We start from the raw sequence: 72,089 nt of genomic DNA on the forward strand, positions 1-72,089 counted from the left end.
TATATTACTATATTTATATAATATATAGTATTGTATAGGTAATCGATCATATTAGAAGCTGTTGACAACTAAGTTTCGACAACTCTTATTTCAAGGAATTATCTAGCTCATATTGACTCAATTTTGACGGATAATTGGTGGGGGTGGTCGCGTATTGTTCAAACTTGGTGGTGGTGGTGGAGGAAGATTGTTTCGACCTGGGGATGGTGGTGGGGGAGGATTGTTTCAACTTACTAAAGGTGGTGGTGGATGGATGTTCTAAGGTAGTGGAACTTGGGGATTGTTCCAACCACGTGATGTGGTGGTGGAGGGCTGTTTTGACCAGGCAAAGGTGGTGGCGGTCGATTGTTTGGCTGGGGTGGCGGTGTATTTTTCCGACCTGGTGATGTTGGTGGCGGTGTATTTTTCCGACCTGGTGATGGTGGTGGCGGTGGATTATTCTGAGGTGGTGGTGCTCGTTGAGGATTGTTTCGACCTGGTGAAGGTGCTGGAGCAGGGTTGCTCTGACTTGGTGATGGTGATGGTGGTCGATTGTTCAAGGGTGGTGGTGCTCGTGAAGGATTATTTCGTCCTGGTGATGGGGCTAATGATGGATTGTTCTGAGGTGGTGGTGCTCGTGGAGGACTGTTCTGTCTTGGTGGTGGGGCTAGTGGTGGAGGATTCTTGTGAGGTGGGGGTGGTGGCGGATTCTTCGGAGGTGGAGGTGGTGGTCGTCTCACTACAAAAGGAGGAAGAAATGGCGGCTTGTAAAATGGTGGTAGCCATGGCTTGGGAAATGGTGGTATAAACATTGATGGCTTGTAAATTTCGTGTCTTATGGGAGTGACTTGTAGCTTGTCATCCTCATTGTATTGGGCATTGGATGAAGTTGTGATAAGAATAACCACTACAAGAAATAGCACAAACAACTTTAAGTAAGTCATCTTTGCTCTTCTTGTGTTACAAAATGAGAAGGGGCATCATTTTATAGGGGCAAGAATGATGGGTTTTGTGTTAATAATTTTGGTCAATAGGCAATTGGTAATTCATAGGCTCCAATTGGGGTAGTATCTGCCCAACTGGTCTAATAACATTGCTTTTATGGTAGGGGAGGCTCAAAATTTTCAGCATGCTTTATAAATTGTATTCCTTATTCCTAAATTGTTCAACAAATATATATATATATATATATATATATATATATATATATATTTGTTTAAAAATTTAGTAAAAAAGGTGTAGTCTAGCAATCTTGTTCAAGTGTTTGGAAATTGTTGGAAGTTTTGAGACTCTTGTCCCACATTGGTGAAAACAAGATTCCAAAGTACCTTTATATATGTTTTGTCTTCTACGGTATTAGTTATGTGTTGGACCACTTGGAATGGGAATTGAGGCTTGAGTCACCATTTCCGTGGATTGGGCTTGATGATTATACCATAATATTAATATATATTAATATAAATTAATATAAATTAATCAAGACAAGGGCCATTAATCTGATCAATTAGTTTTAATTTCAAATTAAGTTTTTAATTAAATTAATTAAAAACGTTTTGATTAAAGATACAACCTTTTGTAGAGAGTTGTAAAGCTTCAGATACATCCAAAAGGTATTTGAAGAGGTATGAAAGAACCTATATAACTGGAGTCCTCAGTTCATCATCTTTCATCTTTTTTTCTTTCTTTTCTTCCGTACAAACTTTCCAGAGAGAGTAAACACACAAAGCAATTCGCTAGAATTCTATAATCCAGTGCGGGTTGTAGGATTAGGTAGTTGTATCCTGGTCGAGCAGACGTTATAGAACCACAAGCACAAGAGTGGGACGGAATTACTGTTCGAAGGACATAGCTTTAACGCTAGCCCCTACCTTCTGTAATCAAGTTAGTACTGTTGATATTCTTATATTAATTTCTGTATTTATTGTATATTTTTCATTCTGTATAGCAAGTACTTTTTGTGAAATAAAATTGTGAATTTCAAGTTCTGTTTATTTATGTTATATTGTTTATTTCTAAATTGTTCTCCAACAGGAAAAACACTAGAAAAGATAGAAAAATGAATGAGTTTTTAATTGTCTTTATTATTTAATACCAAGGTTATCTAACTTATATTGACATTCGATACTCCATCATTCCATTCTTAAGCGGATCCGACTTACAAAAACGGCATTCCATCATGATCCATACCGCGTGCGAGTGAAGCATAAGCTCTGTTTGTTTGGAAAGTCTATGAATGTTAATTAAAAAAAAAAAAACTTCTGTTATAATTCGAGCAGCATTTTGTTTGAATCGGATTTCCAACATTTGCCTTTTGTATTTAAATCCAATCAATTTTCTTTTCTTCTTAAATGTTTGGCCTTAAACTGTCATTTTCCTCTTAATCGGTCGTCCCTTTCTGTTCAACCCTTCTCTTTATGTAAATGGCAAGAGTTTGGCCACTGGGTAATTGGGGTATAGCCATTGACGATTGGACATTTAAACTCTAAGCTTAGCATACATGGATGGGGTTAAGCATCCTATTCCCCATCCCCTTGCTAAATATGTTGGTAGGATACAGGGCCGGTCTAGAGATTTTTGAGGTCCGGGGCGATGCTAAAAAATATGCCTTAACTTCACATAAGAAAATTATTTATTTTCACATAAAAGACATCGATAAAATTATACTTAGAAAAACATTTCGAACTCAATAATTTTGAAACACAGAAAGACTAATTTATTTTGTATCAAGAGAAGGAAACCAAAAAAATTCCTGGCTTCCAAGTAGATAAATGAGTTTTGTCTACCATCTGAACTTTTAAAGTGTTTTTGTATAAATCGTGAGATGTTTTTTCTTATTTACTAACCTTGTCAATATGGGACTAAAAAAATAATAATGTTTTCGAGTCTTTAATTGATATGTATAAGTAATGAATGGGCACTAACTTAAACCTTATGATGATACGTCATATGATTTGTAAATTTGGTCTAAAAATTTGGTCTACGCATTACTTTTTGTTGAATATTAGACTTGAATTTGAACGAAAATTTAAAAATAGCAACCTATATAGCTACTAGCTAGTAACTAAAAATAAATTAACAACCAAACAAAAATTTGTTAAAATTGAAAAGAATAAACACGCACATATCATTTCAAACTTAGGAGCTCTCATTAATTTTAAACAACAAAATCATTGCTTTTAATTTAACTTCTTGAGTATTTAACCAAATTTTATAAATTTATACTTTTATAAAAACAAAAATTGTAAAACTTGGAAAGTAAATAAGCACACGTGGTGTCTTGAACCCAAGACCTTCTTATTAATTTCAAATTACAAAACCACCACTTCTAGCTAACTTCCTTTGTCATTAAACCAACTTTTTAAAATTTATACTTTTATAAAAACATATATAAATATACCACCCGAATAATTTTGGTGCCCCCAATTTTTTTGGGCCCTGGACGGTCGCCCTGCCTGCCTTGGGCCTGGGTCGGCCCTGGCAGGATATGTAAAGACTAAGAAGCGTTTGGCGCTGAGGATTGGATTGAAATGCATAAAACATTTCAAGGTATGTTGAAAGAAAAATTGAAAACATTGTGGCCAACTTGGAAGTAGGAATCAATAAGAAATTTAGAGCTGATTTGGGATTATGGTGCTTAAAAAAAAAGCAACATATTAAAAAATTTGGAACATCAAATGTGTTTGGTAAAACAATTTTTTTTTTAAAATTTGATGTCAATAATAGTAGAAAAGCAGAAGTAGAGCCTACCATGCTTATAAAAAAACTGTTTTTTTTTTTTTAAACATAGTGATCAGTGCCAATTTAATGAAATTTTCAAATGGCAAGTATACCCCCCAAATTTTACAAAATTACAATCTTTACCCTTACAATATTCTCTTTGGTAATTATTATATCACACTAAATATCGTATCTTTTTTTAGTCATTTAGCATATTCACAACAATTTTATATAAAAGTTTACCAAACACTTAGACTTTTTTTTTTTTTTTTTTTTTTTGCTATAAGCAATTTTACAAAAAAAAAGGTTACCAAACACTCAATAATTTTATATTATAGCTGTTTATTCTCATATCACAGTAGAATAATTTTTTTTTAAAGCACAACAATACCAAATTAGCCATTATTCACTACAATCATTCCTAAAATGGTAGGATGAAAGGAGAAATTTAATTCATGTTTAGCCCCTTTAATCCGATCCTCTATATGAAATGAGACCTAAATTTGTGGTGTCACTTAGTATTACGATTTAGAGTTATTTTTCTTCACTTATAAGTGAGAGATTTTTTTTTTTTTTAACAAACGATATTATCTACACTAAGGAGGTGGGGGAATGCACTAAGCCTCACAATGGGCTAGCAATAATGTAGTTCAAATTCGCCTTTGGCAAGAGTTGCATGCATATATGGAGACGACCTATTCAACCTTCAATGCCACTAATATTGTCCTACAACAACAATATAGGGCACCAAATTTCACCAAATTTTCAAATTTGATCTCTGTTTTACTTCTTTCTGAAAAGCAAAACCAACTTTTGATGAAAAATCATCAAGCTCAACCCATTGGCTTGAACGCTACGCTTGAAGCGCATGCGACTAATTTTAGCAGCCACAAACGACAGAAGAACCATCGTAGCCATGGAAATGGGCGGCAACTCCAGCCACGGGTGCAAGGTCAACAAAGCAAAGGCCTTGCCAAGGGAGGCCCCTAACTTCAAGAACAAGGGAAAAGCTACCATTTAATCGAATTCCACTACATTGGACATGTGCTACCGTTGTGGATCAATGGACCATTGGTCACGCGTATGTTGAGCTACCCCTGAGACTATTGCCAAGTATCATTCCTGTCATGAGTCTAATTTTGCACATGTGGAACATCCCGATGATACTACCACAACTATAGAGGTTTCAAATTTTCAGGTGGCTAGCATTATGTTTCTCTCAGGCATCGAATTTACTACATCTCTCTCCATTTTATTGTTCTTTTGTTTCTCTCAGACATCGAATCTGTCATCTCTTTCCAGCCCAATACTTATCATTTATATGTATTCACAAACTTTTGATTCAATCGTATGACGTGTTCTGGCAATTTCTGTATTTGTAATGCAGGTCTCACAGCCATACACTTTATTTTTCAGTGATGAGAATCTGGAAACCATGGCTATCAAGAAAGAATTCTCATTGGAGGAGGTTGAGAATGATGAGGTGGATAACTATGCATGTTCATACAATTTTGGGGGTGCCGACCCGGCAGAGGGAGAGGAGAACGATTATGGAGACGGGGGTATGGACATGGATGACGGAGGCAATGGCGATGACTAAGTATTGATATGATAATGTTGGTTTGGTCACATGGAGCCGTGTGAGATGAAAGTCTCATGCACCGTTTTGAATGAGAAAGGAGTGAGGAATCCTCTTTTCGACTATGACCCCCACTCCAGTTGTTGCTTTTCTTTCTATTACTTCAAAAGTAGCTGCTTTAGCTTTAACCACCCAATTTTTTTATATTCGTTTGGGTGGGAGACTTCTTGTGTAAGTTAAACTACCGTCAGCTATTTAGATGCGTCAAGTCCCACCCCCACCCCCACATATACCGATTACTATTACAATGGAAAACATAGTTTTGTCTTAACTTTTGTGCCGATTATACTGACTACTATTCTTGTCTCGTCTTCACTTGTATGTGATACGTATAAAGTTCGACTTGTATGGATGTGTGGCTGCTCAAGCCTTCATTCCTTTAGATATAAAATAAATAGTATCAAAAATATTTGTACTGGTTGTCACTAACATTGCTGTTTAGTAGTAATTATTTTATCACTTACAAGCTGAAAGCCTTGAGAGGACTCTTAACACTTGTTGCTGTTTAGTAGAAAACTTTTGTAGGAGTTGTATTTTGTCTTATACGTAGAATTAACGTTTCTGATAAAAAAACGATAAGTTTTCTACTAAAGTTTGGTGACAACCGCTACTGTTTTTTATAAGAATAGAAAATTAAGGGTGTTTGTACCATACTTGACCAATCCCGAAACTACTGAGTACTAGTCAACGTTATACCGTTAAGGACCCATAAGAGTTTCCCTCCAACCATGAGGCCAATCACAGCACGACATGTGTTGACATCAGAAGCCAATCATAGCGCGACACATGTCAACATCAGAAGCCAATCACAACACGACACGTGTCAATGTCAAAACAAAGCTAGAAACTCTCTTCTATAAAAGGAGATCATTCTCCCACAATATTTTCTAATGTCATTTGTACTAAATCATTCATTAGTACTCACTAAAGGAGAGCTTCAACCTATGTACTTGTGTAAACCCTTCACGATTAATGAGAACTCCTCTACTCCGTGGACGTAGCCAATCTGGGTGAACCACGTACATCTTGTGTTTGCTTCCCTGTCTCTATCCATTTGTATACTTATCCACACAAGTGACCGGAGCAATCTAGCGAATGTCACAAACTTGACACTTTCTGTTGTACCAAAGTCCCCACTGATTTTGTGCATCAACAAAGGGTGTGTTTGTTTGCCTTCACTAAATCTCCTTGGATTGGAATGGACTAGCTATTAGTCCAATATCGTATTTGTTACACAAGGAATAGATTTAATGAGATTAGAGCCGACTCGTCCCGACTAAGTCCTTTGTTAAAAGGTCTTAGCAAGACCCCCCAATAAGCACTAGATTACTAAGACCATTCGTGTCCTCGTCCAGTCGTTCTCCTCGCTTCTTTGTTCTGGTCTGGTCAGCCGACCTCACCAGACCACCCCACCGACAGCGATGGCGACGATCGTCGACGAGATGTACTTGTTTTTGGCTCCGCACTTCTTTGACTTCATAAAGGATGAGAGCGAAGCCGAGTCTACCATAGAAAGCTCTTCATTGCCGGCGGCATGGCCATTCACGTTAATTGGATGAGGGGATGAGGATGGGTCATCAGAGAAGAGAGGTTGGATGAGGAGACGATGGTGGGCTCGCGGCTAGAGGATTGATTCAGAGATGGAGGATCTCAATTACGCAGAGGTCTGATAGACTGATTCGCTTCTTTCCATTTTTTCCCCATTTTTTATTTTTTATATTTTTATCTTTTTGATTTAGGGGAAATTTATCGACAGTGTGGATTTATTGTTTGGTTTGATTTGAATTGGGCAAGTAAATCTTTGGTTTTTTTTTATATAGAAAACGAACTTTTGGAGTGGATTATGAGTTAATTTGCAATTTCTCCTCCTGCGTATTTTTCAATTTAGGATTTGATTGTAGGTTGTTAGAATTTGTATGAAATTTTTTTATTATGATTGTATACGGTCCATTTTTCATTGGTTTTGTTATCCCATTTCTTAGTTCGACACATCATTAAACGTTTCACTAAGTTAGTCTAGCTTAGTCTATTTTAAGTCAGTCCAGCTTAGTCCCAGAAGTTAATCCAGTTCGAGATAATCCGGTACAACAAATGCACCCTAAGTATGACGCATCGTGCTACAATGATTAGGGAAATCGAATGACTATTTTGCTTTGTTATTAAGGTTTTGGAGGCAATCTCCTTGGTCGATGTTACAAGGCGCTTTATCGAGGCATTAGCTCTGCAGTTTGGAAGACCAGTGGAAGCTGATTCGGTAGGCATCCTGGGCATGTAATGCTCTCTGCAAAGTTCTTGAAACGTTAAGACTAATTGTTCATGTATCTAATTCATAAAGCTTATTAAGTCTTGCATGTTTATGTTTAATCTAAACATCATTGGTGGATTACATGTTAGGTGTACGTAATTACTTGAACATCACGAGGAGAATAAGCATTAATAAAACTTAACCTTTAAAGTTGCATATTTTAACTCATAAGTAATTTGTAGAACTGCATAGGATTGTTAATGGTGGGTGCTAAACCTTAGTGCTTTTTCACATTTGATTTCTGTCTATAACTTTATTTTATTTTAGGAAAAATTAGTATCCGGTCCCTAGTTTTTACTATTCATTGACTAACACCTTATTAGTTCTCAAATTTTGATTCAAGTCCCTAGCATTAATGTGATAATGAATTTACATGTTTATTATATAATTTTTTTAATATAAAAATTAGTAATTAATTTAGGGTTTAATACTCACACCTCTATTAAACTTCTAATTAATTTTCAATTCAAACATTTCCAAAATAATAAAAAATTAAATTAAATTAAGTTTGTACCTATTAGTTTTTTTTTATATATAAAAAGATTCTCAATTTTTTAATCTTAAATGTACCCATTCATATAATTTTTCAATTTTTTTAATCTTAAATGTACCCATTCTCAAATATATCAATTTGTTATATGTAAAATGTACCCTTTTTTAATATAAAATCCATTCAAATTTTTTAATCCATGTTTAAACTTATATGGGTACATTCTTTTTCGTTGATTTGAGAATGTATCCATGTTTTGGTACAATAACTTTTTTTGTTAATTTTGGTTAATGTACCCATACATATATGTACACACACACACAATATATAGAGAGAATAATTTATATTTTATTATTTTTAATCCCATAATTATGGGTTTTATTTAAAATCTCATTAATATAAACAATTACAAATTTCAATTTTTAATTTTTAATTAAAAAAATATAGTAACTTACATTATTACATTAATATCAGGGACCTCAATCAAAAACTAAAAACTAACAAGGTTTCAATCAAAGGATATTGATAGCTAGGGACCGCATCCAAAGTGTCCCGGAAAAATTAGTATCCGGTCCCTAGTTCTTATTGTTCATTGACTAAGACCTTATTAGTTCTCAAATTTTGATTCAAGTCCCTAGCATTAATGTAATAATGAATTTACATGTTTATTATATAATTTTTTAATATAAATATTAGTAATTAATTTAGGGTTTAATACTCACACTTCTATTAAACTTCTAATTAATTTTCAATTCAAACATTTTCAAAATAATAAAAAAATTAAATTAAATTAAGTTTGTACCTATTAGTTTTTTTTTATATATATAAAAAGATTCTCAATTTTTTAATCTTCAATGTACCCATTCATATAATTTTTCAATTTTTTTAATCATCAATGTACCCATTCTCAAATATATCAATTTGTTATAAGTAAAATGTACCCTTTTTTAATATAAAATCCATTCAAATTTTTTAATCCATGTTTAAACTTATATGGGTACATTCTTTTTCGTTGATTTGAGAATGTATCCATGTTTTGGTACAATAACTTTTTTTGTTAATTTTGGTTAATGTACCCATACATATATGTACACACACACACACAATATATAGAGAGAATAATTTATATTTTATTATTTTTAATCCCATAATTATGGGTTTTATTTAAAATCTCATTAATATAAACAATTACAAATTTCAATTTTTAATTTTTAATTAAAAAAATATAGTAACTTACATTATTACATTAATATCAGGGACCTCAATCAAAAACTAAAAACTAACAAGGTTTCAATCAAAGGATATTGATAGCTAGGGACCGCATCCAAAGTGTCCCGGAAAAATTAGTATCCGGTCCCTAGTTCTTATTGTTCATTGACTAAGACCTTATTAGTTCTCAAATTTTGATTCAAGTCCCTAGCATTAATGTAATAATGAATTTACATGTTTATTATATAATTTTTTAATATAAATATTAGTAATTAATTTAGGGTTTAATACTCACACTTCTATTAAACTTCTAATTAATTTTCAATTCAAACATTTTCAAAATAATAAAAAAATTAAATTAAATTAAGTTTGTACCTATTAGTTTTTTTTATATATATAAAAAGATTCTCAATTTTTTAATCTTCAATGTACCCATTCATATAATTTTTCAATTTTTTTAATCATCAATGTACCCATTCTCAAATATATCAATTTGTTATAAGTAAAATGTACCCTTTTTTAATATAAAATCCATTCAAATTTTTTAATCCATGTTTAAACTTATATGGGTACATTCTTTTTTCGTTGATTTGAGAATGTATCCATGTTTTGGTACAATAACTTTTTTTGTTAATTTTGGTTAATGTACCCATACATATATGTACACACACACAATATAATAGAGAGTATAATTTATATTTTATTATTTTTAATCCCATAAATTATGGGTTTTATTTAAAATCTCATTAATATAAACAATTAGAAATTTCAATTTTTAATTTTTAATTTTTAATTTAAAAAATATAGTAACTTACATTATTACATTAATGTCAGGGACTTCAATCAAAAACTAAAAACTAACAAGGTTTCAATCAAAGAATATTGATAACTAGGGACCGCATCCAAATTGTCCCATATATATATATATATATATGTATATGTATATTTACTGTCGCACTTAACATATTGCTCTTGATTATCACTTTGTGCGAGAACATGTTGCTCACACGCATTAGGTTCAGTTTGCTTCTTCCGAGGTGCAGTAGTCAGAAGTCTATCACAATCGCACTTCTTGCTGTTGACTTTCAAAATCCTCACTTCGCATGTGCCTCGTTTGCGGGGGGAGTGCTATAGATATGGTTGTTTGAATTGTACTCCATTCATGATTTGAATTGTACTATCGTGATAAATTCTTATTAATGTTGGACTATCAGAAACTTCACATGATGCACTTTTTTGGAAGAGATTTTGTGACAATTGTGGTAGTTTTTATGTATTCTTCATCTTTTAATTGGTCGAGTTCGGTGAATCAAGCATGGTTCACATGGAATCAAAGCGGAGCATGTCTACTAAGATACAAGCAAAAGAAATGTATGTCATCTATTCTCATGATAAAGTGGGCAAATTATATAACTAACCAAAATGTTACTTCATTATAGTTGGTAATTTATATTGCATAATAAAGGTTGCAAGAGGAAACCAAATTTCATTAAAGCAGTTACAAAAGCAGTTATATATTACTATATTTATATAATATATAGTATTATATAGGTAATCGATCATATTAGAAGCTGTTGACAACTAAGTTTTGACAACTCTTATTTCAAGGAATCATCTAGCTCATATTGACTCAATTTTGATGGATAATTGGTGGGGGTGGTCGCAAATTGTTCAAACTTGGTGGTGGTGGTGGTGGAGGAAGATTGTCGAAGATTGTTTCGACCTGGGGATGGTGGTGGGGGAGGATTGTTTCGACTTACTAAAGGTGGTGGAGGAGGATTATTTAGATTTGGTGGAGGTGGTGGTGGATGGATGTTCTGAGGTAGTGGAACTTGTGGGGGATTGTTCCAACCACGTGATGGTGGTGGTGGATGACTGTTTTGACTAGGTAAAGGTGGTGGCGGTCGATTGTTTGGCTGGGGTGGCGGTGGATTGTTCTGACTTGATGATGTTGGTGGCGGTGGATTGTTCCGACTTGGTGATGGTGATGGTGGTGCTCGTTGAGGATTGTTTCGACCTGGTGAAGGTGCTGGAGTAGGGTTGCTATGACTTGGTGATGGTGATGGTGGTAGATTGTTCAAAGGTGGTGGTGCTCGTGGAGGATTATTTCGTCCTGGTGATGGGGCTAATGATGGATTGTTCTGAGGTGGTGGTGCTCGTGGAGGATTGTTTTGTCCTGATGGTGGGGCTAGTGGTGGATTATTTTGAGGTGACGATATTAACGGTGGATTATTCATAGGCGGTGGTGCAGGCGAATGATTGTTTTTACCCGGTGATGGTGCTAGTGGTGAATTATGTTGAGGTGGTGCTTGCGAATGATTGATTTGACCCGGTGAAGGTGCTGGAAAAGGGTTGGGCTTACCAGGTGTAGGTGTTGGTGGTGGATTGTTCTGAGTTGGTGGTGTTCGTGGTGCACTGTTTTGACTCGGTAAAGGTGCTGGAGGGGGGTTGCTTTGACCTAGTGTTGGTGTTGGAGTTGGTGGTGGATTCTTTCCAGGGGGTGTTGGTGTTGGTGTTGGTGTTGGTGTTGGTGTTGGCGTTCGTGTTGATGTTGGTGTTGGTGTTGGTGTTGGTGTTGGCGTTGGTGTTGGCGTTCGTGTTGATGTTGGTGTTGGTGTTGGTGTTGGCGTTCGTGTTGGTGTTGGCGTTCGTGTTGGTGTTGGTGTTGGTGTTGGTGTTGGTGTTAGTGTTGGTGTTGGTGTTGGCGTTCGTGTTGATGTTGGTGTTGGTGTTGGTGTTGGCGTTCGTGTTGATGTTGGTGTTGGTGTTGGTGTTGGTGTTGGCGTTGGCGTTGGCGTTGGCGTTGGCGTTCGTGTTGGCGTTGGCGTTGGCGGTGGCCGTGGCGTTGGTGGTGGCGTTGGTGGTGTTGGCGTTGGCGTTGGCGTTGGTGTTGGTGTTCGTGTTGGCGTTGGCGTTGGCGTTGGCGTTGGTGTTGGTGTTGGCGTTGGCGTTGGTGTTGGTGTTGGTGGCGTTGGTGTTGGTGTTGGCGTTGGCGTTGGCGTTGGCGTTGGCGTTGGTGTTGGCGTTGATGTTGGTGTTGGCGTTGGTGTTGGTGTTGGTGTTGGCGTTGATGTTGGTGTTGGTGTTGGCGTTGGAGTTGGAGCTGGTGTTAGAGTTGGTGTTGATGTTGGTGGCAGACCTTTTCTAGGTGGTGTTGGAGTTGGTGTTGGTGGTTGATTTTTTTGAGGTGGCGGCGGGGGAGGATTTTTCTGAGGTGGCGGTGGTGGCGGATTCTTCTGAGGTGGGGGTGGTGGCGGTGGATTCTTTTGAGGTGGCGGCGGTGGAGGATTTTTCTGAGGTGGCGGTGGTGGCGGATTCTTCTGAGGTGGGGGCGGTTGCGGTGGTTTGTTTTGAGGTGGCGGTGGTGGAGGATTTTTCTGAGGTGGCGGTAGTGGCAGATTCTTCTGCGGTGGGGGTGGTGGCGGATTCTTCGGAGGTGGAGGTGGTGGTCGTCTCAGTACAAAAGGAGGAAGAAATGGCGGCTTGTAAAATGGTGGTAGCCATGGCTTGGGAAATGGTGGTATAAACATTGATGGCTTGTAAATTTCGTGTCTTATGGGAGTGACTTGTAGCTTGTCATCCTCATTGTATTGGGCATTGGATGAAGTTGTGATAAGAATAACCACTACAAGAAATAGCACAAACAACTTTAAGTAAGTCATCTTTGCTCTTCTTGTGTTACAAAATGAGAAGGGGCATCATTTTATAGGGGCAAGAATGATGGGTTTTGTGTTAATAATTTTGGTCAATAGGCAATTGGTAATTCATAGGCTCCAATTGGGGTAGTATCTGCCCAACTGGTCTAATAACATTGCTTTTATGGTAGGGGAAGCTGAAAATTTTTGGCATGCTTTATAAATTGTATTCCTTATTCCTAAATTGTTCAACAAAAAAAATATATATTTGTTTAAAAATTTAGTAAAAAAGGGGTGCGTCTTGCAATCTTGCATTCGTTTTAGTGGTAGCCTCAGGAATTTTATTCCAGGAATTTTTTATCCGTTACCAGTTACCATTTCGAGTTTCAAATCCCCAAAACTGAAGCGGTGTAGTCTAGCATTCTTGTTCAAGTGTTTGGAAAAACACTAGAAAAGATAGAAAAATGAATGAGTTTTTAATTGTCTTTATTATTTAGGGAGATGACATACCCACCCATCAACATTATTTCTCCACCCACTTTTTAATGATACTTTTAATGACAACTCTAAGCTTTTGCAAAATGACTTATAAGGCCATCTTTAACTATTTTATTCTTTTGTTTTTGTATTAAATTCTGAAAATAGAAGGAACAAAAACATGAGCCCAGCAAGTTGAAACCACCGCACACAACACAAACCAAGTTGAATCCACCGTTTTCCTCATCTCTTATGCCAATTCCTTCCCATCCATTCGAAATCTTCATCAAACACCATAGGCCCATTACAATTACCTTAAGAAACCTTGATAATTGGATTCTCTCATACCCATTTGACGTGGTTTTGATACCCCTCTTCTACGATTAGTCCTCTACTTGAGTTGTAATTGCAGAGAGCGACTACGAGGTCGACCGAGGATGTTGCTCATCCTCATAGTCTTGATCAAATTAGAGACATAATTGGCTGACGATGAGAAGGGGGTTGCTTGCCGTCGAGTGGATGGATATGTGGTGGTGATTAATTTTCTTTGTAAGGGATAGTTTAGGAATATCAATGGGTGGGAAAATAGTGTTTTTCATTTTTACCTTTTGAATGGGGTGGAAAAATAAGGTGGGGTGGGGAAATAGGATTGTGAGGTGGGTCTAATAGCTCTCATTATTTAATACCAAGGTTATCTAACTTATTGGCATTCGATACTCCATCATTCCAACATTTGGCTTTTGTATTTAAATCCAATCAATTTTCTTTTCTTCTTAAATGTTTGGCCTTAAACTGTCATTTTCCTCTTAATCGGTCGTCCCTTTCTGTTCAACCTTTGTCTTTATGTAAATGGCAAGAGTTTGGCCACTGGGTAATTGGGGTTTAGCCATTGACGCTTGGACATTTAAACTCTAAGCTTAGCATATATGGATGGGGTTAAGCATCCTATTCTCCATCCCCTTGCTAAATATGTTGGCAGGATATGTAAAGACCAAGAAGCGTTTGGTGCTAAGGATTGGATTGAAATGCATAAAACATTTCAAGGTATGTTGAAAGAAAAATTGAAAACATTGTGGCCAACTAGGAAGTAGGAATCAATAAGACAACTTAGGGCTGATTTGGGATTGTGGTGTTTTTTTTTTTTTTTTTTAAAGCAACATATAAAAAAAATCTGGAACATCAAATATGTTTGGTAAAAAAAAAAAATTTAAAAACTGATGTCAATAATAGTAGAAAAGCAGAAGTAGAACCTACTATGCTTATAACAAAATTGTTTTTTTTTTTAAACATAGTGATCAGTGCCAATTTAATGAAATTTTCAAATGACAAGTATACCCACCAAATTTTACAAAATTACAATATTTACCCTTACATTATTCTCTTTAGCAATTATTATATCACATTAAATATCATATATTTTTTAGTCATTTAGCATATTCACAACAATTTTATATAAAAGTTTACCAAACTTTTTTTTTTTTTGCTATAAGCAATTTTACAAAAAAAAAAAAAGTTTACCAAACACTCAACAATATTTTATTTTACAGCTGTTTATTCTCACATCACAGTAGAAGCAGTTTATTTTTTTATTTTTTTATCTTTTTAAGCACAACAATACCAAACTAGCCATTATTCACTACAATCATTCCTAAAATGGTAGGATGAAAGGAGAAATTTCATTCATGTTTAGTCCCCTTTAATTTGATCCTTTATATGAAACGAGACCTAAATTCAAGAATGTCATAAATAAAATAGGTTCCTAAAAGCTATACAAATATAACCACTTGGATATATATTAATGGGCGGCAACTCCAGCCACGGGTCCAAGGTCAACAAAGCAAAGGCCTGGCCAAGGGAGGCCTCTAACTTCAAGAACAAGGGAAAAGCTACCATTTAATCGAATTCCACTACATTGGACATGTGCTACCATTGTGGATCAATGGACCATTGGTCACGTGTATGTTGAGCTACCCATGAGGCTATTGCCAAGTATCATTCCTGTCACAAGTCAAACTTTGCACATGTGGAACATCCTGACGATACTACCACAACTATAGAGGTTTCAAATTTTCAGGCGGCATCCACTCCTATGGAAGAATGAAGTTTATTTTTCTAGACATGTTCAGGTGGTTTTTACCCTTAGTTATCGAACCCACTATGGAATAACTTGTTTGGTTTGGTTTGTTTTGAATTATGGATAATTATGTCATGGATATTATTCTCAATTGATTAATTGAATGAACAAAATTATATATATATGCATGTGATCGATTCAATTAATTTATTTCTAGGTATGACTAGTGGGGAAGTTAGTTGTCTGGCTGATAGTGCTACAACACACCATCTTTTGTGAGCAACACTATCTTACTAACTTCGTACCTAAAAATGCACCTTTGACAACTCTCTCAAGTTCATCTAACCTGATGGAACAATACATAAAGGCTCATATAATGTTGTCTAATGGTATTGAATTAACCATAAAAATACCTTATATTCTCCTCGTTTCGGAAAAACGTTGCTAAGTTTTAGAGATATCCGAGATAATAAATATCATATTGAAACCACTGAAGAAAATGATTCTAATCATTTCTTACGAATATGGCTAGAAATGTATTCACAAGAAGTTGGAATGTTTTTCGAGTGGGTTGTACATCACAACCATTAGAGCCATAGAGACCTATCACGTGGACGACCCTAAGCTCGGGTTCTAGACCCTTTGCTGTCTTGGCATGACCGGATGGGACATTCTAAACGAGATATGATGCGCCATATCTTCAAATCTTCACACGGGTATCATATAACCTCTTATATTGGATACCCGACTTGCAAAGCATGCCACTTGGGGAAGTTGAGCACTCAACCTTCATCTATAAAGATTAATTAGAACCCTCCAAAGTTTCTTTAAAGGATTCAAGGGGATATTTCAGGACCTATCCAACCAACATCCGGACCATTTAGATACTTCATGGTGTTGGTTGATGCATTGACACGTTGCTCATATGTCCACTTAATGTCCACACGCAACGCTGCTTTTGCAAAACTCTTAGCTCAAATCATTAAGCTTAGGGCTCACCACCTTGATTATATGATTTAGTAAATTTGACTAGATTATGCTAGAAAGTTTACGTCACGGTCCTCTGATGATTATTGCATGTCAATTGGGATTGAAGTTGAGCATATTGTACCCCATGTTCATACTGAAAACGGTACAATAGAAGCTTTCATAAAGCGCAATCGATAGCTCGGACTTTGGTTATGGGAACCAAATTGCCGTTATCTGCCTAGGGCTATGCAATTCTACATGCATCTATGTTGGTATGCTTGAAGCCCACCACTACCCAGTCTCTTTCACCATTATAGTTGGTCACTGGATACAAGCCTGATGTTTCGCATTTGTGTGTGTTTGGGTGCCCAGTCAATATGTCAATAACGACACCACTACGTACCAAAATGGGTCCTCAGAAAAGAATGTGAATTTATGTCGATTATAATTTGCCATCAATTATTCTCAACTTAAAGCCCTTGACATGAGATCTCTTTACCGCACGTTTTGCGGATTCACTTTGATGAGACAGTCTTGCCGCTGTTAGGGGGAGATAAGAATACTAACGTTTCTATAAAACGTCACAAATTGTTGTGATATGCTCCCACTATGTCTCATTTAGATCCCCGCACTGCCCAGTCTGAAACCGGAGTGCGTCATATTCTAGGTCTTTAGAGAATTGCTTAAAGCATGCCAAATGCTTTTACTGATCTAAATAAGGTGACAAGATCACATATACCAACTACAAACACACATGCAATGATCGATGTACTTTAGGTACGTTGTAACATCGCCTCAGAAGAATGACCCATCCTTAAATGAAGGTTAGCCGCACCTCCCACGTGGGTCAGTACACTGGTAGCTAGCCAATTATCTACTCCTACCTTGAAGCGTGGCAGGCCTCCTAGTTCAAAGGATTTACAACCACAGAAGAGGAAAACGACACAAACTAGTGATCCTAGTATGAATTCAACCATCGCTTACTTATATGTTCCAACTATGAGGTTATTCTAGATTACGATGATGTCTTAGATGAGACAAACCGGCCTCCCAAGAATCGTGAGATTCGGTCCATTACGCAATATTGGATGAGATTTGAAATCAGAATGAGATGATCGTCAACGATGCCTTTGCGTACACAGTAGCTATTGACATCATGCTTAACAATGACATTGAACTACGTTCCGTTAATGAGTGTCGACGTATAACTGACTGGTCAAACTGGAAACAAGCAACCCAAGTCAAACTTAATTTGCTTACAAAACGTTGTTTAGGCATGCAGCTCCTATTCCACCACAAGTTAAGCTTATGGACTATAAGTGGATTTTCGTAAGAAAATGTAATGAGAAGAATGAATAGTGTGATACAAAGCACGCCTCGTAGCGTAAGGCTTTTCTCAATGCCTTAGAATTAAATACGAGGAGACATACTTTCCCGTAATGGACGTCATAACATTTCGTTACCTTATCAGTTTGGTAGTTTCTGAAAAACTAAATATACAGCTTATGGATGTGGTAATCGCGTATCTCTATGGGATCTAAATATAGAAATCTACATGAAAGTTTCTGAAGAGCTTACATTGACTAGATCAAATAGTTCTAAACCATGGAACACCCTATCGATTCAATTGAGGAGTTCACTGTACGGATTGAAACAATCTGGGCATATGTGGTATAACCGTCTAAGTGAACCTTTGACAAGTCAGGGTTATGTGAACAATGAACTATGCTCATGCGTGTTTTTTAAGAAGTTACATTCCGGATTTGTGATCGTTGTAGTTTATGTCGATGACATGAATCTCATTGGGATTCTTGAAGAGCTTGAGGAAACTGCCGCTCACTTGAAATCGAAATTTGAGAAGAAAGATCTTGAGAAAACTTGATATTGCCTTGGCCTGAAGATCAAGCACTGTTAGGATGGAATCCTAGTACATCAATCGAACTACACCCAGAAGGTGCTGCGACGTTTTAATGAGGATAAAGTGAAGCCTTTGAGTACTCATGTGGTCATTTGGACTCTAGATATTAAACGAGAACCCTTCAATCCTAAAGAGGATAAGGAAAAGATTTTTGAGCCTGAAATTCCACACCTAAGAGCAATTGGTGCTTTATTGTACTTAGCTTAATGCACTAGACCCAACATCTCATTTGTTGTAAAATCTTTTGGCAAGATATAGCAATGCGCCTAACGCAGGCACTAGAATGGTGTCAAATACATTTTCCTCTACCTTAAGGGTACAACAGATTTGGGTTTGCTCTACACCTATGAATCCTCGAGGGGAGCCGCTGCCCCTTTCGGTCTTTGGGTTGATTCTCGCCTTGTTGGTTATGTTGATGAATGTTATCTATCTAACCCACATAGGGCACATTCTCAAATGGGTTATGTCTTTACCATTGGAGATACCGTAATTTCTTAGAGGTCTACCAAGCAATCGTTAGTTGCGACTTTTTTTAACCATGTTGAGATTCTCATCTTGCATGAAGCCTCGCGTGAATGCTTTTGGTTGAGAGCAATTATGGAACATATTCGAACCACTAGCAGTCTTTCTACCAATGTTGATGTTTCTATAACGATCTTTGAAGACAATGATGCATGTATCGATCAACTGAAGAAGGGATACATCAAGGGAGACAACACCAAGCACATTGCATTGAAGTTCTTCTATTCTCACCAACAATAACAACATCATAACATCAAAGACAAGCAAATCCGTTCCCAAGATAACCTAGCCGATCTCTTCACAAAGTCATTGCCCAAGTCTACTTTTAGAAGCTTGTCCAAGGAATTGGTATGCGTAAACTTTCTGATTTGAATAGCTCGTAGTTCTCTTATTTGGAAGTTATGTCAAACTCAGGGGGCCAGAAGCATACTCACTTAATATTAATGTACTCTTTTTCCCTATGATTATGAGCATTTTTTCCACTTAGTTTTTGCTACCTAACGAGGTTTTGATGAGGCGCCCATCCTAGGATGATCATACTTCTTTGATGTTTACTACTTTTGTCTCGGATGACGTTTGTTTTTTACATTATGCATACTTGTCACTTTTCTCCTTAGTCTTTGGGTTTTGCACTTACCTTAGGTTTTACCATAGCAAAGTTTTGTGAGTTTACTACCAATGCATACTTTCTTTAATTTGAGATTCGCATTTGCTCGTTTTGTCGACGACTTCATCAACTGATCTACTTCATCCGCTGAAGACCTGATACGATATTTTGTTTGAGTATTTACAAATTCAAGGGGAAGTGTTGTAGTCATATTTATTATATGAATGTGATTGTGTAAATCCTATTATATATGGGATATCTTTAGTAAATTCTATCATATCTTTTAGACTAGATATTATCCTATTGGGGTAAGGAATGTACCTTATCTACTACTATAAATAAAGGCAAAATGGGGTGGAATACCACACACCTCACAATTACACATCTCTCTTTTCTCTCTCTATGCCGTCGGCCACCCCTCTCTATCCCTTATAATTTTTCAGTAAAATAGGCCTACAACAAAACTAAATTTGTGGTGCCACTTAGTATTACGATTTAGTGATACTTTTCTTCACTTGTAAGTGAGAGATTTTTTTATTTTTAACAAACGATATTATTTACACTAAGGATGTGGGGCAGTGCGCTACGCCTCACTATGGGCTAGCAATAATGTAGTTCAAATTTGCCTTTAGCGAGAATCAAACCTAAGACTTCTCACTTACTGGTGAAGACCACTAGATCGTTGTACTGAGTGGCTGTAAGTGAAAGATCATAGATTCGAATCTTTTAGATAGCAAATTCAAAAAAATTTATTCTAGGCTTTTGAACATTAGCCCTTCAAATAATTGAAATTTAAAAAAAAAATATGGTGTTAGATTGCATATTGTCTTTGAAGTGTACTTTTATTAAAATTCATATTCTATTTTTTTTTAATTTAATGTCTTCGCATTAAAATTTTGATTTTATTAATATGCACATTTTAGTTCTTCCAATTATAAATAAACCTAAATGAAAAACATTTAAAAAAAATTAGTGACACAAAAGAAAAATATGTAAATACATAAGTGTAAAAAAATGACTGTACCAAAATATACTAAATTAACTTCTTAGTACCAAAATATATTAAAATGAAGTTTTCTATTTACTTATTCTATCACCCCTTTGGGTGGCCTCGCTAAGGTAGGGTTGGACTTTTATGTCTATTTGTGTTGATTAGTGAATGATCAAGTAGTCCTGCGATGTTACAACACGTCCTTTAAAATAATGTATTTTTTTCCGAGACATATGGAAGGACAATTTTACACCTGAGCATGTGTCTTGAGTAATCTTCGAGCCTCGACTCGAAATCCAATTCTTATACTTTCTAATGTTTTCCTAACTATATTCACGTGTGTGAACGTGAAATCGAAAATGAAACGTGAAGTGAAGCCTCGATGGCTAATTTGTATACTTAAAACCTTGAGAGGGGAAAATTGGTAATTTCACTAAATTTTAAGTGGGATTAACCCACTCCGTGTCTCACTTTCCCCTCATTTATGCAATTCTCCCTCTCTCCTCACTCTCGAACTTAGATAGAATAAAATACAATAATACATATTTAATCTCCAATATATACACTATGGCTATTGTAGTTTATAGTAAGTTTTTTTAATAGTTTAAATTTAAAATTATCGAAATAATGTTTTTCTTAACAGGTCGTAACGTGTTACCCACAAGTTACCCGTGTGTAAACCAGTTAAGGACCTGTTATAAACGGGCGACCCAATAATGACTCGATTGTTTATCGTGTTGACCCGAAATCTGTTATTTTCATGTCATTTCGTATTGTGTTAGCATGTCGTATAAGAAATTGTCAGGTTTGAATTGTTGTATTATTTAACTAAGATGACATGACACAAACTCAAAAAATTGTCCAAACTAAAGTTAAAATCACTGTTTTGAAACTAAAAATAAGCATTGTTTGTAAAACTGATTGTAATATTATTACTTACTATGTTCTAAATGGTGAATGTTTATATTTTTTTTTAACTCAGATAGCATGACAAAAGCTCAAAAAAATTGTCCAAACTAAAGTTAAAATCACTATTCTGAAATTAAAATAAGCACTTTTTATAAAATTGAAATAAAAGTTTTTCTTCATTTTTTAAGATTGTAATATTATTACTTAATTTGTTCTAGATGATGGATTATTGTATTACTTAACTCAGATGACATGATTCAAACTCTAGAAACTTGTCCAAACTAAAGTTAAAATCACTATTTTCGTATTTAAATAAGCACTGTTTACAAAACTGAAAAATAAAAGTTTTTCTTTATTTTTTTGGAGTGTAATGTTAGTACCTTGTTCTAAATGATGGATGATCGCATTATTTAACCCATGGGACATGACACACTCAATAAGTTTGTCCAAACTAAAGTTAAACTCATTATTTATAAAACTGAAAAGTGAAAAAATTTCTTCATTTATTGGATTGTAATATTATTACTTAGTTTGTTCTAAATTTTTTATGAAACACTGATCAAATAAACAAATGATATAGTAAAAATACAAAATATATTGTTTAAGAAGTGAGAGTAGAGCGACGTGAGAGAGAGAGTGATGAGGGGTGAAAGGAGAGAGGAGGGAGAAAATTGATGGAGATGGGTGAAAGAGGAGAGAGTGACTGAGGGAGAGGGAGAGAGAGTGGTGGGGACGGACGGGACCTATGCGTCAACCTTTTTTAAGTTTCTTTCCTTATTATATTAAACTTTTTTTTCATTAAAATTCAAACCTTTTTCATTAAACAAAGTTATTAGGTTTTCTTTTGTTAAAAAAAAAAAACCCTTTTCATTAAATAATTTTGTCCAACAAACACTCAAATTTGCCGTTAATAAACAAGAAAAAGAAAATAAAGATTAGTGCTTTTATCACTACACTCAATAACCCTAAACAAAAATATTATTCTTACTGTTTGTATGTATTATCATTTATATCATCTCTCTAATAGAGCGGCCTACCAACCCACCACACCACTGCACCTCACTATTATTTCCAGCGAATCCAAACCAAACTTTCGGCACAATTTACCCCCAAGGTCATCGACGAATGTTAACTCCTTCCATTCTTTTACTTCTCTTTCTTCGTCTCCCTCTTATCATAACCTTGAATTCGTCGAAGGTTCAATTGTCTTCACCCAAAAACAGAAGGGGTGTCGTGGATTGCTGGGAAGCATGAAAGCCTCCCTCTATGTTTCCCCGATAGGGTTGGTTGGAGCATATACAAGTTCTAGTTGTTTTAAAATTCTTTTTATTTATTTTCAGGACAAATTTGAAATTTATTAAATAAGTTTTTAAGGTAGGTGTAGAGATAAGATAAATTGGTTCAAATAAAATTTCCCAAAAAAAATGAAGAGAGTTTATTCTCTTTCCTCTCACCCTAGATCTCCACTCAATTGCATTTTGCATTCACTTTCTCCAATTGGGCAATTCCCAATTTCCAATTCCCTTTTTCCTGTAAGCACCCACAACTGATCCCTAGGCCATCATCAGTGAAAATCATCATCGATTAGTTTTGGCTATCCCATTCCAAATCTGTCAACTCCAATTTTGAAATCGGAAATTGGTGACATTGGCGATTGGTGGCATTGACTAGTATATACAATGAGGGCTACCTATATGTTCTTTTCGATATTAAAATTTATTAACTAGCACATAAATGATTTGTTTAGAACATGTGCAGTTTAAACTAATTTTAATTCCAATTCATGCATATTTGGTAAATAGCTTGTATGAAATCAATATCATTCATATTCCGATTCTAGATAGTTAGTAAATAACTCCTATTAAAAGCTGATTCTAATTTCTCCTTAATTCAGTTCTCCCTATTCTGATTACATGGTTAACTTGCCCATGATGTTTATCGGGTTGATGCTTAAGTATGTACATAGAGCATAGAAATGCAAAGATTTTGGATTAAATAGGGAATCGAACATTAAGAAAACAGTTTAGAAGAAATAAAAGGGTTGTCATGATTTAACGGTAATTTTATTCTAATTTTTGTTAAGAAATATTATATTTCAATCATTGAGGAAATGATGTTACAGATACATACACGTAAAGAATTATGTGTGAAAATGATCCTTGCAAACTTAATCTAAACAATTACGATATTTCATTCCAACCATAAAAAAAAAAGTACAATATTTTATTTATGGACTCGTGGTAATATTAATTATATCTAATCTAACCCAAGTATTATCATTTATCTATAATCTCTGATCTCTATTCTCTAAAAGTCAGAAGTCCATTTGGTGTCGCAAGCTTCACAAAAAACATTTGGACATAAAAGCCCCTCAAAAAAAAAAAAACTGACATGAAAAACTGATTCATCATCCTCAAGGGTATTTCTGTCAACAACAAATCAGAATACAGCTTAATAAATAAGAGAATTACCAAAAAAAAAAGAGATAACTCCCAGCAGCAAACAACATACTCACTTCTATCTTGGGAAATTTTGAAAAATAGCCAATTTTAGAACCATAAATTGAATTTAGCCAAACTTTTTAATTGGGTAAATTACACTTTCATACCTCAGGTTTGGATCCATTTCAACCTCATACAACAACTTTAAAACATTTCACTTTCATACCTCAAGTACTATTTTATTTTAATATAATACATCCGTTAGATTTTTCATCAATTAATCCGTTAAATGCTGACGTGGCTGTCACATTTGTGCCACGTGGCTGCCAAATGTCTGGCACGTGGCAAATAAAATATTTTTTATTTTTTTTTTTAAAAACCTGAATTTTCTTAAAAAAAAAAAAATCCCAGATCTACAAGAAGAAGAAGAATAGGAAGGAAGAAAGAAAAAGAAAAAAATTGTCCTCCCCCCAATTAGTTAGTGAGTGAGTGAGTGGAGGAAGAAAGAAAAAGAAAAAAATTGTCCCCCCCTTAGTGAGTGAGTGAGTGAGTGAGTGAGGTAAAGTAGAAGTGCTTTGCTTTGTGAGTATGGTTTGCTAAAACGGGTTGAAGCTGATGATATATAAATTGACTTGCACTTGCTTACGGCTAGATGGACAATTGGATATCTTTATGATTCCATTCGTTCTTCACGCAATGCCATCGCCGCCCTGATTTCATTCGTTCTTCGCACCAGTAAACGAAGACGAGTTTTAGAGGACGCTTGCCTAATCTGCACCGCCACCGCACCGTGGCTGCCCTACCATACCCGCAACGCAACCACGACCCGCATCCATGCTACTGCTCACAGAGCCTGCGAGAATCTGCCGCACCAAAGCCATGAAACGCGCCCACGGAGCCCAGGATTCGTACCCGCGAAGGCCCAAAAGAAAATAGAGAAAATTGAAAAGGAAGTGGGGAAAAAATGGTTCTATAAAAGGTGAAAAAGGGCTCTGCCGGCCTAGGACCAACACTGGCTGCGCGACTAAGGGAGAGGGGAATAGAAGACAGGGAGGGAGGGAGGATTAGTATTACAATGGGTAAGACTTTTTATGTGTATTCTTTTTGTTAGAATTATAAGAAGTTAATAGGGAACTTTAATGAAAAGGGTTTGAGCTAACAAATATTTAATAAAAAATCATCTTAAAATGTTATTTAATCAAAAAGGCTCAAAGTTTAATAAAAAAAACTATCCAAAACTATTGTTCACGACCCAAACCTGCAAGCTCAACCTGCTACAAAAATAAATTTCCGTAAATACCCCTATATGATTCAAAACCGTCTTGTCTCTTCACCAACCGTCATTATCACAGAGTTAAACCAGCACGAAACCACCATAAAGAAACTTTTGGTCTTCCCGTCAAATCCAATTCCCCCAATTTCAATAAACCAACAAATCAAAATTCAAAACAAACTTGAAAAAAGAGATAAACTGTGAAAAAAAAAACATTCGCAGAAGAAAGAGATAAACAAAGCCGCCGAAAAAGAGTTGCAAAACATACTAGAACCTTTGTGTGAACAAACCGGAGAAAAAGAAGTGCAAAACTTACAAGAACCTCCGTCAGAACCAACAGGCGAAAAACATGTGCAAAACGTACCAGAACCTCCGTGTGAACAAACCGGAGAAAAAAATTGCAAAACGTACAAGAACCTCCATCAGAACAAACCGGCGAAGAAGAGGTAATAATCTTATACCTGTTAGATTATAAATTCTCATGTACTTGTTAAAGTTAAACATTTACTTTTCCAGAAATATAGTACGACTGTTTTGCCACTTTTCTAGAAACCAATGGAATCTATTATGATTTGAATAAAATACCTTGAATACAGTACGAACGATGACGACAATCTGAAAAACTACGATCGCATTCAATTTGATTAGCACTTCAAAAGTTAAAACGACGATCACGTTCAAATTGATAAGAATTCGAAAATCTGGTTCTCAGAGCCTTCAACCAGCTCTGGCAAAAAGAGTTGAACATTGAAGAAAACGGAACTGAACAAATTTAAAACAATTTAACCTCGAAAAATCATCATTTACTATAGTTGGGCCATTTTTAGTTGGACTGATTTAATATGAGCCTTGTACTAACCATTAAACAAACTTATAGAATGGTTTTTGGTTAAAACTAAAAATTTTCAAGCCATTTTCATTAGTTTTTCTAAGTTAAATAAGTTTGGCTAAAATTCAATACATGCTTTAAAATTACAAAATTTCCCGTCTATCTTCTATTCCCCATTTTCTGAACAAACTTCTTCCTCACATAAACCTCTCTACACAATTAATCATTCTTGCCATGGAGGGAGATCAAACATGATATGCCACGCAGCGTAGACGTGTAAACCGCGGTGGGAAAAAACGCGAACGTGTAAGGAAACATTTTCGTGAAAGGAGAGAAATAAAATCCAAATAGTTTTGATTGCTTGATCGGCAATCGAAATTGTCAAGCTTCAAGAATTTGCAAAACTGTTTCCTCTCTGGTACATCAAGTCGACTACAAACACAATAGCTTTTAGTCCTAGTGAATTTTCATCGTTGGTTATCCAAATGTTTTCCTGATTTAATGAATTCTTTCTTCAAACATTGAGTTTTTAATATCATTGCTCCATTGTGCTTTACCAATGTAAAGATCTTAGGAAGTTAGTTGATCTCTACAAGTCCCAACTAAACACCGGCAATTGAACCATTGAGAATCGACGTCGCCAATTCCCAATTCTGCTACTCTTTTAATTTCAGAAGCTGAGGAGAGAGAGAAAGATGGCGACGAGTCCGGCGCTGAAGGTAGGGATGGTGATAGGTGGGTTGTGCATAGCCAGGTACATAGTGGGCCCACGCCTATACTGGCCCTTCATGGAGGGCTTAGCCGCTGTCTCCAACTCTTCTTCTTCCTCCTCTTCCGCTTGCCATCCCTAGCACCTGCGATTGCTCTTCTCAGCCTCTCATCTCTTGATAATTAAATAGGTAAATGATTTCGAATTGAATTGAATTTTTGCAAGAATGATCTATGAATCGAGACTTACAAAATAAACGGTTCGAATTATTGAAGTTTGATGTAGAATAGGACCCACAACTAATCTCATTTTTTAAAGAAAAATAGGGATCCCTTTACCTAAAGGGCATATATATGTGTGTGTGTGTATAATATATAGTTGAGCAATGGTCATAAAGTATTAAAGTTCCTTCTTTTTGAAAGATTTGCCATTTTGTGTATGTTTATGAAAGAGAAAATTAGAATTAGATGCCTTATTTTAGACTTTTGTAGACTAAACATTTATGCTTTTTGAGTTTATGATTAAGCTTTTGAAACATTTGATTAAGATACTCAGACTTGAACTACTTCAGAATAATTAAAATTAATTTACATTTAAATATTTGCTATATATTTTAAATAATTTCAACTATATTTAAGTCTAAAAATTTAAACTTTTCAAATCTAAATGTACACCCACGCCAAATGGAAACGTACCAACATTAAATGAAAACGTACCAACCCCGAATTAAAATGTACCCAATTATAAACTATATTAAAATGAATATTCATCTTTTTGGAATGTTTAAAAATATGTTTGATTCATACACAATGCTCTAGATAGTCTTGTTTTTTGGTAGATAAGTCTCTGGAACAACTTTTAATTGATCAGAGATAAATCCTTATTATTGTAGATAATGCTAAATAATAACGATAAATCATATAATTTTGAATTAACAAAAAGGTTATTATCCGTTGATTAATGACTCTTTCTATATAAAAAATAATTAATTAAAGTAATTTAAACTTTTACATTGTTAACGACTCTTTCTATATAAAAAAATTTATTAATTAAAGCAATTCCTCATTATTAGGACAAAAAGTAATAAAACTTATGTTTTGAAAACAAAAGTACCAAAAATTCAAATGTACCAAAAAGCCAAATGGACCAAAAATTCAAATGTACCAAGTAACTAAATGTACCATTACAATCAAACATACGGATATAATCAAACATACCTAACAATGAGTTTTGTTACATTCTATTTCATTTACTAAAATAAATATTTTAATAAAAAAAATATTAAATCATCATAATAAGAGATGCATAAAAATAGGAGGAATAAAGGGAATGCTAACGTGAATAGACTTCTAAGACCATCTCCAACCCTTAGGCTAAAACCTAAAATTTTTAGCCCAGAAACAGTTTTTCTACTCCAACCCTTATGACCTAAATTTTTAGCCTCAAATTATTAAAGAATGAATTTAGGCTAATTTTTTCCTTAAAGTAACTTTTTAAAAAGAAAAAAAATTATGTAGACTATCATAATTTAATTTTATGAACATTTTAACCTAAAAATATTTAGATTCTGACAAATATTGAAAAATCACAAACTGACACCATAAAACTCCTTAAACACTATGAAAAAATATGAAACACATAAAAGATTTTTTTTAATTACTTTAGCAGTTAGATTTAAATTTGAACTGTTAGTTTTTTTTTACGGTTGAATTTCATCAAATTAGATTTTAACCGTTAGATTCAATAAATTTATAAATATAAAACTAAATAAAATACATATATATGGTGGGTTATCCTCACTAATCCTGGGCTAAATCTAGCTTTTGTTTAGTTTTTAGCCCACACATTTAGCATGGGTTGGGGTTGGATTTTTTTTGGAGGGGGGGGAATAAAACCTAAAAAATAGCATTTAGCCCAGGTTGGAGATAATGAAATAAAATTAAAGTACCAAAATTGTAGGGAAAATGTTTAATCAAATTTGCAAAAGGAATAAATATTTAGTCTATGACATTTAAAAACGAGGCGTCTAATTCGAAACGTCTCTACCTTAGGGTTGAAAAAACTTAGTCGTTGGCAATACATGCTTTGTGGGAGAGAAATAGGGGCATTGCACAGGCCCCCAATTGAGCAGGGCCCATAAAGTTTTTGCACACCATAATATATAAGGAAATCTTTAAGGGAATGAATCTCCATTTTTTTTATAAATAAGGATTAGTTGTGGGGCTCACATTATATTAAACATTAACGACTCGAACAATGTATTTTTTAGGTTGCACCTTATAGGTCATTCTTGCAAAATATTAGTCAAATTGAAAATATTTGAGACATTTAATTGAGTTCAAAGAAATTGACAAACATTTTGTTCTCTAAGAAATATTTAAATTTCATCATGATAATTAAATAGGCATATGGTTTTGGATTAAATTGAGTTTTTGCAAGAATAATCTATGAATCGAGACTTATAGACGGTACGGATCATTGAAGTTCGACTTAAATAAAGGGCCTATAAATATATTATAAAATAATATAATATTTTTCATAATAAATAAATAGAAAATAGCCTCATAAGAAAAAGAATATTAAATCATTTCTCTCTTAAGTCCATAATTCATAATTATATTCTTAAGTAAATCCCAAATAAATGGAATCAATCAATTACTTGGACTGAGGTGCTAACAACCCGATTCATGTAAAGTATTTAGCATATATTATCATACGATTGTTGATTGAATTTGCATAGTAAATTTACATACTTCATGTTTTTATTGTTAATTTTACTTTAGTGTTTCTTAATTGATCATGAGTTTTAGTTTTAAAATTAGGAGCTTTAATGAAAAATGTCTGGACCAACTTTAATTTAACAAAAAACCACCTCAAACTTTTATTTAATGAAAATGGCTTGAGATTTAATAAAAATGACAAAAGTAACATACAACAGGCCAAAAAAATTAAATCTCATGGGCTGAAGCAAAGCCCAACATGCAACATCAAATCTTTCTTCCAACTTTGCCCTTGTCAGAGATTAACCCTTAACACAACTTCACATTATTTATGACATTGCCATCGAGCCAAAAGGTCAAATAAAACCAAAACTATTTTAATTTTCAATTTTTTTTCTTCAACAAATGTTTGCAACCATTGCCCCGAATTAAAACTCATATCATGACAATTAATTCAAGAACCACAATCATTAACTTTTACTCTCCTCTCAAACCCATAATTGTCAAACATTGTCCATAACCTACATCAAACTCATGATTCCTTTGAAAAAAGTGCAATTCACAAACCAACCTTCTCAAACCCAAATTTTTTCAACGTCCATTTCCGTTTTCATAGCCTACCTTCTCAAATCTAGATTTATTAAACTTGAAACCAAACAAAAATTACTTACAAACAACCCAAAACTCCTCAAAATTAAAACTAAGCAAACAATTTCGAAAAAATATAAAAGGTCGTACCCAGTGCACAAGGCTCCCGCTTTACGCAGGGTCTGGGAGAGGTGAATGTCGGCTAGCCTTACCCCCATTTTATGGAGAGGCTGCTCCCAAGTGAAAAATCAACAAAGATTATGAAAAGAAAATGTCACCTTTGATTCTCCTTCAAACCTATGATTCTCCTCCAAACCTGCATGTCACCTTTGTTTTCTATCTTTTATTTGGGTTTGAGCATCTGTGCCCTCACCCTTTTGTATTTTCCCGTCTCAAACTCTATCAATGTTATTATTATTCTTGATCAAAAAAGAAAAATGTCCAGGGAATAAGACCGAGACTAATTCATAAACTCCCAGAATATATTATTCCAGGGGGACATGTCAATGAGATGTATGACTTGACTTGTGAAGTCAATGCATGCTCAACCTATCACAATAATGCCAATTATCTGCCAACAAGATAATATTACCAAGGAAATAAGTTATAGTGGTTTTGGAGAGTAAAGAAATAATTTAAAACTTATTAGTGCTTTTCAAAATCCTTATCCAAACACAAGGTAGTGAAAACCTTGGCTCATAAGACTGGAATTCTCCTAGTTTTAAAACTCGTTAGTTTTGTTCAGTTTAAAAAATAGGTGTAATTTTGCTGTAGTTTCAGAAATAGTGTGAGTCATTTTGATTCAATTTCAGAAATAGTATAGGTTATTTTGTTGTAGTTTTAGAAATAATGTAGGTTATTTTTATGTAATTCTAGGAATAATGTTTATTTTATTCCCTTCCGGAAATAGTATAGATTATTTTGGTTCAGTTTTCATAAATAGTGTGGGTTATTTCGTTGTAGTTCCAGTAATAGTGGGTTATTTTGCTGTAGTTCTAGAAATAGTGTGAGTTATTTTGGTTCAGTTTCAAAAATAGTGAGGGTTATTTTGCTGTAGTCCCATAAATAGTGTGAGTTATTTTGCTGTAGTTCTATAAATAGTATGAGTTATTTTGGTTTAGTTTCAGAAACAGTGTGGGTTATTCTGCTGTAGTTTCAAAAATAGTGTGAGTTATTTTGGTTCAGTTTCAGAAATAGTGTTGGTTATTTTGCTATAGTTTCAGAAATAGTGTTGGTTACAGAGCAATACCCAAATTGAACAAAAATATATCCATTTACATATTAATTCTCCCAAGAGTAGTCGTATTAAAGGTATGTTTAGAAGTGACTCCGGATTTCCAAAATCACTTGTGGCATAAGCATTCGCCTCTCTTATGTGTTTTCCTAGAAATTCACTTCCAAAATATTTAAATCGGGAATTAGTGTTACAAATTTAGGGGTTAGACGAATATGCATATAGCGGAAAATGTTGGTGGAGGTTTGGGAATTATATGAAGGAATGGAATTGGTCATGAATAAAAAGTAAATAAAAATCTCTAATTAAATAAGAAAACAAATAGTCTCCATTGGAGCTTTGGATTGGATCAGGATCCTCTCCTGAGCCTATCGTGAGGATCCTCCTGAGCAAGTCATCGGATCGTTAAAATTTTATCCAACGGTTATAAATAAGGAACTCCACTAAAAATTATAATAATTGTAACCGTTGGATAAAATTTCAATGGCCCGATGGGTTTGTTTAGACCATCTCCAACCCTTTGGCTAAAAGCCAAATTTTTTAGCCCGGAAAATTTGGCTTTTAGCCCAGAAACATCTTTTCTGCTCCAACCCTTCTGCCCTAAAATTTTAGCCCGGAATTATTAAAGAATGAACTTAGGCTAATTTTTTTCTTAAGTCAATTTTTAAAAATAAATAAATAAATATGTAGATTATTGTAAATTAATTTTATGAACATTTTAATCTAAAAAAATTTAAATTCCGATAAACATTTGGCATTTAGCCAGCGGGGAAAGCTGGGGGGTATTTGGCCCAGAAATAACATTTGGCATTTAACCTAAAATTTTAACATGAGTTGGAGAGTGTTTGGGGGGGGGTAATTTGGCTTTTAGTTCAGGTTTGGAGATGGTCTTAGGAGGATCCTCCCGGTAGGCTCAGGAGAGGATCCTAATCCCTCTGGATTGACCCAACAATGGACACATAAATCGGACTTTGTCACTCTGCATGACTTCTGTCCCACTTCCTTATCCCATTAATCCCTCCATATTTATAGAACCAACCTGCATTCCATGGAGTTGCAATTCAAGGTTTTCGTGATTTTTCTGCTGTTTGCTTTTATATTTTATTTTTTGTAATTCTTTTTTCTGAATACTTTTGCGGCCAAGCAACAATGTTCCCAATAGCAAACCCTGACCTTAATATCCCACTCAATTCGAACAGCAAGACACCAAAGATTGAAAGATTGAATTGAAGTAAGTGGACCCAGGTTTTTCGTCAGTTGAGATTTTGGGCCAGAGCGGGTCTGACAAAGCAGTGACAGCGATACTCGAATGTTCGTCGACAAGGCAACAATCTCTCCTCTCCTCTCCTCTTCTTCTTCGCGAGAAGATTGTCATTTTCATGTCACCATTACAATTAGAAGGCCTATTTATAATTTTTGGGTAGGGCCGCTAAATTCAGGAGGACCTAATTATAGATTTGCTTATTGACATGATTTAGAGACGGCCCTAATCGTCGGCATCCGCGTCTCTTTATTTACCATATCGGTTTGGTAACTTTGATGTGTGCTTGACTGATCGTGGACAAATTTTCCATAGGATCATGTGACAATGACTGCAATCTAACCTCGTACTTTTCTCTTTCTTCTTACCTTCTGAATATTGACAGAGATCAATTTTTTTGCACTTATTTTGTGTGTCACTTCTTTGTAGTCTATTTTAGATTGACACGTATTAAGTTTATGAGAACAAATTTAAGGAGGATTAAGTTTACTAACTCGTGTCAATACGATAGAGGCCACATAGATGTTTCACGCAAAACGAGTGCAGAAGATTTGAACTCATACTAATATACATGTTAATTTGCCTTTTGGGTTTCCAAAAGAGCAACTCAACCAAAAAAACATACATAATTTGTATGATTTTTGCATATACCACTTTAACGCAGTGGTGGAAAGCAATCACGCTAATGCCCTGTGCGGATTTGATCCACATCGATTATCCTTCCCCCTAACAATTTACTATTTAAACCCACTAACGCTATTGCTTACTTAAAAAAAAAAAATATATATATATATATATATATATATTATTTTTAATTTTATTTTATTCCCACATTTACTAGCACCAATTATCAATCTACAGTAGAATAATTGTTCGAGCTTTGGCCAAGACAAGGTTGTTATTTGGCAATATCGACAAGTTATTATGGTTTAAACATAAAAATTAGAAATGTAAAATAAAATAAAATAAAAAAGCAATAGTTTATTATTCTTTATTGGTGTTACTGTTGAGAATGAATCTCACACGTAAAAATTGATAGACATTGCATGTGCTTATAAGTAATTAGGCAACTTTTCATATTGCTAATTGGTTTTATGGTGGAACCTCAACTTTGTTCATGGTATCAGAGTATGGTTGTTCCACGTGTGAAGCCCAACAACTACATGTTCCTCATATTAAGCGATTGATGTTGTCCACGTGTTAGATTAAGGCGTGTTGAGAGTGAATCCCACATAAAAAAGATGATGGATCTTGCATGTACTTATAAGTAATTGGGCTACTTCCCACATTGTTAATTGGTTTTATGGTTGAACCTCAAGTCTTCTTTTTTTTTTTTTTTTTTTTAACTACACACGCACATACATATATATATATATATTTATTAAGATAAATCATTATTAAAAGATAATTATGATAAAAACCATAATTTTATCTTTTAATGTTAATAAAATTAGGGATGTGCTATCCACACACCCCATTTTACTTCTCACACACCCCTTGATAATTTCTGTCCGTTGATCTTCTTCAATTCATTCCGATCTGACGGCCGAAAATTAAAAAGGTGTGTGAGAAGTAAAATGGGGTGTGTGGATATCATACCCCTAAAATTATCTTCATTTTTTCATCCGACGGTTGGAAACTATGCCCATTCAACGGCTTTCATTGCGCGGGCCAATAATGTAATTTTGGGTCCAAACAATATTTATTAAGGAGAGCTTGAGAGTTTGAAATTGTACAATAATTTACAAACAATTAAGTTTTGAACCCAAAACCTATACGTAAAAACCCAACACTCTATTAGCTATAATATTTGACACATGCAAAATTTTATTTTTCACTGATAGTCCATCACAGAAGGCCAAATTTCTGAACAATTTTAATTAGCTACACCGGATGAGAATGAAATAAAACGAAAAGAGTGCATAGTTCATATATCTATACTATTATTAAAAGAACCCTCCATGTCAACTTTTTGCCACTTTTTTTCCTAGCCCTCACTTTGATATACAATACTTACATAAGTAGGGCAAAATAGTAATTTTGTATCTTTTAGGAAAATGGCAATCATATCCCTATTTGTCCTATTTTACCCTCACTTTTGATACATAATATTTACATAAGAGCAAGTCCACCCCTAAGGACTTTGCGCCAGCACCCAGCGTATTTATCCACTCAAGTGAACAGTAATAGGCCAAGGCATCTCCACCCCTAAAAAAATGCGCTGGCACCTAGCGCATTTATTTGGTGTGTGTTTTTTTTTTTTTAAGTTTATTTCGGATAAGATTTTTAACCAATTTCGGATAAAATTTCAAATAAACTTAAAAAAAATACACACTAAAATAAAATTACATACTCATCAAATAAACTTAAAAAAAACACACTAAAATAAAATTACATAAACTCATCAAATAAATTAAGGATGAGCTTTTTGGTAATTTTTTTTCACACAAAAAGTATATGAAAGCTTTGGTAGAAGGTGTAGAAAATATTGAAATGTGGTGTAAGGTGGAAGATGAGGGTTAGGTATTTATAGAAAAAAATATTAACTTTTTTAAAATTTTACTGTATTTTTTTTAAAATAATCTGTATTTTTTTATATTTTTAATTAATTTTAATGTAGTTAATTAATCTGGACCGTTGAATTTGAAAAATATTCAAATCCAAGAGCCCAGGATCGGCCACGTGGCCAACGCCAGCAAATGGCCCAGCTTCTTGGTTAGCCTGTTTTGTGCTGGCCCAGAGACCAGCTTGGGCTGGGTGTAGGCTGTTTTGTGGGCTGGAGTGAATGGACAGAGTCCCAGCCTATTTTTTGTGCTGGGTGCTGGCCTAATTCACCACCGGTGGACTTGCTCTAAGGAGCACAAAACAGTAATTATGTAATGTTAAGATAAAATATGCACTTATTAAGAGAAATTGTCACACCATCATTATTTCATACTCTTTTTAAAATTTTAAAAACTAATCACTCCTTAATATAAAAAACAAAAAACAAAATGAAATTGTTCACACACACAAAGTGTGTGCTCATCTGCTAGTAAATATTTATAATCAGAGCCTGGATGCTTTACATGAGAAGAGCATACAACTCCATATCTCTGAACTAATCCTCAACTGCTAGCTAGCCGAGCGCTAAATACCAGGATGGTACCAAGTAGTACAAATAGTGGCATGAATGCAACTACGTACGTACGTAATAGTTGTAACAGATGATCACTCTTATTCTACATAATAATATATGGAACCGAGCCAGCAAGCTAGTCATCCATGCATGCATCATCAGTTGGGAAATGGAGGCTTGTGTGGTGGTTTTTGAGGTGGCTTGACAGGGCGAGTTGGGGGCTTCTTCCCAGTACCAGTTGGGGGTTTTAGTTTCCGAGGTGGCTTGTGATCTGAGTCTCTTCCCTCCTCCACCACATTCTCTTCAAGATGACCATCATGATGAGGTGGCTCATCTCCCTTACCCTTCGGTGGCTTATCTCCCTTACCCTTTGGAGGCTGCTTAACTGGCTTTGGTTTTGGGTCGTGTTCAGGGAATGGCTTGTGATCTCCATCGTCATTATGTTCAAGTGGGGTTGGTGGCTTGCCTTTTGGAGGTGGCTTTGGCTTCTTTCCCTTAGGAGGCAATTTCCCATCCAATGACTCTGCCTCTAATAAACGACGTCCGGTGTTTTGTTCATTGTGAGGCGGCTTGTGCTCCGGTGGTGGCTTCTTACCCTTGGGAGGTTCATCATGACCTGGGCTTCCCTTGTTCTTCGGTGGTGGCTTTTCTCCTTTTTGGGATTCCTGATCACCTGGGTGTCCTGGTTTGTGCTTGGGCGGTGGCTTCTCTCCTTTCTTCGGTGGCTCGTCACCTGGGTGTCCAATACCTGGGGTATGTCCTGGTGGTCCTCTCTTCGGTGGCTCATCACCTGGCTGTCCTGGTTTGTGCTCTGGTGGCGGCTTTTGTCCCTTTGGAGGCTGATTGTGCTCTTGAGGTGGCTTTTGTCCCTCGGGAAATTTGCCTTCCACCTCTAGCAAGTGGTGTTCATTGTGTGGTGGCTTGTGCTTGGGTGGAGGCTTCTCTCCTTTGCCCTTGAGGGGCTCGTTATGTTGGGTTGGGGGCTTCTTCTCCGGGAATGAGAAAGGCTCTTCCTTGTTAAGTGGGGTTGGAGTCTTGTAATTTGGTGGATTGTGGGAAGGAGGCTTGTGAATTGGGGGTTTCAGGGCAATAGAAGGAGTTGAAGTGGTGAAAACCACCACTCCGACAAGAAAAACTAGCACGTAATTGGGAGACATCTTTAGACTCTTATGTTCTGGGATGCTTCGAAACTAGTAGAAGTGAGTGGCTTTTTATAGTGATGGGACAACACATGTCGCCATGCACTTGGATTTTTTTAATGAAATGTGTGGACTCGTCGAATTTTGTATGGTTTGGTTTTTGTTATGTTTGTACAATTTTATATATGAGGAGGGGTCCATTTAGGGTTCTATTTGAGTTGAAATATTTGACAACTTTTACGTTCATACCGGGTAGGGGACCTGTAGGAAAGCTAAATTACACGGTTCACAACTCACATGCGGTCAGTGACCTGGTACTCTAGCATCACTGATCGATATTATATTAGAGATAATGTTTTAACTTTAGAAACGACAAGACAAATAGAAAATATAGCAAGTTGCTTTTGCTCGTTTTTCTTTTAAACAAGTTGGAGAAAACAATTTTACTTTCTTTTCGAAATAAGTTCGAACTAAATGGCCGTCTATATTCGTGCATATAGCCGACTGTATATGCACAAATAATTTTCAAGTTTTCTCTTCCATAAACTAGAAATATTGACTCAAATATTTGACGTTAATGCTATAAAAATATTGAGCTAATGATTTAGTAAAACAAACAATCCTTTGTAAAGTTATTCACACACAAATTATATATTAATCCATCGAATTGTAGTATATATCTCGAATATAAAAGAGATTCACTTCAGCAAATTCAGAGACTTATACCAAGTTAACAGACTATAGCGTAGACCAAATAGTTGTAAGAAATGAAACTCACTTGTGCATCAAATAAATATGGTACACAAGACATTACTCTTTCTTTTTGTTCTATTCCAACGATAATTAGTGCCGCCTTCAATGGTTTAAAGATATGGCTTATCAAGTTGTGATAAGATTGAGTGTGGTTTTAGGTTCTTTTTCACCTAGTGATTCATGATGCTGGCTTATTATATGCTATCCATAATCACTTTAAGGAAATAAATTATGGAAACTAAATTCACTTTTGGAAAAGCTAGCATGATGAAATTAATAGGATAAAATCATCGGTCCACAGATTTTGCTTTTTGTACCAAGATCTTGTGTATCCGGTAGAATGATGGAAGATATTTTACCGACTATATATTTTAAGGAAAACTAATGAAAAAACTTAAAAATTTTGAGTTTTAACGATAAGGACAAAATAAAGGGTAAAATGAATAGTATCATGGTTGACTTTTTAGTGTAAAAATGTAGTTTTTCATTAAAGTGAATAATACTGGAAGTTTTTTGTTAAAGTTCTATGTATTTTATTTGTTTTAAGTTTTTTTGTTAATTACTACTAATCCCTATATCAGCGAGCCTGCAATGGTCTTTCTCCTTTTTCCACTTAGGATGATGACATGTATTTAATGTCGATATAAACGACACTAAATCGCAAGTTGTTTTAGTGCATAGTTTGCGTGGCTAGATAGCAGCTAGCTAGTTAAGCAGAGGCTGGCATGATTTCACGTAAACAACATAAAGCAATTTCAAGAACCGATGTCAAGATTATAAGAGTTGAGTGTATTTGTGGTACTCTTAAGTGTTTTACAAGTTTTGTCAAGAGCATTGAAATCTTTTCTTTTCTGTTATGTGAATTGTGAATGACTGAAGAGATAAACTTTTAGTACCCATTTGAATGGAGGAATTCCAAATCTATGGATTTTTTTGATAAAATTAAAAGATTAAATTGGTTGTTTCAACTATTACAATCATTATATGCGACTATTTAAATAAGTGAAGGAAGAAAACAAATGAGTTTCAAATAATTCCTTGCATATTGTTATTTCAAATTCATTTAAACGTACTACTTTGTGTGTAGTTGTAATCTTATTTGTCAATTCCAAAACGTTTCTCTTAAACTTCTTCCATGCGAAGAGAGAGCATTTTAATACTTCTCTTCAATTCTTAAAAGGTTTCCACAACTCGAAGCCTCTGGGCCAGTCAAAAAATGCAGAGAAGTTGAAGGTCAAATGGTCCATCTAGCTTCCGTGATATAGATGCAACATGATCGAAATTTCCTTTTGTTTGCTTTCAGGTCTATATGGTTGCGTTTGCATGTGCTGCTGTGCATGCACTTATATGTTGTCGGTGTAGTGACATTGTGTGAAAGCATGAAGGCAGTTGTATGAGTCATGTGGCTGCTTTTTCTACAGGATCTGAAGAAAATTCTCTCTGTCACCTCGCCATGTAAGGTTACTAATTTATTTATGCTATAACATTTATGTACTTATTCAAAATTATATTCTCTAGGTCCCTAATATTCATCAATTATGTTATTCATGTAGATGGTTTAGTAGCACTTTGGGATAGTGTCACACCACAAAGTTCACGATGAAGAGATTTTTTATTTGACGTCACTTCACCTGGAGGTCACAAATCTACTCATTAGGTTGTTAATGGATACCTATTAAGACTCATTTAGTTTAATTTCACCTTACATTATCGTCACCACTATCAATCTTACATTTATATTATAATGATATCAAATTAAACAGGTCTTAATGGATACCCGTTAACAATCTAATGAATTGACTAGCAGCCTCTAACTTCACCAAGTAGCTAGAGTTATCATTACTTACAACTATAACACATACATACTTATTTATTATATTAATCTTAAGTTCCAAATTAATCATTTATCATGTTCTTTATACAGCCTACAAAATTACATGAATTAGTAACATAGTCACACTACAAAGTTTCTGAAGATTCTCTTCTGCAATTTTGTACCTCAGCCTTTCAACTTGTGGGACATTCTGTTGACTCTTTGTATAACTACCCTAGTCAGCGAGATGAAGTAAAGCCAGACTTCTATGCATTTCACAACATAAAGCATAACATAGTATCAAGGCATGCATGTGGACACAATTAAGTATTCCGTTACATTTTGCAAGTGGTTTTGTACTGGTCCTAGCATATATGTTCACGAGCAGTATATAAAGTCGACATTATGATGAGATCCCTGGTTGATCTCTGCGGCTCTGCCGACATGTTCTTCACAGCTTAGGGTATTGACAAAGATAAAATATAGTTGTTTTTCTTTATTTTTATACCAGCACCAGTGTGGTGAAATTGAGCTCAACACATCCAATGCATATTAAATATTTTTAACCAATTAAGCTACGAATTTCTTACAATATTATTATTATATATTGTTAAAATTTTAGAAATGCGAGCTTAATGGTTCAACACCAATATTATTCTCAAGTTAACCATTTGTAGCCTAAGAGGTGAAAGATTTTTTCCTTAAGACCTCGGCGTACTTAGGATAAAACTATTGTACATAATTTGTAATATTTTGTCAAATCTTCATTGTGGGATTTCCGCGCTACCTCATGTGGAACCATATCTCCAATCGGCCACACGTGAAGAGAACTTCAACATTGGGAATGGAAAGACAAGCACGTGAATGTTGAATATAAGTCCCACATTGGAGAATTAACAATATATAAGTATATGAGTTCACTCCGAAAAATAAAGACGTCTTTGTAATAAAACCCAACAACCACTAATAGGTGATTCAATTAGGATAATATTGGCGTGGTTAGGAGTGGGCCAGTGACTGGTCTCCTTGATGATCAGACATTGTACCAAAGCAGGTTTGATTATGAGTCATGTGGGTATCATGCTTGAGTTATTGTGATTAATGTACCACCATGCTTCCACACTTAATCTCGAATGTGGGATCGGCTGCACTTGTGGCCCACTATGTTTTGGTCACATGAGAGGGGGCATGTTGAATATAAGTCTCAAATCGGGAGATTGTAATACCCCGTATTTAAAAAATTGGAGAACTTGAGTATGTAATTTTGGATATCTCCACTTTAGATATTTTTGTGGTATCTTATGTGGCAATTTGCAATCATCAGAAACTCATTATTATGGTGATTATTCACTACTCTATAGTGATGGAGTGGAAGTCTATATAGCATAAGTGCATGTGTCTAAGTGCATGAGTTTGGCTTTATTTTCTCACAAAGGCTAAGTAGAGTTTTGCCAACCATTAGAGAATAAAGAGGAGGGGTTAGTCACCACTCTAGATAGGTTGAGGTGAAAGTTGGTAATTAATAGAAGCTAATAATTAGGGTGTGGAGGTGGGAAGCCTTTGGCTTATACGTATGGCTAAGTGTTGAGTTTGGTTTGCTATTTTTTCCAAGTAGAAGTGAGTTGGCAAGTTGAGTTAATGTAGAGAGATTACTCACCCCTAAACATTTGAGAGGTGTGAGTCTATATAGAGCCATAGACTAGGTATGTGTATGTATTGGCATGCATGTGGCAATATGTTGTTGTTTTAGAGTGCTTACTCACTAGCCTAGGAGAATTTTAATTAATTGTCTATATTCTCTCTTCAATGCTTCAATCTATCATTCCAAATTTTCTAATGAGGTGAGAACGGGTGGGATGCATATTCCTTAGAGATGAACATGGCCTTGGATGCTTGTATCCACCTTGCATAATATTGATTAGCTTCACACATGTCTCTTTGCCATTTGAACACATATTAGAGCTAAGGTTTTGCTTAACATTTGTTGCCTTGTGATTGGAACAATTTCATGGTGATGATTAGGCTTTAAGCCATCCTCCCTTTCATATTACCCAATTACCTTTCTTTTACTTATTGTTAAGGCTTTAAGCCATCTTTCATTGTATTTGTATGACCCTCATATATAGTGAAATACAATGAAAGCAAACACCAATGGATGTAGTCGATTTGGTGAACCACTTAAATCTTGTGTTGTTTACATTTTGAGATCATTGTTATGAAAGCACTCTCACTAAACCATCAAAAATATCCATTTACTTCCCTTGAGAATATTGTAAAATAAGGGGGGAACAAATCCCAGAGAAATACATGAAACCTTGCCCAACCAATCTCCACCAAACTCCATCTATCAAAAGAAAGATATCCAAAAACTAGAAATTCGTCCAGCCTATTTAACAGACTAAAACACCATCATCCATAGATTATATCATAATACTTTCTTCAGGAGAGTTGTTTATCTGTCTCTCTACCATGATGTATCAAAATGTCAGTAAAATCCAACGGTGCGATCTTCCAATATGTTGAAATTACAAACTCAGTCTCTAATCCCGCAGGAAACTGGACAGCCAAGTTATGAGCACTAAAACCCCATTTTTCGTAGCTCGGGTCGAAACACTTCCTTAACAAAAGTTATTCCTTATCATCTCCTCTATAACATATCCAAAAACCACGATAATCTAATCTATGTGATGACTTATATTCCAGTTCGAACAGCTGACAGTTTCAGCTGTATTAAAGAAGAAGAAGTAGAAGTGGTGGGCTAAAATAAAAAATAAAAGATGATGTTTAGAAAGGGAAAAGCTAGAAACATGATTCCATGCCCTGTGGCCTTTGAGACATATATTTCACTCTAAAAATTATTTTCTCTAACATGGATGTCTATTCTTTTCTAATAAAAACAGGTTGCTTGACCAAGATGGATGAGACGTTGGAAAAACATATATTGAGTGAGCAACATTATATATGATGGATTATAAATTATTACTTTGTTATTAATATTATGATTATATTATTCTTGTTACTAATCAATTTGATTTATGTTGAAGCTTGTAGGCTTGTAAGATAAAGTGTGAGTATTGATATCTATGTGAACATGACATATACATATGCATTGCAAAGCAAGAAAAAGAGTTGTGTTGAGTTTGTAAGGTGTTTGAGTTGTGAGGATATTCAAGGGCTGAAGTTTGACTTGAATAATAATGAACCTTGTATATGTTAGGCGTAGGGTGCAAGGCTTGAGTATACAAATTGGTTGATTATAAAATAATGAAATCTTGTATATGTCAGGCATAGGGTGCAGGGCTTGAATATACAATTGGGCGTCAAGGGAAGTGCATGTTTAATAAAGTGGAAATTGAGAGTTTAATTACAAAAATTGGGTTTAAGTGATGAACGGGAGTTAACTAATATTCTAACGTACTCGGAGCCAAGTGGTATAAGCATGGTATGGGACGTGCATGCTTAGGTGCCTTAGGTATGTGTTGACGGGATTAGAAGGGAGTAAGTACATTCATCCATCTCATTTGCATATATTTTATGTATTCAAAAGAATTGTTACAATTTAATTATTATTTTGTTAGTAGTTTTTGTTGTGAATTAGTTTGTGCACTATAGTTATTCCGATGCGTATTATAAAAAAAATTTGTATGTAAGATTTTGTTGATGTATGGTGTAATTGTTATAATTTTTATTTTCCACCATATCTTGGTTGTAGAATTTATTCCTATAGTTAAGATATGGCTCACACCCTAGCTCGTGAATAGTCTTTATTCGCAGGTCGGGGTGTGACAAAGATTAAGAAAATAAGGTAGAATAAGTGTATGAATTCACTCTTAAAAATATCACGGCCTTTTGTGATAAACCCAATACTTAGTAATAGGTGATTAAGATGAGACAATGTTGTGAAAAACTCATTGGCGCCAAGTGCTATATGAAATATGAATATTAAGTAATAATAGTATGGCACTTCGAATTTGATATGAGAAATTTTTTTAACCCTTAATTTATGTATCAAAAGAGTAGTGTGAGATAAAAGGTTCTTTTGATTTTATCCCATCTATCAGGAGGCCTGTTTCAAAGTAATAAATTTTTTCGCACCAGGAGGCTCTTAAAAATATTTATGTTATGAAAGAACATGAAAATAAAAAATAAACAAATTCTTATTTTCTTAAAATCTGCTATATTTATTTGATATTTAAGTAAGGTAAAAATTCCAGATGTACCCGTTCAATTATATATTGTAACAAAGGAATACCTTTTTATGTGAAAAATGCCTGTATCAATAATTATGATTTTATGTATGGACAATTCCTTAATATTTTGTTCATTTGCAACTATATTTTCTTTGTGCGGCAGTAAAACAAATATACTTTTTTGGAGAGAGATACTATTTCACTAATCGAGTTACAAGTGTCCAACATATTCATACCTAATGATTTGCCACAAAATGGTGACGAACAGATAACTTGTACAAATCTTACATTTTCCAATTCGATCTGATCTATTCATTTGTAGAGCTATTTACTTGATTGCGGACATATATGGTACATTCCTAACAGAGGGATAAATAGTCAATTTTGAAAAAACTTATTGTCAACCTCTTTTAGATATGAATCTGTCTGATTCAGAAGGAAAGAACTTACATCAGTATCTCAATTTCAATTCAAACATGGGTTTGATTCACAATTCATGTTCTAAGAAATATTTATCATCTGAAAAGAGGAAAAACTGGGTCTTTGTCTAAAGAAATGCCTTGAGAAATGGCAGATGTATAGAACCTTTCAACGAGATTGTATTTTTTCAACTCTCAAAATGGAATATAACACAACATATATGTCAAGGTTTCATACTTCGACAGGATACAAACATCTAAATTTGATATTTTTGGAATCTTTTTTAGACCCGTTGCCAATACTAAGTAACAGCCAAAAAAATTGTATCAAATTTTTATGATATTATGCATGGATCAGATATATCATGGCAAATTCTTCTATATGAAGAAATGATTCATCAAAATAATGAGTCACCCTTGATATCGACACATCTGGGATCACCAAATATCTGAGAGTTCCTCTATTCAATCATTTTCCTTATTGCTGCTCGATATCTTGTTTGTACACATCTATAATGAGTTACAGATAGAGTTCAAAAAGTACTAACATTCTTTTTGAACAAGAGACACAGTATGGACAAATAAAAAAAACAAGAGGAAACAAAACGGAATTTTTTTCATATACTTTTTATACATAACATATATAAAGGGTGTATCTCCGACATTTAGATGAATAAATGTGTATCATGATTTACTGAATATGTACGTCGACTTCATATCAATTAATTTTTAGAAAATATTCATATAAATTACTGATGTGCCTGGAACTGAAATTGTGTAAAATTGCCTCTTTCACTAATGAATCATAATTACAGTACTGAAAGGACAAATATAGCATTTGCTATGTACAAAAGAACTCCTAACAACCTTATATAAATTACACACAATTGTAAGAAGGACAGAGATCCTAGCTGGATCTCCCCCACCAAGTCCTAAGGATCTGGAGATCTGGACCCTTGAAATTTGATCAAATGGCTACAATTATTATTACTTTTAGAAGGCCCCCTGTTTGTAGTTGTTGAATCAAATTTCAATGATCCGGATTTCCAAATCCTTAGGATTTGGTGGGGTGAGATCCGGCTGGGATCTTTGTCCTTTTAAGAAATCTACTTGCTGACTAGACTAGATAATAACAAATTATGATGACTAGGCATTTTCATCTCTAGTGCTAAATTTTAGCACGGCAGGGTTAGGGAAAAAAAGGAGGAAAAGGGGGAAAAGTACAACAAAAATAATAAAACCTTATATCATCAAGTGGGATCGGTTATATGAATCCTAGAACGTTATTGCGCTCGCATGTCTTTTGTTAGATCCAAGTATTCCAAATCTTTTCTTACATTCTCTTTCCAAGTATTCCTAGATCCTCCTCAACATTTTAGCATGCTATTCATAATGCTATAAAATGTCAAAATGCCACATTGGTTGAAAGGGTGAGTAAGAAAAGGGATGGGTGGGCCTAAATAAAATGAAATGACACTCCTGCACAGCAGCAGTAGAAACCAAAAAACCGACACCAGGCTGAGCAGCCATTAATTCCGATAGGACCAGAGGGGTGGAACCACGCTCTTGGGCTTGATTTCCGGCGAGGGGAGGGGCCCTGTCCCTCTGTAGCTTCGCCATTGTGGGTGGCATGTGTAGCATTATAACAACACAAAGGGAATAATTTCTACTCGATCCTTTCTTCTTCTGCGCACGCTGTTTTTTTTTTTCTCTTAATTCTTTCTTTGACTTGATCAATCCAAATGTCCAAAATAAATATGAATGCGGAGAGGCAAAAAAAAGTGTGAAAATCACTCAGACAAGAAACATCCGTTATCACTTCTTGAGAGTCAGTCTCCATCGAGTCCCCTTTGATTCTGTAATTTAATTCACAACAATTGTGCATTGCACCAATGTACTGGTATTTTCCCAATGCACCAATGCAGAACATCTTAAAACGACTGCCTTCTTGATTTCAGGTATCGAATTTGGAGCGCGCACAGACCAACTTACACAATCTAGTGGTGGTACCTCATAGCTTAGGGGCAGGAGCTGTGACTTTACGCAAGGCAACTGTTGTCTTTGAACCAGATGAGCGCCCCAGGTGCTTGCAGATAAAGTCCCCAGCCAACATGAGCTTTTTAAGATCTACATGGGTCTTCAGTCCAAGTCCATTAAGCATGTACACAACATCTTCCGTGGCAACATTTCCGGAAGCTCCCTCCTTTAGCATACGGACAACCCCCAAGACCTGATACTGATGAATCCACTGTGAGGATTCCTATCTGCCAAGATGAAAAATGTCATTCCAGTTCGATTATCCTTTTTTCTTAATATATGCAGTTCTATTATCCTTAAACATTAAGATCAGTCAGAATTCTAGAAGTATGGTCCGCTAAATCATGTAGTCACAAGAAAGGGAATCAACTTGTGTTGGAGTGGCCCTAAAAACCTATTGTCTCAAGTTTTAATTTATACTTTGGATAGTGCACCTTTTTCACGAGCTCCATTTGCTTATTTTGATGTCCATCACGCTCTACTGTGACAAGCTCAGCACTATGTAGATGACTTCCAATCCAATACTGCATGTTCGTACCAATTTCATTGAGCTTGTTAGTATGCACGTATCCACAAGCACTGCTAGCACTCCAAAGTATTCCTCTCAGACCATTGAGTAGGCAAAGGCGTATTGAGTACCCTCCTTTACTTGTCCCTCGATAAGTGCCAAATGTACTTTGGCTTCGTTTTCGTACTTGCCTTTTACTTTTTTAAATAATTATTATGGAGGCCTTTCAATCATGAATTGTTTATTGATAGTGGTAATTGGGTCGAAAATCCAAGACAAAAACAATCGTTTGAAGACTTATACTTTGATTTTGACTGATCTAATCATGTCAAAAATTGCAACTACCTACATTTGGTTTAATTTTCCTGCTAAATTCAAGAGCAGTGTGGATTACCTGGAGTGACGCTAGTATGTTTGAAATAGCTTGCCCATACGTGTCATGAAAATGGACAGCAAGCTTCAGTGGGGACCACACCAACAACAGCCTCAAGCATTGGAATGACACTATCTAGAGTGGAAAAAAAAAAAGAATTTTAACGAAAAATCTACGATACTGTTTAATTTAACGAAAAATCATATTTTTATACTAAAAAGTCAAACTTGATAACAAACAAACAAAATACACTACCCAATCCTCTTCCTCCGCATCATTAAGATAACAACGCAAACTACCATCACAATCACTGGACTTAAAAAGACAGGGTCTGAAGTTTTTACTGTTAGGAACTTATGACATCTTTTGGGGATGTTTTATTTTATATTTTCACAGCGTCAGTGTTTATCCCAGAAAGCATAAGCCTTGAGGAATACACCACAGCCAAATAGTGTCTACTATATGGGATAAACGCTAAACAAATGAGACTAGTCAAAATAAGTGAATGGCACACTACAAGCCGAGCCTCATGCTGCACATTTCTGTAACTTTTCGGTCTTGAACTTCTAGTTTGGCTTTCCAACTTCTTTGTTTACCCAAATGAAATTAGCCCAAGCAAAATTTAACTTTCCCAAAGTCAAAACACGCAATCACTGGCCGGCAAACCCACATCATAGCATGAAAGCTTAGAAAGTTTCTTTTTTCCTCCCATTTTGATGAATACGCTAAAAGCCTAATAGAGAATTTAGGATGGCAGAAGGAAGTAGTATAAGTTCAACAAGAGCCAAGGCATGAGCCAACTAAATCAACAAGAAGAAAGGCGGACAAAATTACCTGGAGTACCAACACCAATTGTATCACCAAGAGAAATTTCTGAGCAACCCATGTCATAAAGTTCTTTCGCCACATATGCTACTTGTGATGGGGATATCTTTCCTTCCACTGGACACCCCACAACACACGATATGTATCTAAAAGGATTAGAAAGGTATAATATTGGAATACTGCTCAGAAAAACAATAGAAATTAAATAGTTCCATATAAAAATATTATTTAGAAAGAAAGTAATTTAGTTCCACTGGGAGTGAGAAGAACCCATACCACCCTCCCCGACCCCCAAAGCGCAGAAAACAAAAAGTAGTTAGAAAATATACCCACAAAGAGGAATTAAAAGCTTTCTGGCAGCAATAGCAACATCACTATGACAAACGAGACTATCTTCAATACTGCAGTTTATATTTGATTTTGAAAAAGATTGAGAAGCCGAGGCAAATATGCCAACTTCTTTTGCACCAGAAGCAATAGCTGCCATTTCATCGGATGAGGATCCTCTCCGGATTCTCTTTGTGAGGATCTCGGAGATCCTCCAATTATGTTTGTTTATCGTATATTGTGAGACTAGAAGTACTGTTTATATTTAATTTTAAATAAAAAAAATTAAAATGATTTATGACCGTACGATATACGATGAACGGACACAATTGAAGGATCGCAGGGTTTCTCACAAAAAGGATCCTCATTCGTCTCTCTCTTCTTCAAATCTTTTCTTCTCCCATTTTAGTGCAGTTTAGAGTGGAAATGTCATTTGCAAAACTGCAAAGGGTTTGGTCTAATGAAAAGTGAGCAAAAGTTTGGAATTTCTAACTCGAATTTGAGCTCTCACAAATGCATTTTTTGAGCAACCGGCCCCTATTTTGGTGTATTGTTTGAACCGAGGCCAAAAGTTCAATAGCCTTATTATTCTTGCATTAAGTTCCCTGATTTAGTGAATCATGAGAAAAATAATATTGGATGAGACTATTCAAAACCCTAGAATACAGAAGTTGGCCTCATCACCTTGTCCTTCTTGTACGTTGGATTATATAGTCATTCATTTTACGGGGCAAGAGATTTGACATTTATGGATTAATCAACTGCGCTTCTAAGTTAGGTTGGACGAACGCACCGAAATCCCAAAGTGTCAGAGTGTCGGACACTCCGACACAGGTTGAACATGATCAAGACACTGGTCAAGGGGCGGGCATTTTTATAAATTTGAAAAATATTTAGAGTCAGTTTTGGAAACATAAAAACATTGAAAGATTTGGGGCAATTTGGAAATACAAAAACTAAAGCCTAAAAGCAACCCGTCCTAACCCAACTTCAATCTCTTATATGCGCCTCCTTCCACTTCTCTTCTTCCCCTCTTCGCAACCGATGCAGCCTCTTCTCTACGGCCTTCACTCTAGTTGCATTCTATTTTAATTGGTTGTTTAATTTGTTATTGAGCATAAACATATCTCTTCTTGTTTTTTTTTTTCTTTTTTAAAAGGAACAACTGGTTACAAGTCACGGTTATACATATTTTTTAGAAGCCGAAAAGACTTACATAGTCATTTCAGCTTCCCTCTAGCTTCTTGTTTTAATTATTATACTTGTTTTGTTTTAATTATTATACTTGTATTGTTTTAATTATTATGTTTTGTGTTATTTTAGTTATTATGTATAATGAACGAATTTGATAAACACAGTTATTTTGTTATATTATAATCCACTATTATTTTTAATATATGCAATATTTACTATAAATTTATTATATTTTAAACAATGTTTCCATGTCCTATTTTTTAAGATTTTTCATGTTCTTGTCGCCTGTATTCGTGTCCATATCCGTGCATCCTTGTAATAGTGTAGGATAACTATTTTGGAGTGGGAAATGTTTTGCCACTCTATCCCTTATCAAACTTTAACTTGAATTTTAACCATTGCTTGTTATTGACTAACATTTTGGGAATTCCAACTGGATCATCAGCTTCCAGACTCTGTAACCCTCCACCTCCCTAAAGGAAGAAATGGCAAACAAGTGAGTTCGAGTATGTAGTGCAGCTACATCAACACTTGAGCACGACAAACGTTACATAAGATCAACCTTTCCACCGTACGTCAGCTACATCATGCCTGCCTCCTTTCTTACTTCAAACATTCATTCATCGTATCCTTACTTGTTGTGGCCAGTCGACGGAATTTGGAAATATAGCATGCTTAGTTTGCGTCAATTTCAATAGGGATTCAACACAATCCAATCCATCATGTTAAATTCAGAAAATTTGGACCCCAAATAGAATTATAACTACCTTTTACATTTGCTATAATTATAACAAAAAATTGATATAAAAGTACTAATATAACATTAAAGGTTTTCTACAAGAACCAAAAAGCAAAATTAAAACGAACATCGGGTGTCTAGATCTTAGTGACACTTATAAGCTTCTTGTTGTTAGTAAAAGGAAGGCATTTTTCTGGTGTGGTTGCAGAAAAATGGATTGGGAAGAACTCTTCGAAAGTTGGAGAAGATTTGAAGGTCTTGCTCTCACAGTTATCTGGTACTCGAGGGCTTGAGCAATCACCAAGCGCTTTGTATGAGGAGTTGGAGGAAGAAAGAAATGCTTCTACAATCGCTTCAGATCAAACAATGGCCATGATTACAAGACTGCAAGAGAAGAAGGCAGTGCTCCATATGGAAGCACTCCAGCAATTAAGGGCTGATTTGGTATTGATGTGCTTTGAAAAAAAAAACTGTTTCTGCTGTGCTGTGAGAATAAGCAGCTGTGAAATAAAACTGTAGAGTATTTGGTAAACTTTTTTGTAAAAATGCATTTGAAAAAAAAAACAGTAGTATAGTATTTGGTAAATTTTTATGTAAAACAGATGTGAAAAAAATTCGGTTTTTCAAAGCTGAGTTTTGCAGCTTCTTGTTTTTGGCTTTTTTTCATCAAAAACTGTGAAAAAAAATCTAAAGCTGAATGTTTATCAAACACAAAATAGCTCCCAACTTTTTTTTATACCAATTTTTTTCAGAATCACCTTACTACCAAACCAGGCCTAAGAATGATGGAAGAGCAAGGCGAGTACGATAATGAACCGCTGCGAAAGATAGACAACCTTCTTGTCGAGAAGAAGGAAATACAAGATTTAGAAGCAGAGGCTGAGGGCACTCCATGCATACTGAGGGTTTCTTGAACACACGATTAACCCGATTCTCGTTTCTCTTCATACTTCCTTCCTCCACTCATCTTCATCCTTCATTTTTTATTTTGTCTTCATGTTGCACTCCATGGCTAATGAAAAAAAAAATGAAAACTAACAAAAAGTCCAAAAAAACTTCCCTTTTAATAAAAAGTCATTTTTAAAGGTATAGTGAATAGAATCAGGGAAAGGTATAAATCTGGTTTTTCGTTAAAAGTGAACAGTACTGTTTTGTTAAAACTGTAAACAGTAAACTAAAAAATGCACATGGAAACCTAATAGTAAGCCAACAAAAATGAATTCAGCCGTACATTCTATTATTCTTGAATCTTCAACTTGCCAGGGGTGGTACAATATATATTTGTTGTACGTTTGTTTATTTCTCTACTCTTTTTTGTTCCACATGAAAATAAATCTACATGAAAATTCAGAGGGAAGAGAAAATAGGAACACCCGGCAAGGTGGCTCCTGCATCAACAATATAAATGTTGCCAGAGACATATTCAGAAGAGTCATGTACCAAATATCGAACTAGCGATGTCAATGCTGGATCTGAAGTGCCAAATGTTCTTAAAGGGGCAGTTTTCATAGCCACATTGTGCAGCCAGTCTTTTTCCATTAGACGCTCCGTAATTTCCGATCTGAAAAGTCCAGGTGATATTGCATTCACTCTGATTTTGTGTACCCCCAGCTCCATAGCCATAGTCTGGTTAACATAACAAGATTCAGTATAGTACCATAGAAGCTTTCACCTACACTACCAAGTGCAGAGAACTACAGAACATATTCCTTAAGAGAATACTCATAATCAAATATAGATAATGAAACTTATGAGAGAAGAAGAGAAGAAGAAAAGAATAAGCAAAGGTAGTGTCGGTGACATGACAAAGTTGAGGATAAAATCTTAAAATGGCAACTGATAAACCAGCAGTTAAAATGTAAAACTTCGTTTGAAGTTAGATCATCAATTCATATGTCATTCCCAGAAATCCTCCGGTGCAACAAAAAGCAAAATGTGGTTGAGTGCAATAACACGTTGGTCAAAACAGTCTGTTGGTTATACGACAATAGAGCCGCTCAGACCATGAGCTTGTGATAACCACAGCCTTGCGTCAACACACTTTATTGACAGATGATAACAGCACATGAAGATGACAAGCATTTTGGCAATCAGACTTAGAACTAACGAACTAAAGAGACCAAGAATCAAAACCGGCTTATAATGGGGGTGATAGAATTTGGGTCAACGGGCCGAGGGCCCCACTCCAACAACATTGATATTGTCCCCAACTTGGTAATTACCACCTGTCCAATCCATCAGGTGTAGGGTTTTATCACAAAAGGTCTCGGTACTAGTTAGAGTGGGGGTAATCATATTTAAACTCTTTTCTTTCTTCTTTCTCTCACCTATGTGGGATAGCCAACAGGGGCATAAGAGAAAGTACACAGTATAGCCCACTAGCAATATTCCTCTACTAGACTAAAAAAGAACTGAAATACTCCTAGGCTGATTTAAGTCCCTAAGTCTATCTTTCCCAGGAAACTGTTATTGGCACTCCAAAAAAGTCATCTCGTACAATTTCTGCCTTATGTTTCCCAGGAGGCAGGCATCCCTTCAAGTTCTTATATTTCATTTAAAGGCCAAAAGGAACAAAAACATAATTCCTTTTCCTTACGCAATTAATATGATTTTCCTGATTAGCATGTTAAAGATAATACCTTTGTTAAGGTGTTTACACCAGCCTTTGAACAATTGTATGCTGTAGCTCCAGGCAAATATCCACGATTAAGACCAGCAATGGAAGATATATTGACGATTGACCCTCCCTGATCAGCATCTCGCATGCGTATAGCAACAAACTTTGATACCAACCAGGAACCCGTTAAATTTGTCCTGAAAACATGATTCCATTCCTCCTCAGACAGGTCCAATGCAGAACTCACATTACCTAAGAAACACAGATGGTAGTAAGCATTTATGATACACCAACACAGACCTATAGACCAACTAGTTGCGTGTGCCTGTGAGGTCAACAATTGGTGATTGGTACAAGACAGGAATCAGGATTGGGACTGAGTCTAGTCCAGTCCGAATCCGATAGTCCCACCCGCACCCCCTGTGGAGGTAAGAGGTAGAGAGCACATGATGATGTTGTATACAATACTTGGGACAGTAGTCCAATTCAATAGTCGAGTATCGTCATTGTTAAGTTCATGAACTGAAAGAACAGTCAAATAAGTAATTTGCATTACCAAACATATAATTGTAAAACAAAGGTATATTTGTTAATTCCCCCCTCCCCTAACTAACTTGTATAGAGCTGCAAATTTCTTCCTCAACTTTAATTTTTGACAATTACCCTCCTGAAATTCTCTAATTAGCCAATTTTCTCTTTGAATTTTAATGCCAATTAGCCCATGAACTTTTATAAATAGTCAATTTCTCTAGATTTTAAAAAATTCTCATCCAATTTTTCATCTATTTTGATCACGTGTAGAAGACGTGACAACTCTATGAGAGCAAAAAGAATGGAAAACTAACAACAACAACAACAACAAAATTTTTTCCCACTAAGTGAGGTCGGCTATATAAATCCTAGAACGTCATTGCGCTGGGTTCTATGTCATGTACTCCATTAGATCCAAGTACTCTAAGTCTTTTCTTAGGTCTCTTCCAAAGTTTTCCTAGATCTTCCTCTACCCCTCAGCTAGATGAATGAAAATTTTAAAATCTAACCCTAAGCGAAATTGGCTATTTATAAAATTAGAAAGGGCTAAAGTTAAATTCAGAAAGAAATTTGCTAATTACAAAAGCTTAAGAAGTAATCAGGAATAAATTTGAGGACAATCCGACAAATACCTCTAAAACAAATAATATAAAAGGCAGAAAGCCAGCCAAACCAACCTCTAATACCGGCATTGTTAACAAGGGCATCGATGAGCCCAAACGCGTCCCAAGCCTTGTTCACAGACTTCTCGATAGCTGGGCCATCGGCGCTGACATCCAGCTCCACGGCCACAGCCCTCGGGCCTCCACCAGTCCCACTATCAGCAACAGAAGATGATGAAGAAGGAGCGGTGATGGAGAGCTGGTTGATTTGATCGCACACGGACTGAAGGCGGTCGATGCGGCGAGCGGCGGCTACGATTCTGCAGCCGGCTTTAGCTAAGTCTAAGCACAACTCGCGGCCGAGGCCAGAGGAAGCGCCGGTAACCATGACGACTTTGCCGTGGAGGTGGCTCCAGGGCTCCAGGTTGTCCGACAATCGATGAGGATTCTCCATGTTTGATAATCTGTACTCAACTATGAGCTATGAATTATATAGAACAAGGAAGAAGAGACTTACATGTGAATGTGTGATACTGCGAAATCTTGACCGTTGGTGGCTTCGATATGGACGGTCATGATTTGGGGTGATATATTTGTAGTTGCTGGACGAAAGCATGTTTGGTGAGGTAGTCGGCTTGACTTGACCCACTTCGATTATAGGAACGGAAAGAGATGATATATTTGCAGTTGCTGGACAAAAGCACGTTTGGTGGGGTAGTCGGCTTGACTTACCCACTTTGATGATAGAAACTGAAAGAGATCCGTCCGGATCTCTTTCGCCAAGCTTACCAGATCAAGTGATCCAAAATTTTGAATTTTCATCTAATAGTAAAAAATTATTATAGTTTTTAAGGGATCAAAATAGGTGGATCGTTGAGAAAAATAATATTGGATGAGATTATTCAAAACCCTATAATATAGAAGTTGGCCTCATCATCTAGTCCTTCTTGTACGTCGGATTATATTGTCATTCCTTTTACGGGGCAAGAGATTTGACATTTATGGATTAATCAACTACGCTTCTAAACTAGGTTGGACAAACACTCCGAAACCCAAAGCGTCGGAGTGTCGAACATTCTGACACGCCGACGCGCCTCCAACACAAGTTGAACATGGTCAAGACACTGGTCAAGGGGCAGGGGCATTTTTATAAATTGAAAAATATTTTGAGTCAGTTTTGAAAACATAAAAACATTGAAAGATTTGGGGCAATTTGGAAATACAAAAACTAAAGCCTAAAGCCAACCCGTCCTAACCCAACTTCAATCTCTTATATGCGCCTCCTTTCACTTCTCTTCTTCCTCTCTTCGCAACCGATGCAGCCTCTTCTCTACGGCCTCCACTCCAGTTGCATTCTATTTTAGTTGGTTGTTTAATTTGTTATTGAGCATAAATATATATCTCTTCTTGTTTTTTTTTTTAAAGGGAACAATTAGTGACAAGTCACGGTTATACACGTCTTTCGGGAGCCGAAAAGACTCACATAGTCATTTCAGCTTCTTCTTGTTTTAATTATTATACTTGTTTTGTTTTAATTATTATACTTGTATTGTTTTAATTATTATGTTTTGTGTTATTTTAGTTATTATGTATAATGAATGAATTTGATAAACACGATTATTTTGTTATATTATAATCCACTATTATTTTTAATATATGCAATATTTACTATAAATTTAGGGGTGTGATATCTACACATCCCTTTTTACTTTTCCCACACATTTTTTGTTTTCTGTCATCGGATGTGATAATTGAAGAAAATCAACGGACATAAATTAATAAGGAGTGTGTGAGAAGTAAAAAGGGGTGTGCCACACACCCCTAAATTTATTATATTTTAAACAATGTGTCCATGTCCTATTTTTTAAGATTTGCCATGTTCCTGTCGCAGTGTCGTTGTATCCGTGTCCATATCCGTGCAACCTTGTAATAGTGTAGGATAACTATTTTGGAGTGGGAAATGTTTTGCCACTTTATCCCTTTCAAACTTAAACTTGAATTTTAACCATTGCTTGTTATTGACTAACATTTTGGGAATTCCAACTGGATCATCAGCTTCTAGACTCTGTAAGCCTCCACCTCCCCAAAGGAAGAAATGGCAAACAAGTGAGTTCGAGTATGTAGTGCAGCTACATCAACACTTGAGCACAACAAACGTTACATAAGATCAACCTTTCCACCGTACGTCAGCTACATCATGCCTGCCTCTTTTCTTTCTTCAAACATTGATTCATCGTATCCTTACTTCTTGTGGCCAGTCGACGGGATTTGGAAATATAGCATGCTTAGTTTGCGTCAATTTCAATAGAGATTCAACACAATCCAATCCATCATGTTAAATTCAGATAATTTGGACCCCAAATAGAATTATAACTAAAGGAAATCTGAAGGCAAAGGTATAGCAGGTTGATGAATTGTATAAGCTCAACTCAATGTCGAGTGAGTATTCATTCACTTCTTTATATAGAGTTACAAAAGATAAGGTTGTTACACTTGATAAACATTTGAATCAGAAAAATAAATACAAACAGGTTGAATCAGATACAAACTGACACGCCCCGACCCTGATATTCCCCGAATACCAGGACCGACACGTGCTGGCCGACACCCGGGGGTGACGAAAGCCATTAATTGATACAAAAGCTAAGAATAAGAAATAAATACAGGTTATGAATTTAAAAACAATGAATTAACAATTTAGGAACGTGTTCAGAGCATACAACTAAACCTAGTCACTAACAAGAATTAAGATAAGATTAAATGAACAAAGGAGTGGGTCCTACCCCGAGAGGACTCGAAGATGCCGCTGCGGAAGTACCTTAATGCCAGGATTCTATGCCTCGTTTCTAAGACCTGAATGGGGGCGCAAAACAAGGGTGAGTGGACCAAGTTTATATACATACATAGTACGAAAACAGTTATGAACATACTAACCCCCACAGTTTAATAATGAAAACTACTAGAATAATAAGTGATAAGCTTTTCAGAAACCTTTAGCATGCCATAAAACAATTCATATATCCATCTGCAAATCAATCTCAGAAAATCATATCAGAAATTATCTCAGCAATCATGTCAGGAAGCATAACACAAGTTGTGCTGCTAGTGAGTGCACTGAATAACAATACTCCCGGCCCAATGCCTGCACCTCAGTCTCTGTGCCCGTAGCCAGAGATATCTCCCTCCCGGCCCAATGCCTGTCTCCGTGTCCCTCAGCCTTTCGCTAGGGATTATTTCTCCCGGCCCCAATGCCAACACCAGATCCTCGCCCCAGGCGGCATAGTGTTCACTAGGTACGCACAAAACATAATTCATCTCTAAAATACAACTTCGTAGCATAAATTCATCGATCCTCTATACTACGAAGAGGTGTTCGAAAGTCATTTGAAACACATTCTTAGCATCCTATCGTCATCGATCAGATAGTCTACTAGAATGAGGGTTCTATAGAAAATACAATATAATGAAAATAATTCAAAACATATATATAATCACGTATAATCAAATCATCATGCTTCCTGTAAAGTATTTCTCAAATCAATAATTCTGCAAGGCATGCTATTAAATTATGCATTTCTATCAATAAAACATGCAATTTTCGAAGGTGGTCCACTCACAGATACTCCGAAGCAGCAGAATTGTGTGCAAAAAGATTAAGGAAGTCTCCACTAGCAACTTCACCTAAGCACGAAAATGTACAATTTAATAAACTACCCAAAAGATAGAATTTTAGGAAATGGAAATGGGTTTTGGGTTTGGGTAGGTTAGGAACAAGAGGGAGTTTTAGGCTTAAGCCTAAACCCACCCTTATACACACACGGCACACACACCACACATTCACACACATACCTACACCACACATACTCCCAGAGCTGCACCGCACAACGCACACACTGTACACTTCATATAGTACACAAACATACACAACACACACGTGCACCATACACCAACATGCCAAACACACCCACAGACAGCATGCACATATATATATATATATATATATATACAAATATACACACAGAGGCAACATGCATATATATATATATATAGATACATACATATAAACACACACGCATGCACAGCATGCATATATATATATAAGCACACACACGCACAGCAAGCATACTTACACACACACACACACACGGTTCACGCACACACACTTGCACAACGTACACACTGCACAAACACACACTCACGAACTCGCCGGAGTTCGTCGTCGGAACCGGACATGCATGCACAAGGGATGGTAAGAGTTAGGGCTTGAATAAGGGGTTCTAAAACTTCACAAATATACCTAAGAACTCACCTGGACGCACTGCAGCAGGTTTTGGGAAGAGATGGACCTCGAACTCGTCGGAGTTCGTCGTCGGAGCTAGATTATTAGCACAGAGAAAAACTGAGATCAAAACCCTTGAGTTTTGTCATAAACTCATCATGCACAACCCAGAAATTTGAAGAAGGAACACAATCCTCACCTGGGTTCGCGTGTTAGAGCTTTGAAGCTCTCGGCTTCAATGGCAGAAAAGTCCACAGTGCTCTGATGGCGCATGCAAGGGTATCGTTGAGTTCGTTAAGTCTCAAGGATCCCAAATATATGGTTTTGGGGTTTGATTTGTGAGGGAAGTGAGGTGAAAGCTAGAGAGAAGCTCTCGGAGCTTAGAGAGTGTGAGAAAGAGAGAGAAGAAACCGAAAGAAAGAGAGCACTGAGATTCTCAGATGTGTTTCGGGCAGAGATGAAAGGAAAGAGGGATCTGAGAGCTGCCACATGGCAGTTTAAGATCAATAGCCTTTCTAGATCAAGGGTTAGGATTAAAAGAGAATAAGGGACTAAATTGATAGATAACAAATATGTTCTAGGGGAAAAATAGAAATAGAATGAAAAATGGGGGTGGGGTATAACACAAACATATTTGAGAGAGTTGTGCGGATAATGGACTGTGTTGTTATGATCCTTTCTGTTGCAGATTGCAGCGGGAAGGTTGTGGTTGAATTGGTGGTGCTGACTTGGACCTTTCTTTAGGGTTTGGAGATTTATCTGAACTAGGTTTGTCAATAACCACCTTTTAAATTTGCTATAATTATAACCAAAAATTGATATAGAAGTTAACATTAAGGGGGCGTTTGTTGTACCGGACTGTCTTAGACTGGACTAGCTTCAAGGACTAAGCTGGACTGGCTTAGACTAGACTAAGCTGGATTAACTTAGTGAAGCGTTTGGTGCAGTGTCGGACTAAAAAACAGGATAATTAACAAAACTGAAAAATTATATTATTTTAAAGCATATCTAGAATATTTTATATTAATTCTTCCTCTCTCTTTTTTTCTTCTAGAAACCCTTTTTCTAGAATGCTCCATCTTCTCTGCCTCACCACTCCCCCTTTTTTCTCCATCCGTCTCAATCCTCTCTGCCTATTGATTGTTTCCTTCAGCCATCTATTGCTTTCATGGAATCCCGTTTCCAAAAAAATCAACCAATGAAACACCTTTCAAAATCCCATCTCCTTTCATGCAATTCCCCAGTTCTTACTAATTACCATTCCATTTTCTTTTGTTTTCTCTTTCAATTTTCTAGCCAACCAAACACCTTTCAAAATCCCTAATTCCAAATAATTGCTCACCTTGTCTGGCGTACCAGATTCAGATTATGGTCCACTGAAAACAAGAGTCAAAAATTGAATTCCCACAACAGAACGTGACTGGTGGGGAAAGAATCAACGGAAGCAGGGTGGTTGGTAAGTGAAAATTAAGGGTGTTTCTAGGAGAGAGCGATGTATGTATGTGTGCGATCTGAGATACCAAAAGACCCAGATCGTGGAAGACCCCAAATCACCGAACCCAGATGAAAAAAATCCTTATTTTCGAGGATTGAGATCTTGTAAGTTGGAATGATGCACAAGGTTTGGATGAGGAAGAAGATGAAAATGGTTGTGGGAGCGAAGAAGAAGAAGCAGGGGCGAAACGAAAGAGGCTGAGCGGAGATGGTCTTAGCGAGCCCCGTGGTTTGTGGAGGGTCTCGCTAAGAACTTCTAGTGAGGCTTCTAATCCACGCGAGTCCCCTTTAGTCCCATTTAACTTAGTCCCAATACAAACCAAACATAGGACTGTAGTCCAGTCTAGTCCAGTCCTAGTTAATGAGGCCAAACAAACGCCCCCTAAAGGTCTTCTGCAAGAACCAACAAGCAAAATTAAAACGAACATCGGGTGTCTACATCTTAGTGACACTTATAAGCTTCTTGTTGTTAGTAAAGGAAGGCATTTTTCTGGTGTGGTTGCAGAAAAATGGATTGGGAAGGACTCTTCGAAAGTTGGGGAAGATTTGAAGGTCTTGCTGTCACAGTCTGCTACTCGAGGGCTTGAGCAATCACCAAGCGCTTTGTATGAGGGGTTGGAGGAAGAAAGAAATGCTTCTACAATCGCTTCAGATCAAACAATGGCCATGATTACAAAACTGCAAGAGAAGAAGGCAGTCCTGTTGTGCCTTGGCCCGTTCATTAGTGCGGAAACGAGATTCAGATTACAACCACACCTAAAATCACACCCAGTTAAACAGAATAAAATACAAGAAATAAAGACAACGAGAAATTTACGAGGTTCGGCAAAAACCTGCCTACGTCCTCAGAGAGATATTGCTCTTCACTATGAGAAAAACAGTACAAGTTACACATAAGTTAAATCGACATAACCCAATCCCATATCCCTTGTACACCCACTCACAGAATTTTCCCAAGAGCCTCACTCTACCCCAAGAGTTCTTTCACTAGAGACCTTTCACTCTAGCTCTCTTGATTTTTCTCACCCGTGCCCATACTTTCCCATGGGAGAGCCGAATGCTCTCCCCCTTGGATGCTCTCTCATGCCCTCTCAAGAGAGAGCCGAATGCTCTCTCTCTCTCTCTCCTTCTCCACTTCGGCTCCTTGCAATTAAATGGACAGAAAAGTGAGTTAACTTCTCCTTTTTTTCATAGACACAATGATGATCCATCATGCTCCCTTTTCTCAAAACCCAAAACCACTTTCGGCATGCAAATGGGAAATGAATAAAAAATGCCAAAACAAAAGGAATCCCATGAAACATCATCATTGTCTTCCACTATTAGCCAAAATGAGATATGGACATATTTGGCCACTATTCCGAAAGCATAACACACAAAGTCACTTAATTGTTAACAGCTCAAAATATGAGCCAATCACAACAATCTCCACCTTGGCGAATACACCATGCAAAAATCCTTGCACCCATCACCAAAGTCCATTGGCCTTACGTACCAGCATGCACACTCTGAATCCACCTCATTGGTCCTGTTCCGATTCAGTCACTGCCAATGCATGTGAAGCTGCTGCAAGCTAAAAATCACAATTTAGCTTCAGACAGGATCTCGACACATCCTCGTCTCCTCCAACAGTTTTTTTTTCCCCTTCTTTATTGTCTGCAACTTGGAAACTCGTCAGTGCACCCGTTTCCAGCAACAACCCATCGAGCCAGACAAAATTCCCCACACTTCTCTTCCTTCAGGACCATCTCATCACCTGTGAATCCCTTAGCTCCACCTGCTGCAAATCCCTTGCAACACTCGAGACTAAACATCACCAAGAGAAGTGTTGCTTCGAGTACCTAGAGGGCATACTCGAAGTCTTCCACCACAAACTTGCTACAACTCGGTCTAGCACCTGTAGCACTGTGGACCCTTGCCTCCGGAACCGGATCTGAACCTGCTGTCTCTCTCAGATCCTCTTTCCAATTTTCTTCCACGATTCCAACCTTTAATAACTTAAGGAGTCTTGTGCCCACCATTATCCATGGTCTCCTTTGTGTATCATTCCACACCAAAGAAGCTTGCACCTGCTCCAAACTTACTGTAACTTTCCATGCAGTAAAGTTTCACAAGGTTATAAGACAAATCTGAAAGTGAGGTAAGAAGAAAGAGGCCTTTGTCTTCTTCCTCAACATCAACTTTCGTAGTTGATCTAAGCATCCCTGAACACGGCTTCCATTTCTTCAGGCTTCCATTACTCTCCATTACCAAGAGTAAAATTGCCTCTCCCTTTAAACTGCTCAACTGAAAATTCCATGGTGAACAACAAATCTGGACCTCCAACGAACCAAGCTTCCAACGAGCTCTGATACCAATTGTTGTGCCTTGGCCCGTTCATTAGTGCGGAAACGAGATTCAGATTACAACCACACCTAAAATCACACCCAGTTAAACAGAATAAAATACAAGAAATAAAGACAACGAGAAATTTACGAGGTTCGGCAAAAACCTGCCTACGTCCTCAGAGAGATATTGCTCTTCACTATGAGAAAAACAGTACAAGTTACACATAAGTTAAATCGACATAACCCAATCCCATATCCCTTGTACACCCACTCACAGAATTTTCCCAAGAGCCTCACTCTACCCCAAGAGTTCTTTCACTAGAGACCTTTCACTCTAGCTCTCTTGATTTTTCTCACCCGTGCCCATACTTTCCCATGGGAGAGCCGAATGCTCTCCCCCTTGGATGCTCTCTCATGCCCTCTCAAGAGAGAGCCGAATGCTCTCTCTCTCTCTCTCCTTCTCCACTTCGGCTCCTTGCAATTAAATGGACAGAAAAGTGAGTTAACTTCTCCTTTTTTTCATAGACACAATGATGATCCATCATGCTCCCTTTTCTCAAAACCCAAAACCACTTTCGGCATGCAAATGGGAAATGAATAAAAAATGCCAAAACAAAAGGAATCCCATGAAACATCATCATTGTCTTCCACTATTAGCCAAAATGAGATATGGACATATTTGGCCACTATTCCGAAAGCATAACACACAAAGTCACTTAATTGTTAACAGCTCAAAATATGAGCCAATCACAACAAGTCCTCCATATGGAAGCACTCCAGCAACTAAGAATGATGGAAGAGCAAGCTGAGTACGATAATGAAGCGCTGCAAAAGACAGACAACTTCTTGTCGAGAAGGAGAAGGAAATACAAGATTTAGAAGCAGAGCAGAAGGCACTCCATGCATACTGAGAGTTTCTTGAACACACGATTAACCCGATTCTCATTTCTCTTCAATATTTAGCATACCCTAGACAGAATTGCACCGTTACAGTTTGAAGTTTGCTTTCTAAGTATTCTTCTCTCTAACATTTGCTGAAATTGGTATTCTGTCAAGTTTTCTGTTTTGATATCAATTGTGAAGAATGAAATTCCAAAACATTTTATCATACTTGCTTAGGCTATGTGTTCCTCAACAAGCATGCAAGCCAAGCTAAGGTAAGCTACCAATGTTATGTGAGACCTACTTCATACAAGACAACGAGATGACAGCAAGAGGAGAATGCACGAGAGAAAAACTTGAAACCGAAAACAACTTCAAATGTTTTTCGATTTTGATTTCTAGTTCTCATGCACTGTACCATTTTGTCGTATACATTTCTTCCACCATCCTTCCTCCACTCATCTTCATACTTCATTTTTTATTTTTGTCTTCAAGTAGGCATTCTACGGCTAATGTGTTGGAAAAAGTTATGAAAATTTGCTATATATTTTATTATAAATTATTAAATAATACACAATAAAATCTCTATAAATGCAAGAAGAACAAGGAATGGAAGAACCTTAAGAGATTGAGGGTAGAATTTGATTCTATAACCTTAAGACAAGATTGCCCCTCAGTGGTGCCTCAAGGTTTGCGTTGGCAAATGTCTCTCAGGATACAATGATCTTTCTCTTTGCGGAAGTAGCACTCGAATCCACAAAGAACAGCGAACCAAAAGTGTTTAAAACTCTCTCTTTGTTGAACACTAAACTACTCTAATTTCTATATGATTTCTGAATGCAAAGCATATTTAAAATGCTTGACTTGGTGGTCTATTTATAGGCTTTGGCATGCCCCTTTTCCAAAGGTTGTATCTGCTTCCAAAAGGCAAAGGACGCAACCCTTATTCAAGATTACATCTGCAACCGAAACACAAGGGTTGCGTTTGATTTCTCATAAGACAAAGATGCAACCTTTTCCAAAGTTGCATCTGTTTTCAAACTGACAAAGGTTGTGACCTTTGTTCAAACATGCATAACCCTTGAAAACTGCCGGTCAAACCCATCCATGACTATTTTAATTTCCATTTTAATTTCCATTCACTTGAACATTTAAAATTTAAATATTAATAATACTAATATTTAAATATTAAATTTCTAACATAATGAAGAAAAAACTGTAAACAGTAAACTAAAAAATGCACATAGAAACCTAATAGTAAGCCAACAAAAATGAATTCAGCCGTACATTCTATTATTCTTGAATCTTCAACTTGCCAGGGGTGGTACAATATATATTTGTTGTACGTTTGTTTATTTCTCTACTCTTTTTTGTTCCACATGAAAATAAATCTACATGAAAATTCAGAGGGAAGAGAAAATAGGAACACCCGGCAAGGAGGTTCCTGCATCAACAATATAAATGTTGCCAGAGACATATTCAGAAGAGTCATGTACCAAATATCGAACTAGCGATGTCAATGCTGGATCTGAAGTGCCAAATGTTCTTAAAGGGACAATTTTCATAGCCACATTGTGCAGCCAGTCTTTTTGCATAAGACGCTCCGTAATTTCCGATCTGAAAAGTCCAAGTGATATTGCATTCACTCTGATTTTGTGTACCCCCAGCTCCATAGCCATAGTCTGGTTAACATAACAAGATTCAGTATAGTACCATAGAAGCTTTCACCTACACTACCAAGTGCAGAGAACTACAGAACATATTCCTTAGGAGAATACTCATAATCAAATATAGATAATGACACTTATAAGAGAAGAAGAGAAGAAGAAAAGAATAAGCAAAGGTAGTGTCGGTGACATGACAAAGTTGAGGATAAAATCTTAAAATGGCAACTGATAAACCAGCAGTTAAAATGTAAAACTTCGTTTGAAGTTAGACCATCAATTCATATGTCATTCCCAGAAATCCTCCGGTGCAACAAAAAGCAAAATGTGGTTGAGTGCGATAACACGTTGGTCAAAACAGTCTGTTGGTTATACGACAATAGAGCCGCTCGGACCATGAGCTTGTGATAACCACAGCCTTGCGTCAACACACTTTATTGACGGATGATAACAGCACATGAAGATGACAAGCATTTTGGCAATCAGACTTAGAACTAACGAACTAAAGAGACCAAGAATCAAAACCGGCTTATAATGGGGGTGATAGAATTTGGGTCGACAAGCCAAGGACCCCACTCCAACAACACTGATATTGTCCCCAACTTGGTAATTACCACTTGCCCAATCCATCAGGTGTGGGATTTTATCACAAAAGGTCTCAGTACTAGTTAGAGTAGGGTAATCATATTTAAACTATTTTCTTTCTTCTTTCCCTCACCTATGTGGGATAGCCAACAGGGGGCATAAGAGAAAATACACGGTATAGCCCATAGGCCCACTAGCAATATTCCTCCACTAGACTAAAAAAGAACTAAAATACTCCTAGGCTGATTTCGGTCCTAAGTCTATTTTTCCCAGGAAACTGTTATTGACACTCCAAAAAAGTCATCTCGTACAATTTATGCCTTATATTTCCCAGGAGGCAGGCATCCCTTCAAGTTCTTATATTTCATTTATAGACCAAAAGTAACAAAAACATAATTCCTTTTCCTTACGCAATTAATATGATTTTCCCGATTAGCATGTTAAAGATAATACCTTTGTTAAGGTGTTTACACCAGCCTTTGAACAATTGTATGCTGTAGCTCCAGGCGCAAATCCACGATTAAGACCAGTAATGGAAGATATATTGACGATTGACCCTCCCTGATCAGCATCTCGCATGCGTATAGCAACAAACTTTGATACCAACCAGGAACCCGTCAAATTTGTCCTGAAAACATTATTCCATTCCTCCTCAGACAGTTCCAATGGAGAACTCACATTACCTAAGAAACACAGATGGTAGTAAGCATTTATGATACACCAACACAGACCTATAGACCAACTAGTTGTGTGTGCCTGTGAGGTCAACAATTGGTGATTAGTACGGGACAGGAATCAGGATTGGGACTGAGTCTAGTCCAGTCCGAATCCGATAGTCCCACCCGCACTCCCTGTAGAGGTCAGAGGTAGAGGGTACATGATGATGTTGTATACAATACTTGGGACAGTCGTCCCATTCAATAGTCCAGTATCGTCATTGTTAAGTTCATGAACTGAAAGTAATTTGCATTACCAAAAATATAATTGTAAAACAAAGGTATATTTGTCAATTCCCCCCTCCCCTGAAGGTTTAGGAAGAAATTTGAGGACAATCCGTCAAATACCTCTAAAACAAATAACATGAAAGGCAGAAAGCCAAGCCAAACCAACCTCTAATACCGGCATTGTTAACAAGGGCATCGATGAGCCCAAACGCGTCCCAAGCCTTGTTCACGGACTTCTCGATAGCTGAACCATCGGCGCTGACATCCAGCTCCACAGCCACAGCCCTCGGGCCTCCTCCAGGCCCATTATCAGCAACAGAAGATGGTGAAGAAGGAGCGGTGATGGAGAGCTGGTTGATTTGAACGCACACGGACTGAAGGCGGTCGATGCGGCGAGCGGAGGCTACGATTCTGCAGCCGGCTTTAGCCAAGTCTAAGCACAACTCGCGGCCGAGGCCAGAGGAAGCGCCGGTGACCATGACGACTTTGCCGTGGAGGTGGCCCCAGGGCTCCAGGTGGTCCGACACTCGATGAGGATTCTCCATGTTTGATAATCTGTTGTCAACTATGAGCTAAGAATTATATAGAACAAGGAAGAAGAGACTTCCATGTGCATGTGTGATACTGCTAAATCTTGACCGTTGGTGGCTTCGATATGGACGGTCATGATTTGGGGTGATATATTTGCAGTTGCTGGACGAAAGCATGTTTCGTGAGGAAGTCGGCTTGACTTGACAACACTTCGATGATAGGAACGGAAAGAGATGATATATTTGCAGTTGCTGGACAAAAGCATGTTTGGTGGGGTAGTCGGCTTGGCTTACCCACTTTGGTGGGGTAGTCGGCTCGGCTTGGCTTACCGGATAGAGTGATCCAAAATTTTGAATTTTCATCTGACTGTAAAAAATTATTATTGTTTTTAAAGAATCAAAACAGGTGAACCGTTAAAAATTCAAAGGTCCGAATCACTTGATCCTGTGATCTTGGTGGAAGAGATTTGGAGAGGATCTCTTTCGATAGGAACCAACAAACTTGTACTAAACAAAAGGAAGTAATTTTTAGTAGTACTGTTCGAGAGATCAAATTTCTAAATTATATTTTGTAACCTAAATTATGTGCATGTTCATGATTGAATTATTACTTAAGTATTGACAAACGTGCATATTTCTTATTAGTGACACATCATTTGGTTTGCAAATTTTTTTTTTTAAATTTGATCTCTCTAGCATTATCCAATTTCTAAACACTGTAGTTAGAGAGTTGCTAATAAAAGTAACTCTATAAATTTTCTGCCATCTCATGTTTTTACCATAATTTGTTATACTTTCGACATAGAAAATAACATTAAATTGTGAAGAGGTAGAGAGTCCAGAGAGAGTCTTACTTTGAGAGTCTTCTTAGCATTTATCTTTTTAGCTTCTCACACACATTTCTTCCTTCATTCTTTAATTGTTCTATTAAATAAATCAAACAGAAAGAACAAACATGATTAATCAAGGTGCATAAAAACCTAAAAGATGTGTGTTTATCATTCCCTAAAAAGGTATCATAACTAATTATAATATGATAGAGTGGCTTATGTGCATCCAAGTTTCGTATTTGGACACCCTTGTCACCCAATTTACTCTTACATATTTTTTAGACAGGCAAAATAGTTTACCAAACTTTCAAGAATCTCTTTTTATGCAAGTTGGAGTTACACGGAAATAGCTGTTTGATACACAATGAATTAATTTATGCAGAATGCTGTTTAGTTTTTTTTTTTTTTTTTTTTTTTTCTGGAATTTAAGATCAAGCGGGAAGATGTTCAGGATTTGAAAAATACCAAAAAGATCAAAAATAGCCCACCTTGTAAATCTCAAACTTGTAAGCCTCTGTCTTTAGTATTATTTATGTTTAAATATTTACCATTTTATGTTACTTAGTACTACAATTTAGTGATATTCATCTTCACTTGTAAGTGAGAGGTTTTAGGTTCGATTATTACCAAAAGCAAATTTGAATCATATTATTACTACCACATTATAAGTTCAGCTCATTCCCTTATCCCCTAATGTAGATAATATCGTTTGTATAAAAAATTATTAACCCTTTTATTTGCGGCATTAGCGGCTCCCATAATCACTTTAAGGAACTAAATTATGGAAACTAAAATCATTTTTAGGCAAAAGGAAAATACATCTCGATTACATTTCTTTCCTTCATAGACTTTCTACTTGACAAAGTCCTGAGATAAAACCAAAAAGGAAAATCAATCACAACTGATGCAATTTATCAATAAAAAATCACAGGAAAAACAGAACCCAAATTCCACAATAAGCAAAAGGTAAGGAAAAAAGTGGATATATTGAAGATTTTCAAATCCTACAGACACAAAGGTGAGAGAAAATCCTTCAAATAGTTGCTTTGTTTCAACATGACCATTACTTTATATGGTTGGACGCGATTGGTGGTAAGCTCATACAAAATTTGCAGATTAAACCACAACTACAATTGAAAAACAACGATATGGGATCACATTGATCATAAATTATTATTTGCAACTCAAAAAATAAAAAGAGAGAGAGAAATTATTATCTGCAACTTAAAAATAAAAAGAGAGATAGAAAATTGCCAAAAAAACAAAAACCCTCGCCGAAGGGAAGACGATTGGTGGCAAAGGGGAGTCCAATTCGCAATAGATGCAAAATTACAGATACACACACACACAAAACCTTAGACAATCCCTCTAGCTTAGGGGCATTCATATGTAGATTATACAGTTTCCTTCAATTCATCTTACAATGAACTAATATTGAACATGCAATACCTTAACGTATCTCCTAAGAGTGAGAGAAGTTGTTTCTAGGTAACGGAGAGGGCCAATTCGTCGGCGATCGCCAGGAACTGGGTTGCTGGAAAATATGTTTGAAACCCTAAATATTTGTTTCTCTGTTTTACAGTAGTCATGGTTGGGAGGCGTGGTGAGTTGCGCGCGCAAAGGAAGAGGAAGGGAGGAGGAAGAAACGGAGAAACAAATATTTGGTATATATAAATAGTGGCAAATTTGAAATAATAGAAACTAAGAGAGGGAAAAACCAAAACAACACTGTGCTCATGAACAGTGTTTCAAGGCAAATGGGTTTTTAGTGTATATTGAATTTGAATGGAGGAATTCCAAATCTATGGATTTTTTGAAAAAATTAAAAGATTAAAAATGGTTGTTTCAACTATTACAATCATTATATGCGACTATTTGAACAAGTGACGGAATAAAACAAGTGAGTTTCAAATAATTCCTTGCATATTGTTATTTCAAATTCACCTAGAGGTCACAAATCAACTTATTAGGTTATTAATGGGTACCTATTAAGAGTCATTTGGTTTAATTTCACCTTACATTATAATCACCATTATCAATTTTACCTTGATATTATAGTGATATCAAATTAAACAGGTCTTAATGGGTACCCGTTAACAATCTAATGAATTGATTAGCAATCTCTAACTCCACTAAGTAGCTAGAGTTACCATTACTTACAACTATAACACATACATACTTATTTATTATATTAATCTGAAGTTCCAAATTAATCATTTATCATGTTCTTTATACAGCCTACAAAATTACATGAATTAGTAACATAGTCACAGTACAAAGTTTCTGAAGATTCTCTTCTGCAATTTTGTACCTCAGCCTTTCAACTTGTGGGACATCCTGTTGACTCTTTGTATAAGAGCATCCTCAATTAGGGGCTCTATATGGGGCTGGAAAGTGATGAATATAACCTATTTTAGAGCTTCGAATAATCTTTGGGGCTTTATAAAAGAATATCTTCCAATGAGGGCTATATCTTTTGGGCTCTATACGGGGCTATATGCATTTATTTATGTAGTAATTTGATTAAGCGATGATTTTTTTTTTTTTTTTTTTTTAGTTTTTTCTTAAGGTGACTTTTGGAAGTGCTATCTTAAATTTTATTTTTTTTTTTTTTGTGTGAACCCTTCAACCTAAAATGTTCAAATTGTGACAAAGTTAAATTTCATCACTTATGAATCGTTTGTTGAATTAAATTTTCTTATCTCAATCTCACCCATTGAATGAAGCAAACCCTAGTCAATGAGACCAAGTAAGCCAGATTTTTATGCATTTCACAACATAAAGCATAACATAGTATCAAGGCATGCATGTGGACACAGTAAAGTATTCCGTTATATTTTGCAGGTGGTTTTGTACTGGTACTCGCGTATATGTTCACGAGCAGTATATAAAGTCGACATTATGATGAGATCCCTGGTTGATCTCTGCGGCTCTGCCGACATGTTCTTCACAGCTTAGGGTATTGACAAAGATAAAATATAGTTGTTTTCTTTATTTTTATACATGCACTAGTGTGGTGAAATTGAACTCAAACACATCCAATGCATATGAAATATTTATAACCACTTGAGCTACGAATTTCTTACAGTATTATTATTCTATATTGTCAAAATTTTAGAAGGGCCAGCTTAATGGTTCAACACCAATATTGTTCAAGTTAACCATTTGCAGCCTAAGAGGTGTAAGATTTTTTCCTGAAGACCTCGGCGTATTTAGGATAAAACTATTGTATATAATTTGTAATATTTTGTCAAATCTCCAATGTGAGATTTCCGCGCTACCTCACGTGGAACCATATCTCTAGTCGGCCACATGTGAAGAGAACTTCAACATTGGGAATGGAAAGACAAGCACGTGAATGTTGAATATAAGTCCCACATCGGAGAATTAACAATATATGAGCATATGAGTTCACTCCTAAAAATAGAGACGTCTTTGTGATAAAACTCAATAGTCGGAAATAGGTAATTAAGTTAGGATAATATTGGTGTGGTTAGGAGTAGGTCAATGACTGGTCTCCTTGATGATCAAACATGGTACCAAAGCAGGTTTGATTATGAGTCATGTGGGTGTCATGCTTGAGTTATTGTGATGAATGTAACACCATGCTCCAACACTTAATCTCGGATATGGGATCGGTTGCACTTGTGGCCCACTATGTTTTGGTCACATGGGAGGGGGTGTGTTGAATATAAGTCCCAGATCGGGAGATTAAGAAAATAAGGTATAATAAGTGTATGAATTCACTCTTAAAAACACCGTGGCCTTTTGTGATAAATCCAATACTTAGTAATAGGTGATTAAGATGAGATAATATTGGTGTGGTTAGGGGTTGGCATGTGGCCCGTTTCTCTAATTATTTGATACTAAATATTACGCACTTGAAACAAACCAATAATGGGATCCAAAAAAAGTACAAACGCAATAATTGGGCCTAGAAAAATAGCTCTAATATCATATTAAAGTTTCAGAGAGATGAGTAGAATGACCCTATAGCAAGATTGACTCTAACTTAACCACATGTAGTCCAATAGATGTGAGAACTTATCCTAAAAGACTTTAATGTAAAATGAAACCATTTGTATATAAATCATAATATGTTTTGTCAAACCTCCAATGCGTAATTTCCAACATATAGTCCGACTATTATACATCAAAGATTTCCACCATGTAACTAAGAAGAAAAATAATGCATCAGCTATTAATTGGAAGACGTACCACAAGTTAATACCATAATATAAATTTAAGTACATGTGTTAGAAAGTTAATGGATTCATTTAGGATAACATTATATAATTGATATTGTATTTCTAGATAGTAGGATTTTCTTATTGTACAAGAAATACTCATGTATATATTTTCATCGTATCAATGAGAATTATTCATTCAAGCTTAAATAAATTTTCTATATGTTATACAGAGTAGGTTGCGAAATTCCAAGTTTATCTTCTTTTTTTTTCGCTTATTTGTCGTGTTCCTTTAACATGGGACCAAAGATGCAGATTTCAAATTGCAGCTATGGTTGTCTATTCCGATCACAGCCACAATCTAGTTTGGCAGCTCTCACTGTACTGATTATTTAGGGCATGTTTGGCATGCCGGATAACACACCAGATAGTACTATTTAATATTATCCGGTGTTTGGTGCCATTCGTATTAAATTAGCACCGGATTATTTTTGCGGTCCGACCTATTTTATACGACGTACGCCGGATAACTTATACACTCCAAATCGTCGGTATTAATTAGTCAGGTCGCTGAAAACAAAATCAAGCTGGCTCTTTTTCTATCTCTCTTGCTAGTTTTAAATTGTGAAACTCAGTGCCATAAATGTTCTTCAATCTCCTTTTGAGGAAGTAAATGAACATGATAA

At 36.1% G+C, this 72,089-nt stretch overlaps 3 protein-coding genes and 1 pseudogene across 3 annotated transcripts; all 4 read right to left on the reverse strand.

Moving 5' to 3' along the window:
• Nucleotides 1–35,490: 35,490 nt before the first annotated feature.
• On the reverse strand, nt 35,491–36,808 carry LOC103403615 (early nodulin-75-like). Its single transcript, XM_070813851.1, has 2 exons — nt 36,405–36,808; nt 35,491–36,347 (listed from the first exon to the last, which is right to left on the reverse strand). The coding sequence occupies exons 1-2, from the start codon at nt 36,769–36,771 to the stop codon at nt 35,773–35,775; spliced, it is 942 nt and encodes a 313-aa protein (XP_070669952.1). The 5' UTR covers nt 36,772–36,808; the 3' UTR covers nt 35,491–35,772.
• A 9,131-nt stretch (nt 36,809–45,939) lies between these two features.
• Nucleotides 45,940–48,158, reverse strand: LOC103416736 (hydroxymethylglutaryl-CoA lyase, mitochondrial-like; annotated as a pseudogene).
• A 2,989-nt stretch (nt 48,159–51,147) lies between these two features.
• LOC103403493 (uncharacterized) lies at nt 51,148–54,418 on the reverse strand. Its single transcript, XM_029093947.2, has 3 exons — nt 53,757–54,418; nt 52,571–52,800; nt 51,148–51,557 (listed from the first exon to the last, which is right to left on the reverse strand). The coding sequence occupies exons 1-3, from the start codon at nt 54,133–54,135 to the stop codon at nt 51,279–51,281; spliced, it is 888 nt and encodes a 295-aa protein (XP_028949780.2). The 5' UTR covers nt 54,136–54,418; the 3' UTR covers nt 51,148–51,278.
• Nucleotides 54,419–63,935: 9,517 nt separating this feature from the next.
• On the reverse strand, nt 63,936–66,592 carry LOC103416376 (uncharacterized). The gene is made up of 3 exons (XM_008354629.3): nt 66,023–66,592; nt 65,366–65,595; nt 63,936–64,345 (listed from the first exon to the last, which is right to left on the reverse strand). Exons 1-3 carry the CDS (start codon nt 66,399–66,401, stop codon nt 64,067–64,069), a joined length of 888 nt encoding a protein of 295 aa, XP_008352851.2. The 5' UTR covers nt 66,402–66,592; the 3' UTR covers nt 63,936–64,066.
• Nucleotides 66,593–72,089: the final 5,497 nt, after the last annotated feature.

The sequence above is a fragment of the Malus domestica genome, chromosome 15 (genome assembly GCF_042453785.1).
Source record: "Malus domestica chromosome 15, GDT2T_hap1".
NCBI lineage: Eukaryota > Viridiplantae > Streptophyta > Magnoliopsida > Rosales > Rosaceae > Malus > Malus domestica.

Bases quoted from the DNA above. Each gene is read 5' to 3' on its own strand.
- LOC103403615 (XM_070813851.1), bottom strand. From the start codon at position 36,771: ATGTCTCCCAATTACGTGCTAGTTTTTCTTGTCGGAGTGGTGGTTTTC. The intron at 36,348-36,404 runs GTGATGAGCCAC...TTGGACACCCAG, and splicing joins GCACAAACCAGGACAGCCAG to GTGACGAGCCACCGAAGAAA.
- LOC103403493 (XM_029093947.2), bottom strand. From the start codon at position 54,135: ATGGAGAATCCTCATCGATTGTCGGACAACCTGGAGCCCTGGAGCCAC. The intron at 52,801-53,756 runs GTTGGTTTGGCT...TGTGTTTCTTAG, and splicing joins TAACAATGCCGGTATTAGAG to GTAATGTGAGTTCTGCATTG. The intron at 51,558-52,570 runs GTATTATCTTTA...TATGTTAACCAG, and splicing joins GTGTAAACACCTTAACAAAG to ACTATGGCTATGGAGCTGGG.
- LOC103416376 (XM_008354629.3), bottom strand. From the start codon at position 66,401: ATGGAGAATCCTCATCGAGTGTCGGACCACCTGGAGCCCTGGGGCCAC. The intron at 65,596-66,022 runs GTTGGTTTGGCT...TGTGTTTCTTAG, and splicing joins TAACAATGCCGGTATTAGAG to GTAATGTGAGTTCTCCATTG. The intron at 64,346-65,365 runs GTATTATCTTTA...TATGTTAACCAG, and splicing joins GTGTAAACACCTTAACAAAG to ACTATGGCTATGGAGCTGGG.